Source organism: Artemia sp. Qi Xiang Cuo, chromosome 13 (genome assembly GCF_049724085.1).
Source record: "Artemia sp. Qi Xiang Cuo chromosome 13, ASM4972408v1, whole genome shotgun sequence".
NCBI classification, from domain to species: domain Eukaryota; kingdom Metazoa; phylum Arthropoda; class Branchiopoda; order Anostraca; family Artemiidae; genus Artemia; species Artemia sp. Qi Xiang Cuo.
In genome coordinates, this window is record NC_142806.1 from 55,299,748 (window position 1) to 55,371,836 (window position 72,089).

The following is a 72,089-nucleotide window of genomic DNA, read 5'->3' on the forward strand; positions in this document are numbered from 1 at the left end:
TAAAGGCCAAAAGGGTTCGGAGAATCCCCCCTCCCCTGCCCACACACACACACTGTTTTTTCCAAATGCATCCGATCAAAATTTTGAGATTTCCAGTTTGTATGAAGTAGTCTAACGATCAGATAGCAAAAGTTTCGGGGTAAACATACCCCCCCCCCAGATCCCAGGGGAGGAGCATTGGCTTATGCTGTGGGGGCCTATAAGGTTTTAATGGAAGAGATGGTCGTATAAAATTTGGAGGGGACTCAAATGACAATCCCCCTAGTATTAAATCTGACCCCCGTAATATCCTCGCATTAGCAACACAAATCGGAAGTTCTTCTAGAAGGGTTCTTCTAGAAGGAATACTCGTATAAACTTCAGAGAGGGCTCATTTGATTTAAAATTGAAAGTTCTAGTTCATTTTTCTAGATCCAAAATAGATCGTAGGGCAATCTATTTGCCCTACGATCCCCCCCCCCTTCATGCCCTCGTTTCCTAAAACCCACCCAATAAATATTTTAAGATAGCCATTTTGTTAATGGCTATCTTAGCCATTTTAACCATTTATTTAACCATTATTTTAACCATTTTGTTAATGGTTAAAGGGAAATTGTTCCCTTTTTATGAGCCCAAAGGGATCGGAGGGCATAAAAGACGAAGAAGTAGCTTCTCAATGCTTTTGTCTCATTGGAATAGTTTTAATATTTATTCAAGAATTTCGTTTAATATACTTACAACTAAAGAAATTGGAATTATTTAATCTGTTAAGGATTAACAAATTGAAAATGTAATAATTTGTGATAAATATTTTCGAAAAACACATGTATTAATTGAAATTTGCTACTTACTTTTCGGAATAAAACCTGTCATAATTGTTGCATAACAAGTCAAGAAGCAGTGCTGTCAATTCACAAAATTATGCGGTGAGTGGTGATTGAATTTTTGAAATATTCTAATTTATTCAAAGAAAATAATCAAGAAAGATGATCTCACTGAGAATACGAACAAAATTAGATTTTTTCAATATTAGAAATGGAGGGAGAAGGGGCGACTGGTAATAAAATATTCGGAGGATAAAGATAGGAGCTAGAATTTTCATTCAGGAGGTGGTGGTATTTTTTCAGAGAAGGCGGGGGGAGGGGTTCTAATTAACAGAGCTCGCTAATTGAGTCTAATGGTAGAAAGTGGTTAACTAAAGAATTGCAGCCTAAAAGAACCTTAACCCAAACGCTGATTATTACCTTTTATAAGATACGCCTATTATTTGAATTTAAACTTAGCAATGCCTTGATTAGTTACAACTCCAGTTGAAAAACTAACCTTGTCGATATTATTTTTTTGTCACTTATTTCTCATCAATAGTTTGTTCGTAATGCCAAACAAATAAAAGTGAAAATGAAATCAATAAATTTAATTTCATATTCTTTTCTTTACGAAAAAAAATTGAGCTATGATTTCAATATTATTAGTTGATTCAAATATTAATTGAAGATGCTCCAAAATGTGGGTAACAATTAAAGGATACCTGATTCTCTTATTAATAGAAACATACTTCAATTATGTAGTAAAACATTCTTTGTTCTATTGTCTTATATATCCCATAATTGTATCGACAACCCTCTATGGGTGGCTGCATTGCTGAAAAAGCGACCATGATATTTGGAAAAATCAATTTTATAGTACTTCTGTTATTTTGTCGGAATTTTTCCCTGAGATTTGATCAATAATATTTAAGGCCCCTCCCCCAATACAGAGCTTTTCCTGGATTTGGGGGTGTTTGAGGAATAATACTTTACAGTACCCCCCTCCCGACTTAAATATAAGTGAAAAAAACAAACCAAAGTCACATGAAAGTTCTATGTTTGCTCTTTTACTTTTACTACTAAAAATTCATTGCAGCACTAAGGTGCCTGAGACCAACGCAGCTGTAGGTGCTCCTCCTCCGTCATAATCTATTCAAAGCCCCCCTCTTTACACCCTCTCAAGAAGTCCCCTTTAACTTTAAATCCTACTTTACGACGTCTTCCACCCCTACCGCGGACGATCTGACTTTCGTTTAACCCCAGGTGATTAGCCAAAAAGCACAATCTTCGGCAATCAGTCATCTTTCATCCGCAGAACATGCCCTAGCCACCATAACCTTTCTCTCATTTTTGCCCTAGAAAGTGAGATTAAACCTCCTTTTTCGCAGTTGTGATTCGCAAAATTCAAAAGTGGAACCATCCAAAAGTTCTCCGCTATAAATACTTGGTAATATTTTATCCCTACTTAAAATGCGTTGTCAACAATTTGAGTTGTAAAAAATGTTTGCTGACATTGATAAATTATTGGGATAAACAATAAACTAAGACAGGGGAACAGTTAGTTGGCCTGGCAGCCCCTGTCAGTGTCTAGTTTTTTTTATCAGAGCTGAACAGGATGGTTGGTACTTATTCATAATTTGGGTGAAGCAAGCTTCAGCCTGGGCAAATATTTATTTTGAGAGATAAGTTGAGGCTATCTCACTGGCAATATCCGACTTCTATTGGGGTGACAGGGTTACTTTTATCAGAACTAATATGTTTAGCATAGAGAGGCACATATCAGATAAGTGGTTTGCACTATTTGGGGATTGGGTTGACGCTTCTTGCCTATGTTCTTTCCTAGACGGGGGTATTAAAGGGGGATAATAGTTCTCGTTGATGCAAAGGGGAGATATACTTTGTTTCGGCTTGAATGCTTTCTATATTTGTTTTCCTCAAGGCTTGGTGAATGAGGCACTGGGGAGTGCCGGCTGCTCGGGGGGGGGGGGTACTCGATGGATTGACACCAATGGAAATAGGTACCAGAGAATCTGATTTACTACCCTTTTTTGAGACTTGACTTTGTATTGCTCTAGCCTCCATACCCACAATAGCGTAAGGTATCTGCCCTAGCTTTGAACTTTTATGGCATTGGATAGGCTTCAGTTGCTAGGCTTTGATGGCTTTTCTTGGCCAAACAACAGTAAAGGTTGATTCAGGTTTGCCTCCTCGTTCAGACCAAATAGGAATGAGTTGCTGCTTATTTTGCCTGTAGTTTCAGGTTTACCTTGAAACACTTGACACTGATAAATTCTTCCGTGGGGGTTTTTGTGTTGGAAGTAACATCATACAAAGGGGGAATACCCTCTATTGTAGTATTAGCTCCAACAGTTATCATGGTTTCATCCATGAAATCTGATGAGAAGGATCGGAAGGAATCATATTCGGATTCAGAAACTGTTGATCCTGTTCTTGTTAAGGAGGGTTCTTGATACAGACAGAGAATAAGAAGATTAGAACGGACTTACTATTTCATCTCCTGTTTTGATGGATTTTCAAATTCAGCTAAAGAAAATTGTTTTTGCAACTGCGCAACGGCGGCAGCAACAGAAAAATTCAAAATAAGGGAGCGTTGAAATCTTGGGGGAATTTAGGTTTTACCTCCCAATTATCCTAACTACACCATCCCAACAACAAACAGATATTCTGTGCTCAATGAAGAGTGTTATCCAGCTTTACCCTCTCATTACAGTGATGAAGAGCTCAGAACAGCTGGAAATCCATTGGAAATAGAAGGAATTGCTGTGCATGAAAATGGATTAGCATTACCAAGACTAGGGCAGAATCCCAACATTGGCACGAAAAGGAGAGACTTGTCCCCAGACAGTGAAGCAGGTTCAGCTGCAAAGTGTAAGCAAGGGAAATCTACAACACCTCAAGCAAATTACATCAACAAAGATACACAGAGCATCATCCCAGAACAAGAACATTATAAAGTGTTATTAGAAATTATCATAGAGGAAAGTGGAAAAAACTTCCCTCCTGATTATGAAATTGCAAAATCAATCCAAACAATATTGAATAATTCCAAATTTGAGCTTGAAGTTAAGAAAGAAAGAAGGAACATGCTTTTATATCTACAAGGTGAAGATGAGGCTGTAAAAATTTTATCTACCAGGACACTCTGCAACATCACCATAAATACAAAAAGAATTCAACCTATAGTAAGAGGAATAATTAAAGGTATCCCTCTTAACTTATCCATAGAGGAAATCAAGGAGAGCCTACAAACCCCAATAACTGTGAAAGATGCTATAAGACAGAAAAGATACAATAAGGAATCTAAAAAACTTGAAGACAGCCTTGCAGTATTAATTATTTTTGAGGGTAGGACCCTACCACCAAATATCTGGTGCTTTGGAAGAAAAAAGGAGGTATACCAATACTATCGAAGAGTCCTCCAGTGTCACAAGTGCCAAAAATATGGACACACTCAAAAAGAATGTAGAGCTAAAGAGTCAATATGTTTGAGGTGCTCAGAGAAACACCCGTCAAACCAGTGCCCACTTAAAACAATAGACCCTGAAATCAGACCAAAAGCATACATGTGTGCCAATTGTGGTGGAAGTCACTCATCAACATCCAATTGGTGCCCAGTAAGGCAGCAAAACCAAGGAATCCTCCAAGTAGCGGAAAAATATCAAATTGGGTTCCATATGGCACAGGTAGCTTATAAAAGCTATGCTGATGTAATAAACAAGAGGGGGCTACGTCACTATCAGATCAATCAGACCTCACAAAGCCAGATCACAGGCAGACTTGTAAAATCTTCAAAAACAGAAGCAGATGAAAAGTTAGTAATTGGCCTATTATGCAGCCAAGATCTTATGAATTTATCAAGCCTAAGCCTACCAGTTCGTATTGAAAAGCTCTGTAAGCTGGTAGAAGAATTAAATTTAGGCTCCCTTAATCGACAAAAGATTTCAAGTGTTTGTCTGCTTAGTAATGCTTCATTAGATATGCATCATGGTCCCTAAAATAATGTCATATTATTCTTGACCACTGCCAGAAAAATACTATTGATATAATCTGTATCCAGGAAACTTGGCTACAACCACATATAAGAATGTGGATGACAATTTTGATGACAAAATTTAATACACAAATTTGTTGACTTGTAGCGCAGTTTTTACAAGACATAGGAGCAGATAAAAAGATATAGTCCAGTTTGTTACTTAAATCTGGTGTATCTTGAATATAAGTGCAGTGCAAAATTATAGTGAAAATTCACCCCTTACTTCCCTTTTCAACTTTCTAAAGTGATTTTGAGAAACCATTGAATGAGGACCTAAGTGACATTTACTGTCAAGAAAGGTCCGAAATCCTGCTGCTGCTGCTGCTGTTTGGGGGAATTTAGAGAGAAGAAAAGATTAAACCGGTTGGATAAAAGATCTTTTTCTTCAAGTTACTATTTTCTTGTGAGTATTGGTGATTGTTTGGATTTTATTAAAAAATTGTTGACTATTTATTAAATAAAAATTGACATTTGTGATTTTAGCTGAATGTTTCAGCTACCTGACCAGGTTTTACCTTGTCCCACCCAAAATGTTCACCCTCCTTACACTCAACCTATAATTGGTATCCTCCCCAATGGACAAAGAGTAAGAATTTTTAATCCAGCTGTATTCAAAGGAGCTCAACTCAAACAAGTGTAACTACAAGTCATATCCCTAGCTCTGTCCCTCATAGTTATGTTTTACCTCCCAATTATCCTAACTACACCATCCCAACAACAAACAGATATTCTGTGCTCAATGAAGAGTGCTATCCAGCTTTACCCTCTCATGACAGTGATGAAGAGCTCAGAACAGTTGGAAATCCATTGGAAATAGAAGGAATTGCTGTGCATGAAAATGGATTAGCATTACCAAGACTAGAGCAGAATCCCAACATTGGCATGAAAAGGAGAGACTTGTCCCCAGACAGTGAAGCAGGTTCAGCTGCAAAGTGTAAGCAAAGGAAATCTGCAACACCTCAAGCAAATTGCATCAACAAAGATACACAGAGCATCATCCCAGATAAAGAACATTATAAAGTGTTATTAGAAATTATCATAGAGGAAAGTGGAAAAAACTTCCCTCCTGATTATGAAATTGCAAAATCAATCCAAACAATATTGAAGAATTCCAAATTTGAGCTTGAAGTTAAGAAAGAAAGAAGGAACATGCTTTTATATCTACAAGGTGAAGATGAGGCTGTAAAGATTTTATCTACCAGGACACTCTGCAACATCACCATAAAGACAAAAAGAATTCAACCTATAGTAAGAGGAATAATTAAAGGTATCCCTCTTAACTTATCCATAGAGGAAATCAAGGAGAGCCTACAAACCCCAATAACTGTGAAAGATGCTATAAGACAGAAAAGATACAATAAGGAATCTAAAAAACTTGAAGATAGCCTTGCAGTATTAATTATTTTTGAGGGTAGGACCCTACCACCAAATATCTGGTGCTTTGGAAGAAAAAAGGAGGTATACCAATACTATCGAAGAGTCCTCCAGTATCACAAGTGTCAAAAATATGGACACACTCAAAAAGAATGTAGAGCTAAAGAGTCAATATGTTTGAGGTGCTCAGAGAAACACCCGTCAAACCAGTGCCCACTTAAAACAATAGACCCTGAAATCAGACCAAAAGCATACATGTGGGCCAATTGTGGTGGAAGTCACTCATCAACATCCAATTGGTCCCCAGTAAGGCAGCAAAACCAAGGAATCCTCCAAGTAGCTGAAAAATATCAAATTGGGTTCTATATGGCACAGGTAGCTTATAAAAGCTATGCTGATGTAATAAACAAGAGGGGGCTACGTCACAATCAGATCAATCAGACCTCACAAAGCCAGATCACAGGCAGACTTGTAAAATCTTCAAAAACAGAAGCAGCTGAAAAGTTAGTAATTGGCCTATTATGCAGCCCAGATCTTATGAATATATCAAGCCTAAGCCTACCAGTTCGTATTGAAAAGCTCTGTAAGCTGGTAGAAGAATTAAATTCAGGCTCCCTTAATCAACATAAGATTTCAAGTGTTTGTCTGCTTAGTAATGCTTCATTAGATATGCATCATGGTCCCTAAAATAATGTCATATTATTCTTGACCACTGCCAGAAAAATACTATTGATATAATCTGTATCCAGGAAACTTGGCTACAACCACATCTAAGAATGTGGATGACAATTTTGATGACAAAATTTAATATACAAATTTGTTGACTTGTAGCGCAGTTTTTACAATACATAGGAGCAGATAAAAAGATATAGTCCAGTTTGTTACTTAAATCTGGTGTATCTTGAATATAAGTTCAGTGTAAAATTATAGTGACAATTCACCCCTTACTTCCCTTTTCAACTTTCTAAAGTGATATTTTGAGAAACCATTGAATGAGGACCTAAGTGACATTTACTGTCAAGAAAGGTCCGAAATCCTGCTGCTGCTGCTGCTGCTTGGGGGAATTTAGAGAAGTTACAATTTTCTTGTGAGTATTGGTGATTGTTTGGATTTTATTAATAAATTTTTGACTATTTATTAAATAAAATTGACATTTGTGATTTTAGCTGAATGTTTCAGCTACCTGACCAGGTTTTACCTGGTCCCACCCAAAATTTCCCACTCCTTACACTCAACCTATAATTGGTATCCTCCCCAATGGACAGAGAATAAGACTTTTTAATCCGGCTGATATTCAAAGGAGCTCAACTCAAACAAGTGTAACTACAAGTCATATCCCTAGCTCTGTCCCTCATAATTATGTTTTACCTCCCAATTACCCTAATTACACCACCCCAACAACAAACAAATATTCTGTGCTCAATGAAGAGTGCTATCCAGCTTTACCCTCTCATGACAGTGATGAAGAGCTCAGAACAGCTGGAAATCCATTGGAAATAGAAGGAATTGCTGTGCATGAAAATGGATTAGCATTACCAAGACTAGGGCAGAATCCCAACATTGGCATGAAAAGGAGAGACTTGTCCCCAGACAGTGAAGCAGGTTCAGTTGCAAAGTGTAAGCAAAGAAAATCCGCAACACCTCAAGCAAATTACATCAACAAAGATACACAGAGCATCATCCCATAACAAGAACATTATAAAGTGTTATTAGAAATTATCATAGAGGAAAGTGGAAAAAACTTCCCTCCTGATTATGAAATTGCAAAATCAATCCAAACAATATTGAAGAATTCCAAATTTGAGCTTGAAGTTAAGAAAGAAAGAAGGAACATGTTTTTATATCTACAAGGTGAAGATGAGGCTGTAAAGATTTTATCTACCAGCACACTCTCAACATCACCGTAAAGACAAAAAGAATTCAACCTATAGTAAGAGGAATAATTAAAGGTATCCCTCTTAACTTATCCATAGAGGAAATCAAGGAGAGCCTACAAACCCCAATAACTGTGAAAGATGCTATAAGACAGAAAAGATACAATAAGGAATCTAAAAAACTTGAAGATAGCCTTTCAGTATTAATTATTTTTGAGGGTAGGACCCTACCACCAAATATCTGGTGCTTTGGAAGAAAAAAGGAGGTATACCAATACTATCAAAGAGTCCTCCAGTGTCACAAGTGCCAGAAATATGGACACACTCAAAAAGAATGTAGAGCTAAAGAGTCAATATGTTTGAGGTGCTCAGAGAAACACCCGTCAAACCAGTGCCCACTTAAAACAATAGACCCTGAAATCAGACCAAAAGCATACATGTGTGCCAATTGTGGTGGAAGTGACTCATCAGCATCCAATTGGTGCCCAGTAAGGCAGCAAAACCAAAGAATCCTCCAAGTAGCTGAAAAATATCAAACTGGGTTCCGTATGGCACAGGTAGCTTACAAAAGCTATGCTGATGCAATAAACAAGAGGAGGCTACATCACTATCAGATCAATCAGACCTCACAAAGCCAGATCACAGGCAGACTTGTAAAATCTTCAAAAACAGAAGCAGATGAAAAGTTAGTAATTGGCCTATTATGCAGCCCAGATCTTATGAATTTATCAAGCCTAAGCCTACCAGTTCGTATTGAAAAGCTCTGTAAGCTGGTAGAAGAATTAAATTTAGGCTCCCTTAATCAACAAAAGATTTCAAGTGTTTGTCTGCTTAGTAATGCTTCATTAGATATGCATCATGGTCCCTAAAATAATGTCATATTATTCTTGACCACTGCCAGAAAAATACTATTGATATAATCTGTATCCAGGAAACTTGGCTACAACCACATATAAGAATGTGGATGACAATTTTGATGACAAAATTTAATACGCAAATTTGTTGACTTGTAGTGCAGTTTTTACAAGACATAGGAACAGATAAGAAGATATAGTCCAGTTTGTTACTTAAATTTGGTGCATCTTGAATATTAGTGCAGTGTAAAATTATAGTGACAATTCACCCCTTACTTCCCTTTTCAACTTTCTAAAGTGATATTTTGAGAAACCATTGAATGAGGACCTAAGTGACATTTACTGTCAAGAAAGGTCCGAAATCCCGCTGCTGCTGCTGCTTGGGGGAATTTAGACTGTATATTATCAGTTATAAAACACACAAGGAAATTCAAACACCAAGGTGAGTAACTATAATATAACACCATAGGGTTTATTAATTAGGAAAATAACATACTAGACTTGGAAAAATGTCTTTGACACTTAATTTTGAGGCAATAATCCACAGTTCAAAATTTGCAATGACACATGGGTTTTTTGATCAAAATGAATTTCAAATCTAATTTATAATGAAATACATTGAATTTTATTGGTTAAACCCCAGGTTTTAATACTAAAACTAAACTGTATAAATGCTGATATAAAAATCCTTGCAAATTATGAAAGCATAGCCTATTGTTCAACATTCATAGAGACAAAATTATTAGCCTATCAAGCTAGGTATATTTATAAATTGAAATAGAATGTCAAAGCTTTGAAAGAAAAATAGATCAAAGGTACCATTAATTTGACAGTGCAATTTCAGAACCCCTGTTGAAATTTTCCTTCAAAACAGAATAACTCTGCTTAGCTGTGACTTGGAGTGCCATCTCTTGGAGCCATTTTTGTATTTCAATGGTAGGAAATATTGGGACAATATCCAGTTCACCCAGATAAGAAAATAACATTTCATTCAGTTAGTTTCCTGTTTTCAACAAGAAAGGAGCTCCCAACAATTTTTCAGGTAGGCTATACAATGTTCAAACTGCTGTTACTTGGTTATTTAAAAAAAAAAGTTTGGATTAGCACCAATGCATCAAGATACATCTGATTTTATCTTAATTCTAGTCACATTAGCTTTTTATTGATAAAATTAAATTAAAAAGGCAACATATATTACATCATTAAAACTAGGTTCCAAGTGTCAAAAATTCTTGTTTAATGTAGTAGAATACCAGGTGTGGTAAAATACCAACCATGGATAATGGCTAATTGATTTATTTCTTTTGCAAATACTTTCCAGTAACCTTGTCAAAATGTTTGACAGACAGCAACAGGCCCTGTCAAAATATAGGTGACTGTCAAGACTTCACTAAACATATAAAACAAATGAGAAATAATTGGTGTCAAAATTCCAGGGTCCACTGACAAAAATATAGCTGTCAAATTTATTGGTGTAAAAAATGCAATGGTTCACACAGAAGTCTTTTTTCCCTTTCCTTAGATCTTATCATTAGAACTAAAAAAAAAAATATCAAATTTGGAAAATCTTATTTTCTGGGGGGGGGGAAGGTAAATGCCTAGAACCATGTCATAGAAATATCAAAAGCGCCCCCCCCCAAAAAAAAAAAAACAACAACAAGAAACTAACCTATGTTTTGGATGAAGCTAAGAATCAGCATATAAAATCCACTAAATCAAATATAATGCCAATAAACTTCTCAAATTTCTTGAAATCCACTCCCATTTTCCTAGACCCTATTCCTTCCAAAATGCTAGTGAAACAATTTTGTTATACCTAATTTGTTATACTAAATACTATTTGTATTTAATACTGTATATTAAAATTTGTTAAACCATTTTGTTATACTGAATACTAGATATTTGAAACAACTTTGTTAGTTTTATTACTTCTACTTTTTTAATAGTGTTTTATACTTTTATACATTAACTAAGGTTGAAGAAAAACAAAGAAATATGTGTTGAATACACCAGGTTCCACCCAAAGGTATTCCCCAAGTATTTCAAAACATGTCAAATACACCAGGTTCTGCACATAGGTTTTTCCTAAGTATTTCAACACATGTTGAATTGGGTTCTGACTTGCATTGAAAACAGGAATTTTTTTGTTGTGTCAAATTTGTAGGTGAAAATGCTCTAATTTCAGAAAATTGGAGTTTTGGACCCTTTTCAGATAAAACTTCAAACTTCTCATCAAACAATTAGATTCCTAGATGTTTTTTGTACATACTGTACCCTTTTCAAACCAAAAGTCTTTAAATTAAGATTTCTGGAGTAGAAAAAGTTTTTTTTTTTTTTACAAAAACTGTCAAATCATTAGTACCATTACCCTACATGCACTGAGTTGCTCCTTAATTTCTAACTAGAGTATTTTCTTAATTTTCTCCTTTAGTGCCTATAATACTGGTGATTTTGAATATTTATTTATATATTTCAATCTATTTCAGCAGTTTTGTGCCATTCAACAATTTAGTCACTATTTTTGAAATGGGTCAAAAACTATATTGTTTAAAGTGGAACAACTACCTGGATGTATTTCATGGAGCTCTGTTACCTCTATTAAACAGTGAACATTTCACAGATGTCACCCTATCATGTGACAGCCAGAGCATCAAATGTCACAGACTTGTTCTCTCATCTTGTAGTTCCTACTTTGAAACACTGTTTCTAGAGATTTCACATCCCCATCCTGTTATTATTCTAAAGGATGTGAAGTTTCATGATCTACTAGCTTTGGTAAATTTTATGTATTCAGGTGAAGTGACTGTTCCACAAGCTCAAACTAGTTCATTAATAAAAGTGGCTGAAATGCTTAAAGTCAAAGGTCTTGCTTATCCTGATGAAACAGTTAACCAGATACAGAAACCTTGCTGTCTTGCTCAAAATACTCAAATGACTCAACCTGCTGTAAAGAGAAACAGAGTTGATACAACCTTTCAAGACAACATCTTGGCTGGAGATTCTTCCAGTAATCTAGAAACTCCTGTAGCAGATACCTTAAATGATAAGCTGGTAAACTATCCTGCTGAAGCCAGTTTCTCTGTTCATCAAACAGATATTGCTGCATGCAACCCACTGGTAAATTTTTTTTTTATTATTGTGGTTCACTTTATTCAAAGTTATGTGACCAAAGGATGGTTATGTATTTGATTTTGTTTCAGTTGAAGTCAAAAGGTAACATGATATTTGTGTAATACCTAGATACTAGAATCTCAATCCCCACCTGAAAAATACTGTTGGCTAGAAATGTATTAACTTAACAGTTAAAAAGTATTAGCTTAAGTGTTTGGTCTGATTTTACTATTTAGATTTTTTTCATTGATCTGACATTTCTTTTTTCTCAGATTCTGGTTTTGTTTAGTTCAAAGTACGGTACCCAAAGGCTACCATTATTCTCCCTGATCTTTGCCAAAATTGCCTAAATATAACTTTTTTTTTCCATGCAAGTGGATGGATAGATAAAATTTTATTTTCTCCATAGCCTTCATGGCGCTGCATAATTTCTTTGGTATAGTCACAATAAAAAGCATTAGTTACATTATACAATCATAGTCACATTAAAAATTTAATATTAAAAAAAAAACACTAATTAATCCTCCTGATTATTGTTGTAAATATTTACAAAAATAGGTATAACACTTTTTACTTACCACTGATGGGCACAGCATACTGGCTGAAGTTTCTCAACAGGCAGTGCAACCCTGCGAGGTGGTCATTTTGTTGTGGATTGAAGGGGGAAAAAGATTTTGTGGATTGGGTGGATCAAAGGTTTTCTTCCAAAATCCATGCAGAGTTTCTCTCTTCTTTTTTTCAGAGTTTACATTTTAAACTTTGTCAACAGCTCTTCATATGACATTTCTACCTGCTTTGATACTATCATTAGAGATCTTTGTAATACTGGCGTTTTGCTCAGTCATCAGTCTAAAATGCCATGCAGGAGCTGCATATTCCAGAATTGGGTGAATAAAAGATGTAAATATTCAGAGGAGGTGATCTGGAGGGGAGCCATGTTTTGACATAAGCTTGAGCATCTGCAGCCCAGTATTACCATTTTCTACTAGATAAGATGTCTTTTGCTTCCCATTTTAAATCACTGGTAATAATAAAAGGTGTGGCCTTTTTCCAGTTCTGTTTAAAATCAACCAGAATATCTCTCTACCACATAGGTTAAAATTTTAAGGAAACTATGTTTTCAGGTCACTGTTTTTCCTTTTTTATTTAAAATAGGAACAGACCCTTAACTCTTTTTGTTTACATGGCTCCTGGCCGTGTGTAACTTTTTTCTTAAGACCTTTTTAATTTCATACCCTTCAACATGCTAAGATAAGGATTTGGCTAAATTGCCTTTTCATTTCTTTGTGGGAGATGTGTCCTTGTAAATTTACTCTGGTAAAGACAGTCATGTTAGGAATTTCCCTTGAATAACTATCTTCATTTGCAGCAAACAATTTGAAAAGATATTCATATCATATATGTTTTAATAAATACTACTGAGCTATCAAAATATGTCTGTTTTCATCTGAATAGGATCAAGTAAGGTCTATAGAAAGTAATCTTAATTTTGTCATAATATTTGATAGATTCATCTATCAGTTTATAAACTATCTACTTTGGATAGAAGATTATGCTTTGTTTAGGATGGACTATAGAAAATCTGTCGACAAGTGAACTGAAATTATTTTTATACAATTCTGAATTTTTTTTTACTACTCTATGTCAACTTTGCCTCTCAATGAGACTGTCTGTGCTTTACTCCAATTAGCCATGGCTCGAAAGTTTTTCATCACAGTCCACCAGGTTGATTTTAATTCAAAATCTATGTCAAATTTGCCTCTCAATGAGACTATCTGTGCTTCACTCCAATAGCCGTGGCTCCAAAGTTTTTCATCACAGTCCACCAGGTTGATTTTAATTAAAAATCAACAACAATAACAATGATATTATCCTTAGATAACATTAATTTTTATTTTGATTGTTTTTTTTTCAGCTAATCAAAGATGAATTTGCTGTAGGTATTGACAAAGGGTGGGGAAATAGTTCTGGTCAGTTTGAAGTTGATAGAGAACGTTTTGACAATGGCAGTGAAAAAGTAAGCATTTGTTTTTCTTTTATTAGTTTTTAGCTTTTTTTTTCTAAGCACATGATTGATGTGTTTACTAATATTACTAATATCAATACTAATATTTACAATATTAGCATTGATAATAATATTTATTAATGTTCAAATTTAAATTTCTTATTAGTCTTTTTTTATTCTTATTTTGCACTTCTTGTTTTTAAAGCTAACAGGCTTATTCAAACCTTTCGGCAAGTGGGTTGGGCTCTTCAACTTGTTTAGATTGAAGTTCCATGTATGTTCTTTTACTCTACTTAACTTAAATTGGAATTTTGCGTATGCTTGATCCTTTTTGAGCATTTTTCACACAAGGAAAGAGGATAAAGAGCCTCAAAAGCATGCAATTTTACGCACAGTCGATGGGATACCCCTCTCCTCTTTCTTTGTATAAATGTATAAGTGCATCTCATGAAATTTTAATAAATTTTCGATTAAACTGCTTCTGAGGTGAAAGAAAAGTTTTATAAATGTATTTTCCCTTTCTTCTTTATGTTATAACCTGGTAGTTTTGGGGTTGTATTTTTTTATTATGTTTATTTCTTAATAATAGCAGTTAAATTTATATCAATAATAACAGGATTGACATTACTTGAAGATGTGTGGTTAAGTGTTTTATATTCGAATCTATTACAATCTAAAGATTTGCCCATATTTCTGTGTGTAATTTTTCTTTTTTTTTTAAGCTCATTGGGAATCAGATTTTGGAAAGAACAGAGAGAAAACCAGGTTAGTCTCTCCTTGTTAAATTAAAAAGCAAGGGGTAGAAATATTTACTGTTTGTTCATCTCTTTTTTCTATGTTTATTTTGATTAGGGTAATCAATAATCACAAGAATAGTGACTTCCTTAAACTACTGTTGCAATATTAACATAAAATAAAAACCCGTTTAGTAAAATTGGTAAAACAAGGAAATATTGGTAAAATAAGGTGCTTCATAGGAAATATTGAGCAAAATTGCTGTTTCAGAGATGCTCTGTAGCTAGAAGACCAATTGAGCTTTTTTTTTTGTCTATATCATTTTTTGAGCTTTTAATGAAAATTTTTTAATATTTGGATTTTTCTAGGCTTAAAAAGGTAATACCCCATCTCTAATTTGAAAACCAATAGGTAGAAATTTTCTTAAAGTAAATAAATGTCTTCTTAAAATACTATTTAGATTAGGGCATATAAATTGGATAAACACTCGTTTTATTTATAATAAATGGGCTTTGATTTTCTTAGGGCCAAAAGCAGGGGATAATTTGGGCCCAATCTCCTGGCACATCTAATTTCTGGTCAAATCATTTTATCTAGGGTTTTGTTTTTTTTTTACAGTCGTCCTCTCTCTTGCTATAAAAAAATTATGACTTCCAATTTTTGTTTTTTTTTTTATGATAAAACTTCTGCAAATACTCTCACTTATCAGCAGTAAAAAGAAAAAAAGCACCTTGTATGTCCTATGCCATTTTTTCCGCTTTTATCTCGGCGTGGGCGTTAAAATAAACGTATATTTTGCCCTTTGTTTATTGTAGTGACAATAATAGTTGGGTGCATTTCTTTTTTTTTTTTTTTTTTTTTTTTTTTTTTTTTTTTACTGCCCAATGTGTCCGTCGTAATACTATCCTATACACCTCTAAAAACGCTCTAGGCCTATCAGAGCGCTAAAGTGTAGAGTAGAGGTAGAGGTAAGAAGAGGTAATTAAAACTTGTAAATATTGGAATATTACCTAATATAAAATTCTGTGTTTGGCTAAACTTAGTCTACAGTCCTTAACCAAACACATAATTTAGGTAATATTCCAGCATTTGGACTTTTCATGCTGAAGAGAAGGAAATCGGCACAGATTTACCAAATCGGTGCCGAAAATAGCTCCGTGTGTTCTAGGCTTCAGACTACGGAACATTGCTATAGACCCACAGGCAAAATGATTATGCTTTCTGATGCTTTTTTAGTGATTAAATACTACTACTAATAATTCACCACAGCACCAAGCCGCCTGAGGAAACACAGCTACGCGCGCTCTTCCTCCATCCCATTCTATTCACAGCCTCCCTTTTTACACCCTCCCACGAAATTCCCATTTTCTTTAAATCTTACTTTATTACGTCCTCCCGCCCCAGACGAGGACGACCTGCTTTCCGTTTATCCCTAGACGGTTGGCCAAAAAGAACAATCTTCGGCAATATGTCGTCCTTCATCCGCACAACGTGCCCTAGCCACCTCAACCTTTCTTTCAATATAGCCCTACGGATCGGTATTGAACCACATTTTTCGTACAGCCTATTGTTTGAAATATGGTCAGTCTGCCGGTTACCCAGAACAATCCTTAAGCAATTTCTCCGGGAAACATCTAGCAAATCTTCATCCGCTTTTCGGAGCGCCTATGCTTCAGAATCATATTTGACCACTGTCATCACTGTAGCTTCTAATATTCTACTCTTTGTTTGCAGACTTGTCATCCTATTCTTCCAAATTTTTTTTAGCTGTGAAAAAAACACTCTGTGAAAAAAAGGGTTTTTTAGCTGTGAAAAAAATACTATTCTGCTTTTAACGTGTTCACTGCTCCCACCATCTATACTGATACTACTACCAAGGTAAGTGAAACTGCCCATCTGATCAACCTTTTCATTACGCAACGTCACCTTTTCATCTTCACTTATTCCAAGCCCTAGTGACTTAGTCTTATTAACATTAATTTTCAAACCTATTTTAGCACCCTTAACTTGCAAAACGTTTAATCTTTCATCTAGGATGCTTAAATCATCAGCATAATCTAAGTCCAGGATACTTTATCCTTCCCCTTTAATTCCTCGGTCTCCCATTGCCTTTCCTGTGCTCTGTTACACAAAGTCCATCAAAATAATCCATATAAAGGGGGATAGAACACAACCCTGCTTGACTCCTGATTTAATACAATACCAGTGGATAACCTCATTTCCTACCTTAACCGCAGCAGTGTTATTCTCGTACATAGCACTAATTACTTTAATGGATTTGTCTGGTAGACCATAAAAGGGTAAAACCTTTACCAAAACTCTTCTATCAGCAGAATAGAACGCTTGCTTATAATCTATAAAACTGAGGACCAAAGGTGTTTGACAACTCAGGCACTTCTCAATTATTAACATAAGAGTGAAAATTTAGCACATCCTTTACCTTTTTAAAACCGCACTGTTCATCTCTTAAAACTTTGTCTACGGCATCTCTCATTCTAAAAAATATCATATTACTTAGTTATTTGCCTCCTACAGAGACCAGACTAATTCTTTGATAATTACCACACTCACTTTTATCACCTTTCTTATAAAGTGGCTTAGTCATGGTTTTCCTAAAAAACCTTGGGTACCGTGCTTCCACTTTTTCAAAAATCATATTCATAATCTTCAGTAACTTATTTCTAACATCAGAGCTTACATAAACTGTTCATTAAAAGAGAATAAGTTTATGTAAATAAGGTGATACGCTGCAAGAGAGGGGCTAATCAAATAATTTATCACTCAACTATAAACACTTAACAACGAAATTAACGAGTGCAATTATCAATTATATTACTTTCTTTCGTCCTATGTATACAGTAAAAAACCCAATAACAATATCATATCCAAGCCTGTTTCTCCATGCCTTTGGGTAGTTTTGCGCGATGTTAACTAGAGGGTGTCAGTGGCATAATTTCATCAAAATCCTGAGAGGGGGGGGGGGGGGTGAAGTTGGAGCTAATTTTCCCAAAACAACTGAAAATGAACGCGAAGAATAAAAAATGAGCTATAAAGGACCATAAAGGCAAATATATATTATATAAAGCTGACCTGATTCTCTGGATGCTTGGATTATGCAGGCTTATCTTTGATTTGACAAGATTTTATTTTGCAAAAAAATTAATTTCATTGCGGAGGAGGGACAAACCGGGGTCTAGAGGGGGCAATTGTCCCCCTGCACCGTAGCAAATTACTCCCCTGCAAGGCGTCATAAAATATGTCAGTAAAATATCGGTAAATACGGGTAAAACGCGTAAAATAGGTAAAATACAAACTCTACGAGGGTCCGTAAAATTACGGTAAAACACGTAAAAAAGCCAATAACCGTAAAAAACCCAATTTTACTGTGGTCGATTTTACCATATACAACACTAGCCTAAACACATTAAACTCTTTATAAAACCTAATCTTTTGCTTAAAATTTCTATCACATGGTGCCCTATGGAACACCGAAGGGTCCTGAAGGAATCAATTGAACAAATAAGATTTTATACATTTTGAGCAATAATACCCCCTTTGGCTGCACTATGCAGCCGAAGGGGATACGTTGAGTGTTATGTTTCTATATCATATTTGTTTATCATTATAATATATTATGCACTCTTCGGCATAAGAGGGATATATTTTTTTTATTATTGGAAAAAAATCATATGACATCCTCTTCAGACCTCCTGAACATATATTTTAATGCTTTCTACTTTGCTTAATTTTTTTCGTATTTTCATATGAAATGTAACTGAAATAATTACTTGTGTAAATACCTCCTTTCTATTAAACATAAAGTATTTACACGAATATTACTAGCTGTGTTTCTAACTTTTCTCCAAAACACCCTCCAGCGAGTTCACCAATTATTTTCCTAAGATTGTTTGATCCATCTCCTACATTGTAAATTTGACACTCTCTAATTTGATATTCAACTTTTCCTGGAAGGTTTCTCTCAATTTCTCATACTGGAGTCTACTAACGTCAAAGTATCCTGGAAAGTAGTTATCCTTCCCAAGTTGTATCTTTAGGTTAACCCTAGTCACTGCTGGCTTACTTTTAACATAATTAACAACACTCCCATGTACCTAGGTATCCTATTTACCCTCTAAGGTTATTGATCATGTCAATTCTATGTTAGATTGACAGAATAATGCCATTTGATCATTTTGTGGAATAGGGAATCGGGATTCGGTCAGGTCAGTGGACAGAATAATTAATATAATGCCTGCAGTTGGACTGCGGAATTTTTATAAACTGGTTTTTATGTACACATATTCTAAGTGGTGCCTTCCAGACTATTTTACAGGAATTTGTTAATGAAAGGTCGAATGTTCATTTTCACGAAACTCGGACCAGATGAGATATTGAGGCTGCTTGCCTATTTTCAAATAGGACTGCTTTTTCAGTTATTTGTAGAGGGAATCAGCTATGGAATAAGATTATCCCGAGTACCTAGGAATTACCCATTAATCAATTTATATCGGAGTTACGTGTGGGGCTGCTTGGTAAGTATACCTTGGAAACAGATTGATATTTATTGAATTAGAAATGATAGTAAATATATATATATTTTTGCTTCGAGATCATGATATGAATAGTTTTATGTGTAGAAAATTACATGTCCAATTTACAATTACATTAGATATAATTTAATATCTAAATGTTTTTTTCTATTTTTTTTTTTACAATTAAGCTTTCTTTTGTCATTTTTGAAGCTCCATGTAATGATTACATTTTGTTCTTCATAATTTTTAATGACAGAAGGGTTACATTTGTGAGGGCTTTAATTTTCATTTATTTTCAGAAGTTGAAGAACCATTTCCAGATTTCAGTGAGGATATTTTTGGAAGGAAATATCCTATTTCATCACACAAACGTGAAGATGTTCCTTTGGTGGTTTCTCCTGACGTATCTGAACAGCTTAATCGTAATCTCAAGCCTTCTGAGCTTGAATCAAACATTCGTCAGAATGAAGGTGGGTTTTCTAACAATATTGTTTTCTTATCATTTAATCCAGAACCCATCTGACGTGCTCCATAAACCTTCTAGAAAATTGTGGAAATTTCTTATTTCCACTCTAAATGTATATAGCACAAGTACCATGTTGGGTGTTTTCGTGGCAAAGAAGGGTATGATTAGGGCACCATGGGCATCGAAATGAAGACATGTTTCCCCCATCTTGGATTTATATATTCCTGACAACGGTGATTTTTTACGATTATTATTTTAGTTGTTATTAAAGCATTAAGATCATTTTGATCGTGTAAAATCTCTCCTTAGTTACAACACTGAATCGTGGAGTGAAAAAGGTAAAAAAAATTGTCCTTATACGCTAAAGCAGAACAAAACACATGTATTGCCCATTTTACGCGCATCGATTGATTCATGTTTTTCAATAATCATTGAAGTTTTACAACTCTTTTCAATTGAAGAAATAAATAAAAGTGAGAACATGTCTATATTAAGTAAGATTAATAATGTTTATCAAATCAGAAATAAAGAATTAATATAATTTTCAATAGTCATGTGCCGTAAATAGGCAAATACAACTAAATAGGATAGCCTAATTGGTCTTTCTAAAAATATTCACCTGTAGGTAAGTCAATTGTTAAATAATTTGAAGTGAATCTCGAAGAATTTTAATATTTAACACATTCATGCATAGCTTAAATTTTTAACTGCTCAGTGGGTTCTACATTTTTCAAAAGACTTGTATTCATATGTAAATCCAACAAAAATATACAAATACAACAGATCCTAACACGCTGTATGTACTAGTAATCATAACAAGCCATGTCCTAACCATTAGTAAATACCAGCTGTTTTCATCACATCTTCATCACATTAAATCTTCATCAACTTGCAAGGTGATCATTGAAGCTCGGCATCCTTTTTTGGGGGGTTTATTTTTCTAGCTCAATTTATTTCTAAGATAGGAAAATGCCCCTTAATTGGGATTAAAATAGGGATGAGGTAGAAAAGCCAAAATACCTCAGGCTACTACCTTAATACCTTAGGCTACTATTAGGCTACTACCTTAGGCTACTTAATACCTTAGGCTACTATTTGAGACACAAAATTGGTATTGCCATCACTGGATGTTTTTATATTTTACGTCTATTTCTGAAAGTTTTATTCTCATAATTCTTCTATTTTCCAAGATAGCAATCCCAAAATCCTTTAGAATTTTTAAAAATTACAGGTAAAAAATTAAAAATTATTTGCGAATAAATGATATATCATTTACGGTGGAGCAATATGCTAACATTTGAAAAACTTGGATGGACATAGTATCTTTTAATTTACTTAACATCATTAAAAACATGCTATGAAAATTCTAACGTAATACTTCCAGCTTTTCATGGAATATTGCATATACGCCTTTTTGGCAATCTAATTTCACGTTCTATCTTATTTAGCTCAGTTGTAGAAGCATTAGTAGTTGTTAAAGCCCTGAAAGTTTCACATTAATACTATTGATGAGAGGACATGATGATAGGATAAACCTAAAGTCTTTTGATTTATTTCAGTATTAGCAGTTGAATCCCTGAAAGTTTCAATTTAATACCATATGCTGTTGCTAAAATATTGCTGTTTCTTTATTCTGTTCTATATTTCTCATATAGAACTGAAATATATTTAACTTCTCATATTCTCATATAGAATTTCTCATATATTTCTCTTTGACTTACCCATAACCTTTTTCAAGACCGGGGCTAAAACACGCCTCCCTTTCAAAATTACAATTCCATTACTTACTTACTTACTTAAGACGAGACACAGGCTATTCATCCCCACTCGGCATCAAGAAGCTGCTGGACCAAATTCTTCGATTGGGTTGTGCCATCTTTGTGTGGTCGGATAAACATCATTCACGCCTGATCCCACTTGTGACGCGCTCAGAATCCCCCAAAAGCGGTTCTAAATCCTTTCTGACGACGTTATGCCAAGATTTCATCTGGCCAGCTGGTTTTTTATTCCATGAGAAAGGGGGGCTGCTTGTAGTATCTCACGTGTCAGGGTCTGTTCTGGTTGCCTCATTAGGTAACCTAGCCACTTGAGACATCTTTTCTTCATCATGATTGAAAAGTCACGCTTTTGTCCGCACACTTTCATCAGCTGTTGGCTGCTGATTCTTTGTGCCAATGCCCCATGAAAAATTCTTTGTGCCATGTGCCAATGTCTGTTGCTAATGCCCCATGGACATATTCAATTCAACAACATAACAAGATCAATATATAAACATTAACAACTTCTATAACTTATAGCCCTTGAGCCAAAGATTCTGGCGAGAGGCATAATGATAATAACGTTCTATCAATTTGAGATAAAATGGTTATATTAAACATTTCGCCTGGATGTCTTTTTAGGGAAAGCAATTAAAGGGGGCATGGTTCATTGACCTATCGTTTTTGACTCCTTAAAAGGACAGTAAAAGTTTTATTCTCTGTTTGAATGAGCCACCTCTGAAGTATTAACCACAATTTCTTCCATACAAAATGCTGAATTTGTTTAGTAAAATGTACTGTTGATTTTCTTTTTTATGTCAATTTTATTTATATTTTGTTTTAGAAGTAGAAGATGTTTTACCAAGTCATAATGAGACGGTTTTTGGAGTTCAAAACCTTCTCTTATTTCCTAAACGTGAAGATGTTCCTTTGGGTAATTTTCCTGGCTTTTCGGAATCTTTAAAATTTCAACGTAACACCCAGGAATCAGGTTCCAAAGCTTTTTACTTTCAAGGTATATTTCACTTTTTTTTGTAGAATCAAATATATTGAATTATGGGTTATTTGAAAAAAAAAAATGGGACGGATAAGTGGACGATGTTATGAACTTAAGACTGATCTGAAAACAGTCTTTTTTCTTGTTTCATCTCCTTGTTGTAAATGTTAAACCGTTTCTTTGGTCTAGTAGGAACGTTTCAAATCGTACCTTGAAAGAGTTCTACTTTTTGATAAATCAAGACTTGAATTCGTTTATTATCATCTGATTTCATGATGATAGATTGTGATCTGGAAAAAATCATAAACTGGTCTGTACTGCCTACCAGAAGTTTTTACTAAATTTTATAACATAATTTTAATATATATATATATATTCTTTATAATATATTTTATAGTACAGAGTATTAAGTTTATTAAAAGCCCTAAACCCAAACAAAAATACAGAATTAATTTTGTTGAGTTAAGAGTCAAAAGTTTTGTTTATCAATTTTTTTTTTCTTCTGATTTTTGCCGAATGAGGTCTATTGAACTTCCATAAAACAGTTCGTGGTAACGAACCGTTAGTAAGGACCGTGGTAACGAACCGTTACTATAGACCCGATCCGGGTCTATAGTAACCGAAACTCTAAATAACGGAATTTTAATACCAATGGATATATTGAAAGAATCAAATGTTTATGCTGATTTCAAATATACAAGTTTCATTAAGTTTAATCTAATTCATCAAAGGTTACGAGCCAAAGAAAATTTGGTTTATTTTCGAAAAAAAGGAGAAACACCGCCTAAAATTTAAAGAAACTTAATGAAAATTACACCATCAGAGAACCCTATTGTAGATGTTTCAAGCTTCTATCTGTAAAAATGTGGAATTTTGTATTTTTTTGCCAGAAGAAAGATCACGGATGCGTGTTTATTTTTTTCCCCAGGGGTGATCGTATTGATCCAGTGATTCTGTAATATCTTGAGAGGAAATTAAAAGAGCTCATTCGAACGGAAATTAAAAATTCTAGTGTCCTTTTAAGTGACCAAAAAGAATGGAGGGCAGCTAGACCCCCCCCCCTTTTCCCCCAAAATCGACCGATTAGAATTTTGATATAGCCGTTTTGTTCATCATAGTTGAAAGGCCTAATAACTATGGCTTTGGATATAATATGAACCCCCCCCCTCCATAGCCGAGGGGAGTGCTTTTAAGTTTAAAAATTGCCCATTGTTTACGCATAGTATTTGTAATTGGGAAGCATGCATACATTTTAGGGTGGGAAGACGAATTTTCTGCTGGGGATTTTTCAAGGGGGAATTTTCCATGGGGAGAGACGTTTCTAGGGGGTGAACGTGTCAGAGGAAATAATGCTTTGGGGGAATTTGCCAGAATTCCTACACAAAATTCTTTTTATATATCTTGCTTTCTCTTTTTCGTCTCAATTTAACGCGTGGAGTTGGTTAAGGGTAATTGTCATGGGTATATTTTCACCGGGATTGAATAGTCTAGATCAGTGGTTCTCAAACTTATTTAGACTCTACCCCTTTTTACCCACAAAACATTTTAGGCACCCCTCCTGAGTTAACGGTACTAAGTAAACTATAGCTAAAATATAAATATTATTGCCATTCCTAGAGTTAAAGGGTTAATTTTTGTTGGCCGGCTGCGTACCCCCTAAAACTTGTTGTGTACCTCCAAGGGATACGCCTGCCACAGTTTGAGAACCTCTGCTCTAGAGGATATATCCGCGAGGAGGGTATTTCTCCCTCCCCACGTAGGAAGAAATACCGTCTGATTTATTTAATTAGAAATTAAATAAAGAAAATCAAGTTTTCTTTGCTAAAAGTAGGGAACACCATTAAAACTTAAAACGAACAGAAGTTATTACATATATGAAGGGGATTGTGTCCTCCTCAACACCTCGCTTTTTGCGCTAAATTTTGAATTTTGTCCTAATTCTTTAAGAACGACTCCTGAAACACAAGGGTCGTTTAATTGGAACAATAAGAAGCTTGTTTCAGCAGTGCTTAAAATAACTTTAGCGTAAAGAGCGAGGTGCGAGGAGGAGGAGGAAACCCCTTCATATACGTAATAATTTCTGTTCGTTTTAAGTTCTAATGTTGCTCCTTACTTTCTGTTGAAAGAACTTTTTTTTATTTAATCTTCATGAAGAAAGCCACGCACGACGTTCTGGAGAGCTCACATGAAAAATAGTAACTTTACACGTGCCTAATGTAAAATTGATGAACATGCTCATTAATGAAATGAAACATGATAGATGTTTGCCTGAAAATGTATTATTTATTTATATTTTCATCATTACGAAATTTATTTATGTCATTTTTTTATCTACTAAGCCGTTTTTTTATTGACATTAAATTAAACAATACTATTTGTGTCAGGACTAAAAATTATTGAAGAAGTTTCTCCAACATACAATTAGCAAGCCAAACTATGGATTCTTGTAGAAATAAACCGAAAAGATATAATTTTTTTTTTTTTAAATGACTATGTCAATAAAAAACGAACAAAAATTATTTTAAAACACTTTTCCCACAAAACTAGTTCTTCAAAGAAAAGTAAAGAGCTACATTAAACCAAAAATGAGCAGAAATAAAGTAAACAAATCTTCCAAGCGAAAAACCACCACCAATCACAATCAATTAATAAATGAAACCCCAAACAAACAGAAATTACAATAAATAACCGAGTCAAACTGAAAACGAGCAAACATTAACATGAGTAGGGCTAGCAATAATTTGCACTTTACTGAAAAAATAAAGCAAATGACCATGGTTTGTCAGTTTAATATACATATACTGATATTTATTTCTTAAAGCTGTAATAATTTTTATTCAATAAAGTCAAAAAGTAAAAACATTTAAAATCTATTTTGTTTTCAGTAAAATACAAATTATGTTCTGGTCTTGAGAAGGCATGGGATTGGTCAATTGCTCAGTTGCTATAAATTGACAATTGCTCAAAATGAACAAACTGAACCATCAAATGAGGCAAGACCAAGAAGAAGACCTGAGAAATTTAAATTCACGGGTAAAAATGAACAACCAAGATCATCAAATGTGACAAGACCAATATGAGTAGCTAAGGTGATGGGCATTAAAAAAAAAATGTCTGAAGTAATAATAAACGACAATAATGAACAAAGAAATATGCGATTGAAAGATAAGTGGTAGGGAGAATTACAACGCATCAAAAATGAAAGTGAAGCACAAGAAAATATGCGGTTACAAGACATGCCACTGCGAGGATCAGAACAAATAAAAAATAGAAATGAAGAACAAAAAAATAATGATGCAGTAAACTATGCAAGTGCTATTTAAAACTTATTGGGACCAAACCTATCTATGACGTTTTGACGGATGATAGATAGACTTATCTATCAGCAAATGAAATGATATCATTTTTATATAATCCTAAAAAAGGGCTTATGCCAGATTTGCCATCTCACTCACTCGGACTATCTATCTTGGTTTTTTTCTGCAATTATTGCAAGGCTTCATGTCTGCAACTAATTGATTTTAATCAAGTTCCAGCTGCCTCAACGGCTTGCGAGCTCTGAAAAATCACGTTTTTGGCTGCTGATCGGTTGATCGGTTAAAATTTCTATTACAATAATATAATAATAATAATATAATTACGTCCAATTGTATCTAAGTATTTATGACACTTGAAAATGTTTTTTCCCGACTGCTGATCGGTTATTATTTCTACGTATTATACAATCAAATTCCAACTGCTTCAAATAAATTACATACTTTAAAAATCACGTGTTCTGACTGCTGATCGCCTTTTCTTTCTTCTCACTGCTGATTATCTGATTAGTTATTTTTTTGTTATATAATATAATCAAGATCCAACCGCTTCGAATAAATTGCAAGCTTTGAAAATCACGTGTTCTGACTGCTGATCGCCTTTTCTTTCTTCTCACTGCTGATCAGTTATTTTTGCGTATATATATAATATAATCAAGTTCCAACTGCTTCAAATAAATTACAAGCTTTAAAATCACCTGTTCTGACTGCTGATTGCCTTTTCTTTCTTCTCACTGCTGATTGGCTGATCAGTTATTTTTATGTTAATATATAATATAATCAAGTTCCAACTGCTTCAAATAAATTGCAAGCTTTAAAAATCCCGTCCAACTGCTTCAAATAAATTGCAAGCTTTAAAGATCATGTGTTCTGAATGATGACGGCCTTTTCTTTCTTCTCACTGCTGATTGGCTGATTAGTTATTTTTATGTATATATGTAATATAATCAAGTTTCAACTTCAAATAAATTGCAAGCTTTAAAAATCACCTGTTCTGACTGCTGATCGCCTTTTCTTTCTTCTCACTGCTGATTGGCTGATCAGTTATTTTATGTAAATATGTAATATAATCAAGTTACAACCTGCTTCGAATAAATTGCAAGCTTTAAAAATCACGTGTTCTGACTGCTGATCGCCTTTTCTTTCTTCTCACTGCTGATTGGCTGATCAGTTATTTCTATGTATAAAAATACCCCCCCCCCCCCCAACTTTTTTGGCATTCGGTAAAATTTGCGTCGAAGGCGAAAATTTTGGCAGAAATTTTCCAAAATCGGCAGAAATTTAACAAAATTCTTTATTTCTGCATAAAATTCGGCATACATCAGGAAGCGACCCGGTAAAATTTACGGAGATCGCCCCTCCAATAAAATGAGCCTCATGACGCCCCTGATGATTGAGAATATCTTATTATAGCGTTTAACGATTGTCCCATCCGCTTTATTTTATCTTTACTGTAGGAGTTGCAGATACTTCATCGAGTAACACCAATACACCTAAGGAAGCTTCAAATTCCAATATTGGCTTGAATAGGAAAATGTGCAGAAATTACTATGAGTGCAATATATGCAATAAAAGATTTCACTTCCGTTCAATATTGGAAAGACATCAAAGAATTCATACAGGAAAAAAATTGTTTAGATGTGATATATGTCAGAAGAGTGCTTTCTCGAAATATTCTTTAAATAGACATCAAAGACTTCATACAGGTGAGAAACCTTATGAATGTGAAGTCTGTGAGAAAGGCTTTTCTGATTTGGGTTCTTTGGTTAAGCATCAAAGAGTTCATACATGTGAGAAACTGTTTAAATGTGATGTGTGTCGAAAAAGTTTTTCTCGAGCAGACCATTTAATTATACACCAAAGAATGCATACAGGTGAGAAACCCTATAAATGTGATGTGTGTGAAAAATGTTTTTCTCAATCAGGCCATTATAATAGGCACCAGAAAGTGCATAAGAGCGCATTTTGAATTTAAGACGAATCTGAACTGTTATCTCACAACCCCTTCTTGGAGAAACCCCACTAGTTTGTAGTTTATGACAAAACTAGTAACAAAATAGTGATTTCAGAGACGGCTAACTCCATTAATGCTATCACTGTAAACCGAAGACTGGATCAGTGCAAGCAGTAGGCTATATAGGAGTGATGTTATTAAATACATTAAATACATTGATCTAATCCTTAGATCAATGAACTTGTATCTGTTCAAGCCTCTAGTTTCGCTTATTCTTTTTTCTTAATGCTCCGGAATTTTTTGTGATTACTTTGGGGCGAACATCTTATTATGGCGTTTCAATTTTTTTCAATCCAGTTTATTTTGTTTTTACTGTGGGAGCTGCAGATACTTCCCCGAGTAATACAAATACACCCATTGAAGTTTCTAATTCTAATACTGGCTTGAATACTAAAGTGTGTAGAATAGACTATGAGTGCAATACATGCAATAAAATATTTCACTTACATTCAACTTTGGAGAAACATCAAAGAATTCATACAGGGAAAAAAAACGTATAAATGTGATGTGTGTAAGAACAGTTTTTTCTCGAAATAATCTTTAAATATACATCGAAGACTGCATACTTTTGGGGATTAGCTTTAAGCTAAATGGATTTTATACGTTTGAAATCAACATAAAAATTGAATTCTTCTGTTGTATGTATTTATTTAAAATCTGTTAATAGAAAATTAAAGAGTTTTGTTTTTATAATGGTTCTAGCAATAGCCTTGAATCTGTTCAAGCCTCTTGTTTTTCTATGTTTTTTCTTAATTTGTCTGATTGTTTTGTGATTACTTTGGGAGATATGATGGAGAATGTCTTATTATAGCGTTTTAGGTTTTTCTATCCCCTTTTTTTTATTATAGGAGTTGCAGATACTTCATCGAGTAATACCAATCATAGGCAGCACAATCGCGCTGCCTAAGTAAAGAACGATGTTGGCACAATGTATTGTTTATTATCATTTGTTTTTCTTTGGACCAGGGCACTTCGTATTGAAGGAGTTGTCGTAGAAACTTCGAAAAAGATTCATTCGATTGGACATTGGAGTGGCTTGTGCCCTTTTTAACAGTCGAAACTGATTGGAAGGCAACTAACACCTCTTCCACGCCCACTATTTCCCCAAACACATCCAATAAAAATGTTGAGATAGCCATCTTGTTCAGCGTAGTTGATTTCCAGATAGAAATTATGTTTTTGATGAGGATGCTTCCCCAAAGCCCATAGGGCAAGGGTTGTAAGTTTCGAACTGGGGGCATATGAGTTTTTTTTCTATAGAAAGCATTATTGTAAAAATTTCAAATAAGACATACTTAATTTTAAATTGATATGGACCATGGTCTTTTTAGTTGTCGAAAGTAACTTGAGGGCAAGTAAACCCCCTCTCACTTCCACCATTTCCCCAAACACATCCAATCAAATTTTGAGATAGTCATTTTGTTCAATGTAGTTGAAAGTTCTGGAAATTAGGTCTTTTGGGAGAACAACCCCATCCCCACAGCCCTCAGGGCAAGGGTGTAAGTTATGCACTGGGGGCATATAAGATTTTTATTGAAAGCTTTGTCGTAAAAACTTGAAAAAGGGCTCATTCAATTGGAAATTCAAAAGGATAGTCCCCTTTTAATAGACGGAAGTGATTTGAGGGCAACTAACCCCCTCTCACGCCCACCTTTTCCCCAAACACATCCAATCAAAATCTTAAGATAGCCATTTTGGTCAACGTAGTTAAAAGTTTTAGAAATCAGGTGTTTGAGGATGATAACCCCCCTCGGAGCCCTCGGGGCAAGGGTTTTAAGTTATGCCCTGGGGTTATATAAGGTTTTTATAGATAGTGATGTTGTAGAAACTTCAAAAAGGGCCCCTTTGATTGGAAATTAGAAGGGCTCGTGTCCTTTTTAATAGTCAAGTAATTAGAGGATAACTAACACCCCTCTCCCTCCCACCATTTCCCCAAACACATCCAATAAAAATTTTGAGATAGCCATTTTTTTTACGTAGTTAAAAAGTCCGGAAATTATGTTTTTGAAGATGACACTCCTCCCACAGCCCTCAGGGCAAGGGTTGTAAGTTATGCCCTGGGGGTATATAAGGTTTTTTGTTATAGAAAGCGTTTTCGTAAAAACTTCAAAAAGGAATCATTCGATTGGAAATTGAAACGGCTAGTGCCGTTTTTGATAGTCGAAAGTGATTGGAGGGCAAGTAACCCCCCTCGCACGCCAACATTTCCCCAAACATCCAATCAAAATTTTGAGATAGCCATTTTTTTCAACGTAGTTGAAAAGTCAGGAAACGATGTTGAAAATAACAACCCCCTGACAGGCCTTAGGTCAAGGTTTACAAATTATGCCCTGGGGCATACAAGGTTTTTATAGAAAGTTTTGTCGTAGAAACTTCAAAAAGGGCTCATTCGATTGGAAATTGACAGGGCTAGTGCCATTTTTAATAATCGGAAATGATTGGAGGGCAACTAACCCTCTTCTCACGGACACCATTTCCCCAAAAACATCCAATCAAAATTTTGAGATAGCAATTTTCTTCAACGCAGTTGAAAGTTTTAGAAATCAGGTCTTTGAGAATGGCAATGGCAAAAAGGGCTCATTTGATTGGAAATTGGAAGGGCTAGTGCCCTTTTTAATAGTCGAAAGTGATTGGAAGGCTTGACATTTTTATAGTAAAGATCGATGTGGGTACAATGTATTATTATTTTTTTTTTTTAGACCAGGGCACTACGTATCGAAGGAATTGTCTTAGGAACTTCGAAAAGGGCTCATTCGATTGAAAATGGAAAGGGCTAATTCCCTTTTTAATAGTCAAAAGTGATTGGAGGGCAACTAATCCTCCTCCCACGCCCACCCTCCCATTTTCCCATTATGTTTAAAATCAAATGTTACCTTAAGTTTAATTTAAAATGCACTGTGTTAATGCTAATTCCCAATAAGGCATCTCAGCAGTATCCCAAGAACGACTGAGGGTATTATGTTCAAACTTTCGGGGCTACGTCTGCCTCTTAAAGTTTGACGAAATAAAAATAGCGTAAGTGTATCCAACCTATCAAAGAAATTAAACAGATTTTCTTGCGAATGGTATCAAGTTTTCTATTTTAGGTCAACTAGAGGAGGTATGAAACTAAATTAAACACTACTATTTGTGTCCAGATTTTTAATAAGGTGTATGTTGTTAAAAATTGCTGAAAAATTTTCTCCAGCATACAAATAGCTGGCCAAACTATAAGTTCTTAAAAAACGAAAAGATTTAAAGTATTATTTTATTTTTCTCCGAAAAGACTTTGTCAATGTAAAACGAATGAAACCGATAAATACATGAAACCCAAAATGAACAGAAATTACAATAAATAACCGAGTCAAACTCAAAACGAGCAGAAATTCACATGAGTAGGGCTGAAAAACCCTATGCCTTCCCAAGGCCAGAACATAATATGCACTTTACTAAAAAAATACAAATGAACGTGCATTGTCAGTTTAATATACATATACTGATATTTAGTAATAAAAAACATTTGTATTTTTTCAGTAAAGTTCAAATTATGTTCTGGCCTTGGGAGTGCTCGTCTGACTGATCAGCAGTCGTAACACGTGCTTTTTAAAGCTCACAAATCGTAGGATTATATGCTAGATCGCGCTGCCTAAGTAAAGAACGATGTTGGCACAATGTATTATTATTTTTTTTCTTCCTTTAGTATATGTACTGGCAATGCACATTCATTTGTATTTTTTTCAGTTAATTGCAAATTATGTTCTGGCCTTGGGATGGCATAGGGCTTTTGAACCCTAGTCATGAGAATTTCTGCTCGTTTTGAGTTTGACTCGGTTATTTATTGTAATATCTGTTCATTTTGGGTTTCATTTATTTATCGATGATGATTTGTGGTTGTTTCACGCTTGGTAGATTATTTGATTTTATTTTTGGTTTAATAGAGTTCTTTACTTTTCTTTGGAAAACGTATTTTGTGGAAAGTTTTTTTTAATTAATTAAATAAAAAAACAAGTTTTTTGAACCTGAAAGTAAGGATCAACATTAAGGCTTAAATTGAACAGAAATTATTACGTATATGAAGGGGGTCATCCCCTCGCCAATACAATGCTCTTTACGCTTAAGTTCGAATTTTGTCCCAATTATTTAAGAACGACTCCTGAATCACAAAGGCCATTTAATTAGACTAAAAAGCTCTTTCAAAAGTACTACAAAAAAAAATTTAGTTTAAAAAGCGAGGTATTGACTAGGAAGCGACCCCCCTCATATACGTAATAATTTCTGTCCGTTTTAAGTTTTTATGTTGCTCCTTACTTTCAGTTGAAAAAAAAACCTGTTTTCTCTATTTAATTTCTGATTGTTTTTAAATAATGCAGGGAAATCCGGCTCCCACTCTATTGAAAATTCCCTTCCCTAATGAAGATAATTCCCTTCCCCTAATAATTCCCTTCCCCTGAAAATGTCTTTATACTTGCCAATAACCAATACTATATGTAAACAACAGGCCAAATTCATAACTTGCAGCCCTTCTCCATGGGAAAGTGGGGGATTAAGTCATCCTCAACGACATAGTTACTAGATTTTTGGACTACGCTGAAAAAATGGCTTTCTTCACATTTTGATCAGATGACTTTGGGGAAAAAATGAGCGTGGGAGGGGGGTTAGCTGCCCTCCAATATTTTTGGTCACTTAAAAAGGGCACTAGAACTTTCAATTTCCGATCAAATGAGCCCTCACCCGATCTTCTACCATCACTGGTTCGATATTATCACCCCTGGAAAAAAAAACCACGCATCCGTGATCTCTCTTCTCGAAAAAAAAATGCAAAATTCCACATTTTTATACATAGAAGATTGAAACCTCTATAATAGGGTTCTTCGGTCCGCTGAATCTGATGCTCTGATTTTCATTAAGACCATTTGGAGTCTTGGGGTTTTTTTTTCCCTTTTTCAAAAATTTTCTCAGACTTGATGAATTTTACATATTTTGAATAAGCATCAAAACTCAATATGTTTATGTATCTATTTTTATCAAGACTCTGCCTCTTAAAGTTTCGGTTACTATTGAGTCACATCGCTCCTTACTTACAGTTCGTTAGAACGAAGAGTTTAATACTTAGAATTAATAAACGATTAGCGGTCGGAATACGTGATTTTTAAACCTCGTAAACCATTAGAAGCAGTTGGAACTTAATATATACTACCATGCACATAATAACATCACTCCTATATGCCATCGTGTCTTTTACCGATCCAGTCTTCGGTTTACAATGATAGCATTAATGGAGTTAACCGTCTATGAAAATCACTATTTTTAACATGTTTCTATTATAAACTACAAACTAACGGGGTTTCTCCAAGAATGGGCTGCAAGATGACGGTAGTGTTTCCACTTCTACCGATTTTCGTGACATCTGCCTAATTTCTAATCCATCTCTCGAAAAAAAGAAGATACCGAAAATCTCCAGAAAACTCAATTCCCGGAAAAATTTACTTTGGGCCATTCTTTTTTTTTACATGGCTGTTGTCTAGGGTTTTTTAGGGATGTTTTTTTTCTGAGCAAAAGAACACAGCTACGTCACAAGCAGTTGAGGCAGCACGACTTGAATTTGTTGGCAAATCGCCCACTATCCATTCCACACTGGTTGCACTGATTTTCTATTTCTGATCGTTTAAACACCTTCAAGATTTGTAATTATTTCAATTCATAAACTAACCACAAGTGTCACCTAGCACCAAGAAGATGGGAACAGGATAGGAACTAAAACTATATGGATCCAGCTGATTCAGTAGGTTCAAAGCACAGCATATAAATTATAGGCGGTATGATCTTTCCGTATCTCACCCATTATAAAAACCCGGACAAAGGTGCGAGTGCTCCAGAGAAAGTAGAAACATAAGCGACATTAGATCTTTTCACGGGTAGACAAGTCAGCTTCAAGGCGAAACTTGGCTTCAGCGTTGGAACACTAAACTTTGAAGAAACTAATTTTAAATTAATTTATTCCAATACATATATAAAAATCGGTAATTAGTAGTGCAATGTTATTATTAGATGTTTTTAGGAATTAAAAGTAGGTTTAGAAGTCTCAAGTTGGTTTCAAAGGCATTTTGAGAATGTTTCTGCCAAAATACGTTTTCCAGGGTAATTGGACCGCTGATGGCAGATCAAATGAGAGGAGCTATTTGCACGCGCTAATGCAAGAATAAGTGGGAGGAGCTGTTTGTTCGCACCGAGAATGAAGAGCCAGAAATTATCTGCGGTGAACTTACTGCTATATCTTTATACTGTGGTTCAAAGTGGTCCAAAGTTACAAAAATTGGAAAGAAACATGACAAAAAATAGACTTTGTCTACAGTTGCTCTATAGAACTGAAGGCAATGGATAGATTGAAGAAAATTTCTTGCCCCAGTCTTATTTTCAGTTTTAGTTTGTCAGTTATAAACTCAAGAGCTACATTAACCCACAAAGCATTCCTGTAATTGTTCTCCGCTCGTTTGGTTTTTTCAGTTGGTTCCAGGCCCCAATTTATACCAACAATTGAACTAAATTAAACAGATGGCAATCTTAACCAAAAAAAATTAATTTTAAATACCTCACCTAGGTTATCGATCCGCCTACCTTAGGTTAGGGTAAACGGGTTATTAATGGAATAAATAAATGTCCTTTGACGTGTACAAGCTCTGGAATTCTACAGGAAGCGGACTATTACCGTGAGTGCCAAGTAACTGGGAGTGGACCTCTATCTCCAAGATGTATGATTAAAAATGTTCAGAATTAACAAAACAGATAAAAAACAGGCTCTTGGTCACACTTTTGTTTTATTTTTGCTGCTTACTCAAGGAAGTAAAGACAGAGAGAAGGAATCGTTTGACAACGGTAACTCTGGCATTCACGACTCAGAAGAAACTTGGGATGAAACGAACCGAAGTTACAGCACGCAATAACTGTTGAGCACTCCCACAGAAAGAGGCTAAAAGGAGTAGTAGCCTCTTCCAGCGCAGCTGACTTACTGCATGATCAGAGTGAAATTTTCACATAAAAAGCCATGCGATAGAAACAGATTAGCTGCGTTCGTTTTCGTCGTTTATCTCGCTTTTTATTTCCTTCACGTATAGCCTTTCTTGTTCATTTTACAGAACAAAACGCTGTTTTCTCTTTCCATTTATGCCGTTCATTTTTGTCATTTTCCAACCTCGATTTTTACCAAAATAGTGAAACGACAGGTTCTTTAATTTAATTAATTAACTCACAATACAATACAAAAATCATAATAGCAGAACAAAAAACGGATACTGAAACTCCGTTTTGCTTCCCTTCAGTCTTTTAGATGCGTTCCTACTGCTTTTCGTAAATTCGTCTTAAATCGTTTTTCAGCCCTTTTAAACAGCAGTGGGAGATGGATGGCCAAAGTGAACGCAGATATTCCTTTGTTTTAATGAATGTAATGTAGTATATGTATTTGAAAGTTGTGCAAATTTTATATATTTTTTTGGAGTTTTATGAATATTAATGAGCTGCAACTTTGCGTTTTACCTTTATCATTCGTGAATATCTGTTTGGGGATGGTGGTAAAAAAATTTTTATCCGCTTAACTTAGACTCAATGATTAAAGGCCTGGTGTCCAAAATTTGTCCGGATTTTCTATCATCCTCCTGAACTGAACGGGCTGTAGTGTGGAGCGTGAAAGGGCGAGAAAAAGTAGGGGTTGATGAAGAAAAATGTCTTAATTAAACAGTTTTAAAGTCTGAATGAAACACGACTACACTTAGTTTCAAAATCAAATATATTTCATTATTTTTTCGAGCTCCTAGCTGCTTCTCTTTGTCAACTTTGACAAAATTGATCAACGAAATCCTGTTTTTCTTTCCGGAATTGCATCTGGCTCCTGTAGATCTGCTCTCCGAACGTTTAGTATGTGGTACTTTATTTGCAAATTGCTGTGGTACTTTATTAATTAATTGCTTTAATTAATTAATTAAATAAAAAACAAGTTACTTTAATACAAATAGCAGGCCAAACTATAAAGTCTTAAAAAACTAAAAGATTTAAAGCATTATTTTCTTTTTCCCTGAAAAGACTGTGTCAATAAGAAACGAATAGAAATCTTTTTCTATTGTCAAAGAACTTTTTCCACAAAATAAGTTTTTCAAAGAAAAGTAAAGAACTCCACTAAACCAAAAATGAGCAAAAATAAAATCAAATAATCTACCAACCGTGAAACTACCACAAATCAGCATCGATAAATAAATGAAACCGAAAACGAACAGAAATTACAATAAATAACCGAGTCAAACTCAAAACGAGCAGAAATTTACATGAGTAGGGCTCAAAACCCTATTCCTCCCCAAGGCCAGAACGTAATTTGCACTATATATATATATATATATATATATATATATATATATATATATATATATATATATATATATATATATATATATATATATATATATATATATATAAATATAGGATATAAAGGTACGATTTGTGAGCTTTAAAAAGCACGTGTTCCGACTGCAGATCAGTCGGACCAGCACTCTACAGTAGTGACATCTGTAACTGCATTTTTCAATGGGTGAAAGCCAAAACAAGATGTGAAAATAGCATAAAATTAAAACATCGATTCATGAGCATTGTTGATTTTGTTATTATATACAAAAACTAATGACTTCCATCAAATAATATTGGTTTATAATAAATATTGTTATATCCATAACATATTGTTTAACAATATTGTTACCACTTTTGTAATAAAAATATTATTTTATATCCATAAAACATATTTTTCAGGTAACTTTTTTTTTAATTTGTCCCTCGTTTTTTTTTCTCTCTCTCAAAATATCAGCAAGGAAAGACAGATTCTGAAATAATTAGACACATCTTTAAGCTAAAGTTTAGTTTATTGTAATTATAAGTTTTTCTTCTTTTCTTTTTTTAATGGAAGAATTGTTTTTATTATTTGAATCGTAAAATCTGTAGACAAAAAATTAGGGATTTTCATTTTAATAATGCTTAGTGATTTTTTTTTCTTTTTGAGGATCATTGCTTTAGGACATCTTATTATAGTGTTTATTTTTTTTCCCCATTCCCTTTATTTTATGGTAGGAGTTGAGTTACATCACCAAGACACTTATGAAAGCTTCAGATTCTAATATTGGCTTACTTAGGAAAAAGTACAGAAAAACTACGAGTGAAATGTATGCGATAAAAGATTTCACTTCCATTTACGTTTTGAAAGGCATCAAAGAATTCATACGAAAAAAAAAAACGTTTAAACGTGATGTATGCAGGGAGCTTTTCTCGTGCAGACTATTTCAATGAACATCAAAGACTTTTCCGATAAGACATCCTACAGCAATGATCCTCAGGCGAGAAACCGTATAAATATGATCTCTGCGAGAGAGAATTTTCATTTAAATTAAATCTGAACTGTCATATAACTTACCATTCTAGGAAAAAGCATGCTAGCTTATAGTTTACAATAAATACCTCTTACAGAATAATAATTTTTATGAACAGTTTCTAAATTATTATAATCTTGGGACCTGGCCAAGGAGGGGTATAAAAAAACCTTTTAACTTAGATTTAATAAATCGTAAATAAACATTTTAGATTGAATAAAAATCATTACCAAGTAGCATATTATGTGACTGAACTCTGCTGTGGGCAAATTTGGGCTATGGAGGATCAGATGCATAGAGTAAACTTGAACTCATTTCTGTATCAATTCTTGTGCATGAAAACATGTTGATTAGAAAGAAAAATAATTGCAAGATTATAAAAATATTCAAAAGTTTAGTTTACAATAAAATAACTCATTGAATATTGAATTTGAACAGAAACTGTAAAGTATGCAGTGCCGTAAGAATTATTATCTTTATTTTGAACCATCCAAAAATCTACCCAGGAAAACAGGGCAATGCTCGGATGTCCATATTTTAAGTACCCCAAAATAAAGAAGAAGAGAATAAAAAGGCTAAAAAAAGGGGTAAAAGAATATAAAAGGCTATAGAAAGAGCAATGAATAACAATAGAGAAAAACAGATACATGTTGAAATTTCAAAAAGTTGAGGCACTTTGCAATGGATCTTTGTGTTTAGTTTCCTTAACGGTTTCGTTAACATCATCCAAAAGTAGTAATGATATATGACAATGGTAAATATTAAGTAAATCTTGATTTTTTTTCTGAATAGCATCATTTATATCAGATAAACACGGAAAGGTGTGTTTTATTTTACAGTATATCACGTCTTTGTGAGAATGTTTTGACAGTAATGGACAAAAACTCTGTAAGATGAAGTAAATTGTAAAAATCTAGCTACAAAAGTGAGACAAATCTCAAGCATATCACATTAAAATCATTTGATTTAGAAAATATTTATCGGAAAATATTAGACTAAATAATTGAAAAAGGCACCTTAGTGCTCTTAGTTGATGTAGCAGCTAATGAATTCAAGATTAGGCCTCTGTAAAACATTTGAAATGCGTTAAATTGTGCAAATAAATGAAAGCATTCAAATTCAAACCGTTTTGTAACTGGATTCAAAAAATTAAATCCAAATATCTTATATTACTATTGAACATGGAAGGTTTTTATTAGAGAAAAAATAGGCGAAATCGGACCTCTGTATTTTATATGAGTATGTGTTTTTAAAGTCCATAACTGAGACGCCAGTATAATTGGGACTATTTAAAATTTACACCCAAAGGTACCCAACTAGAAAAACACCTCTGGATATTTCACTGGTTTTGAAGCTTTCTCACCCCTCAACCATTCCTTCTTCTGCTATGATCACCCTTCCTCAAATTGTGTCACCGGTGTTTTTTAGTCATAATTGTGTTTGAAGTGTAATAGATTGTTTGAAGTGTAATTTCTGTGTAATGTAATGTGTGTTTGAAGTGTAATTTCTCACCCCTCAACCATTCCTTCTTCTGATCTGATCACCCTTCCTCAAATTGTGTCACCGGTGTTTTTTAGTCATAATTGTGTTTGAAGTGTAATAGATTGTTTGAAGTGTAATTTCTGTGTAATGTAATGTGTGTTTGAAGTGTAATTTCTCACCCCTCAACCATTCCTTCTTCTGCTCTGATCACCCTTCCTCAGATTGTGTCACCGGTGTTTTTTAGTCATAATTGTGTTTGAAGTGTAATTTCTGTGTAATGCAATGTGTGGTTGAAGTGTAATTTCTCACCCCTAAACTATTCCTTCTCCTTATATGATCAGCCTTTCTCAAATTGCTTCACCTGTGTTTTTTAGTCATAATTGTATTTAAAGTGTAATAGATTGCTTTGCGTCCTTGCAAGGGAAGCTTTTTGTTTAGATTATTCATTGCAAGAATATATCTATTTTATTTATTTTATTCAATACAGGAGAAATCCATAGGCTTGTCGCAATAACATTGCGAAATATATAACTTAACGTTATTTATGTCGTACGTTACGTTATCGTATTTACGTTATTTATAGCATTGTCTTGCTTGATTTTTATTATGTTTATTAGATTAAAATCTTTTCGCTATAAGATTGCTGTGTATACTGGATATGAGTCTTCTAGCTTCTTCATTAAGAAAACTCAACTTGGTGGCATCACCATGGCAAAGGATAGCAGAAGCACTGCCAAACTAACTCTGAGGGTTGCTGGCAAATTAGCTGCCATAGTACTCTACTAAACAGTTTATTTGTTTTAAATTCACAAATCGATCCGTTCATCTTGGGGAATACTTTTGCTCGTTTTTTTTTAACTAATCTAAAGCTTCAACGCTGAAAGAAAAAAAACTTTTTGCAGTTCAATTTATTCTTTTTGCATGTTTTTTTTTCTATTTTCGTAAATTTCTTTGTATATTCTTTAAATTGTTATGCAGTATTTCATTATTTAGTTGTATAACATCAAACGAGGGTTCCAAGACAAAATAATGTTTTCTCTAAAAGTTAGATAACTTGGGCCTTATGGTGCACTGTTTAAGGTGTCTAGCACCGGTCCCTACTGCCTGAACAGTGACTGACTGCCTCTAGCGTCTTCAAAACGGTGGATGGTGTAAATAGCTAGTTACCAAAAACTGTTTGATATTTATTTTCTTTGTCTTTAATACACCAGAAAAATAATATTACTGACTCTGCTTAGTGTCTCCAAAAGAGCTAAACTCGTTGAGAAACTTTTCTCAACAAGTAAATTGTTCGTTAATTTCAAGAATAATTGAAAAAATTGGAATCATTTAAGCTTTCTGCCTCTGAAATATGAGTTTGATGAACCCGAAGGATGGCTAGCCAACTCGAGTCAACTATATTGCACTTGCTTCCGCGATGGGGAAAAAACTGGCAATTTGGCTTCAAAACAAACCATTTCAGATTTAAAGCTAAACCTGTAATGAATACCAGGCACCAGAAACTCCTTATCTCTCATTTCTTTCTTTTTTCAATCTCAGTTCAAAATATTACATTATCAAAAAACACTCAGCTTAAAAAAAGAAACTGTAACTAAAAATAACTGTATACCGTTATCAAATCTCCCCCACTTTTCATGTCTAGATACTAAGCAAGAATTAGTTTCATTGGTTGGTTTGGGTTCGCCATGTTTTCTGCTTTTGACCAATAAATACGCCGAGTGAAACCTATAGAAATCATAGATGTTGTAACAAGCGCCTCCATAGCGCAATAATTTGGACGAAGCTGGTCCAAATGACTTAACATAAACGTTAAATAAATATGTTTCTACTCCATTTTAATTTTAGATGGCGAAGTCAGTTAGTTTCGTGGAATAAACATTTTGATTCAATTCAACATTCAAGCATTCCAAGATTACTCATCCAATAAACCCGATTACTTGTCCTTAGCGTTTCACGAGACGTTGCTGATCTCGGAGGTTATGAGGATAATTACTTGAAACGGTTTGGATTACTTGTCAGATTACTAACCCGGAAAATGCAATATAAAGAACAAACTAAATCTTTTTAAAACTCTAAAATATATAAAATTATGCGCACATAAAAAAAAGAGATAGTGATCATGAAATATAGCACACCTCCAGAAATTGTTAAATAAGCTGTATTTACACTAGGGCATATGTGATTAATGTAGCCCTAGACGGTTTGCCGAAAAGGACAATCTTTGGCAATCTGTCATCATTCATTCGCACAACGTGCCCTAGCCATCTCAACATTTCTCTCATCATAGCCCTAGAAAGCAGGATGGAACTACACTTCACATTTGAAAAACGGTCTGTCAGCCGGGTACCCTGAACAATCCGTGAGTAATTTCTCTGGAAAACATCTAGCAAGTCTTCATCGGCTTTTCGGTCGCGTCCATGCTTCAGAACCATATTTGACCACTGTCATCAGTTTAGCTTCCAACATCTTAGTCTTGGTTGGCAGACTTATCTTCCTAAACTTCCAAACTTTTTTTAACTGTCAAAAAGGGCGCCTGGGCTTTGACTATTCTACTTTTAATATCTTCACTGCTCCCACCGTCTTTACTAATAACCCCTGAGTATGGGTGCTGCAGGTGCACAGCCCCCTCTTATTGCTGAATTTTTTTCTTTGTGGTATAGTTGTGGCATGATTACATTCAAGTGCTTAGTGGCATAAAATAAGGAGAGGTGGCAATGAGGGTGCATCGTGAGCACCAAGGAGCAAGTCATTCCGAAAATTTATTTTTGTCGACATTTAAATGGAAAAGTGGGGCTTTACCTTTAATTTTTATACCTTAAACAGTTCATGGTAACAAACTGTAGGCAAGGAGTAAGAAGTTACTAGTGCTAATAACAACTGAAACTCTAAAAATAAAGCTTTTATCACAACATGTACAATAAAAGTATAAAATTTTTATGGTAATTATTAATGTATGGAGCTCTTAAGTTTATGTTTAAAACTACCCGAAAGATGTTATGAGTCTGAGAGAATTTCCCCTTTTTCAAATAGGAAAGAAACCCCTCTTCCCTCAAAAGGAAAAATGATTTTGATGAAATTTACACGATCGATTTCAATATATCAGAGAACTCTATTGCACTAGTTTCAAGCAGGGGCGGATCCAGGATTTTTTTAAGGGGGGGGGGGCAATTTAGGTTTATCCGATAAACTTGCGTTGGGAGCAAGTTTAACTAGCTCAATCTTGCGTTATTTAAGTAAACTACACTACTTTAGATTACGTCAGGAGGGGGGGGGGGGGGTCCTTCCCCCCTGGATCCGCCACCGGTTTCAAGCTCCTATATAAAAATTTTGAATTATTTTCAAGAAGAACGACCTCAGAAGCGTGTTTATTTGTTTTTTGTTTTTTCCCCAGTGATCCAATCGAGCCAATTTTCCTAGAATATCGGAAGGAGGTCCATTAGAAAAACCACTTTAAGTTCTGTTGTCCTTTTTAAGTACTGAATTAAAAATTTTTGACTATAAGTAAGGAGCAACAGTGAAACTTAAAACGAATAGAAATTATTTTGTATATGAGGGGGCTGGCCCCTCTTGAACCCTTGCTCTTTAAGAGCGATTTTTGGGACTCATCTCTGAAACTAATACGGCCTTTGCCCGGACTGAGCCCAGGTTCCTGCTATTATCTGCATATAATACCAAAAGAGACTGGTTACTTGATGATAAGCATAATATCCCACTCAGAAAATTTATTTCGAGCTGTAAGTAATGCGGTTCGTATTTGAAGAAAGACCAGTTGAAGTGAATTACCAAACTAAAGAAATAAAAATTAGTTCATTTGACTATCTTATTAACTTCCATTTCACTTGAAAAAAGCATCCTACAAAGTACCGAGGACATTCAAAAGGATATCTTGAATTCGCTAGTGATAACCCACAAAAGTATTGACCCTCCAACAATTATTGCTTCTCTGGCAATTTATTAATCCTCGTATAAATTGTCAAATGAGATTTCCCGTAGTTGAACTGCAGCCTATTAAAAAATTCTTTAGCTCAAGTTTTAATGAATAAGAAATGCACATGTAGTTACGAAGTGTTTGCACGTACTGCAGAAACCCCCTCTCAAATAGAAAGGCGGTTTCAAACCTGGTTGCTTTTCTTTTGGTGATATTTGTCCACCATGTGCACGACCAAACCACCATGTCCACCACGACCACCATATCCATAAGTAACATTTTTTATTTTCAAAGCTGCAACATAGACACAGCTAGACTCGTATACTTGGAAACGTAACGAATAGTGCGGCATAATTAAGATATATCTATATATGACTTCCTACTACAAACGGCAGTGCTACAAAGAATCAGTTGCGCTACTAATTTGACATATTGTGTTTAATTAAGAGGCAATGACGAACAAAAAGCATTATAACTGAATAACTCAGCATTTTGGCGGTAGATCAGCGTAACGTAGACTAAGCGTTGTTGAATTCCGTAGCATGACGAGCATATTGAATACAATAGCATTACAAGTGTTTCATTGAATAAAAAAGACTTTAGTTTGAAGTAGAAGCGGCAGATGAGAAAGACATTTTTACATTCTACAAAAAAATCTACCATTTTTACGTTCCCTTTCTTATATTTGGCCACGTGCTTATGTAGCACCAGTATTTTGTGTTGTTTCAGGCCAAATTAATTGCCAATTTTATCCAAGGTAGAGTAACACCACCGCTCATTACAAAGAAGTTATGAGGTTTACATGGTTTACCCAAATATTTAAAACTGCAACATAAATTTGGCTAGATCAATATACTTGAAAACTTCACGAGCAGTTCAAGTGAAGCATAAACAAAATATAGCTGTGTCCTATCCGGCTACTAACAGCAAAACTATAAAGAATGATCTTGGTAACTAATTCGACATATTGAGTTTAATTAAGAGACAATGACCAACGAAAAACATTGCATTAGAATGATTCAACATTTTGGCGGAGGATGTTGAGTTGATAAGAATATTGAGTTGAATAGTAAACCGTTTTGAGTATCGTAATGAATACAGAGCATTGTATTTAGAAATGGCAGGTGAGAAAGAAAGCTTGTATTCCTTCAAAAAAGCTACCCACAAAACGTTTCACGTATATTTGTAGTAACATTTCTATGAGTTGATTCAAGCCAAATTAATTGCCAATTATATCCATGATAGAGTAATATTACGACTCGTTACAGAAAAGTAACCAGGTTTAATACGCCTCACCCAAACGTTTGAAGCTGCGACATGGATGTGGCTAGCTCCATCTACTTGAAAACTTCATAAGCAATTTGAGTGAAGTATAATCAAAATCTTGATCAAAATATATCTATGTCTCTTACCATACTGGAAACAGCAACATTGTGCAGAATGATTTTCGTTGCTAATTTGACACACTGTTTATGATTAATAACGTGTATAATTAAGAAGAATATATAATCAACAAAAAAATTTTTTAGCTGAATGATTCGGCAGTTTGACGGTGGATGAGCGTAACTAGGCTGAGCGTAGTTAGATTCAGTAGTGTAACAAGTAGGTTGAGTTGAGTAGCTTACTATGAAGAGTGTTGTAATGAATAAAGGAAATTGTGTTTAGAAGTGGAAACAGAAGATGAGAAAGAAAACTTGTATTCCATAAAAAAGCCAACCATGGAACATTTCCTGTAATTGGACTCGTATATATGCAGAAACGGTGCTATGAGTTAATTCAGGGCCTAACTAATTATATATTGTATCCATGGTGGACTAATATCAGCAATCATTAAAGAAAAGTAACAATGTTTGACACTCTTCAAACAAACATTCGGAGTGAAGAATAGATGTGGCAAGACTCAGCTACTTGAAAACATCAAGAGGAATTACACTGCGGTCTAAATGAAATGTTTCTATGTTTTATATCCTCACAATCAAGAACATTTTAAAGAATGAAATTCGTTACTAATTTGATATAAAAAATAGATTGGAGCAGAAGTGGCAAATGAGTAAAGAAACTTGTATTCTTTTAAAAAACTACCATATTTATGAAGTTTTAAATACTAGAATACCTATCTCTTCGGTGACACAATTTTGAGTTACTTCGAACCAAGATAATTGCTATTCGATTTTTGCCATGATCAAAAGAAGGTTAACACCTTAACTCATTATTGAAATTAACAATATTTGGCACTGTGCAACTTACAAAGCTACTAAATGGGCATGGCTAGATCGCTCCAAAAATATAAGTAATTAAAATACTGTTCTATCTGCTAAAGAATGCGTCTTGTTACTTACTTGACACACTGTATCCAATTAAAAGTTCATGACATAATAAAACTGTAGTCACTGAATGCTTCAACGGTTTGGTGGCAGATTGCAGGTGGATTGTCTTTGAATTCAGTACTAGCCAGTGAAATGAAAATTGTTTTGTGATAAGTTCTACGAAAATTGGGTCTAAAAGTAGGTTGAAGTAAAATTTTAAAAGATGGGATTTTTGTTCTCTTAGAAATCAGTAGAACTAGGTAAATTGAACTTTCAGGAATCGATTAATGGCTAAATTTTGCCTCAGGAAGAGGTGTTGAAATACTTGACACCGACTCTTTCCTCTCAAAAGAGCAATCAATTTTGGGAAACTTGGACAAACTTTGTGTTATAAGAATGAAACTTTGAGAAATTCATTTACAAATGAGTCTCAGGGAAAGTGTTCTGAGTATCACACCTTTGCTAAATTTTGATTTTAATAGCTTTTAATAAACTTGGACAATGTTTGTTGAGTTTGCAAAAAATTCCATCATTGCTTCAAATCGTTAGAGCAGTGTTTTTGACGCTTAGAACGACAGAAAGTTAGACACGAACTAAAAGAATTCTTACCTCGTTCTTTTTCAAGATACATTTTCAAAACAACTTTCTAAGCCGGAGAGGCAGGGAAGAAGTAAAAATATGAGTTTGCGAACTCATTTGCAGGGTATATTTTAGACTCAAATTTGGTTTTGCTCCTTCTTGGAATTCGACATATTCAACCGTCCAAAATGACTTACCAAACCTATGATCATAAAATACTTTACTTGAAAAAGTATCATAAAATTACCAAGGAAATTAACAATGAAATTTGATTGTTTTAATCAGTTAAGTGAAAATCTACAAAATAGCTAATTCTTACAAATAGCTACAAACACCTCCCATGCAATCCTAGGTCAGACTATTGACAAAAAATTTTTTTTTGCACTATTTATTCAAAATTGTTAATTTTAGACCACGTTCCAAAAATACGACCTTAGCCTCTAAAATATATAAAAATAGGGCGCTCTTGCTGTGGAAGGCTTTAAAACCATTGTTTTTGGCTTTAAGGTGCAGTGGAAGTTCACATTTTTCGCAATTCAATAATGGTATTGAATAAAAAGCAGTGGCTCTGCTTCTCAGTCTTTTCTGGCCAGTGATCAATTCCATTGGCTTGAGCAGATATTGCCGGTCGGATATGATTGCGACTTGGAATGGGACTGGGACTTTCTTCAACATCTGTGGATTATTTTCCACGTTTACGTTGGCGCATCAAACATGTCGAGGCATACAAAACTGCTGCAACTTCAGACCTGAAGGCTCTCAAGATTATCAGTTCGTCTGTTCTTGAAGTGAGCGCTTTGACATCTGACCTAAAAAGAAGCCAACTATTTAAGACTGCTGTGCCAATAAGCCACCAGAAGATTCTGTTATACCGTTTTTTGTGTCCGAAGATGAGTTCGGCACATCTCAACAAGCATGTCTACTAAATATACGCCACCCATATGCCAGTTGTACTCATAAACAATGGCTGGCCTTAAAACTTCAACTCTGGATTTATCATTAACGTTCCAGCATCTGCATGTATCCAGTAGTGTTATTCCTGTATAAGTCAAAGCCAAGCAAACCGTTTTGTTATCTAATCATATTTCACCATCTGTGAGGAGGGAGCAGCTCTTCAGTTGCGCTTTGTTCAACGTACGAATCCAGGGCAATCCTTGATTTTGACTGGGAATCCTTAGTTTTGAGCAAACTCATTAGTTTTAAGCTCGAAAAACAGTTGTCAAAATGAATCTTGTTGTTCATTTTCTCAGTTAAGGGGCTCACCAGATGTAAAACTATGTTGCCCCCGACTCCAAGATCTGGCTCTTTGTCATCTTCAATATGAGTGCCTTTACCTTGGTAAACTTCAAAATCATGTACAAAACCTGACACCAGCTCTTGTGAACACTTTTATTCCCAACTTCATCGGCTTTTTTGGGAGACACTGTCTCAAGTTTCTTTGCCCCTTGAAAGGAATCATTTGCTCGTCAGGTGAATGGTGTTCTTTTGTGTTTACTTCGAGATGTTTGGAACAGATATGACCCAAGACGGCTCGAATCTTGTATAGCTCGTCAAATTCTTGTTTTCCAGGTTTCTTAGCCTTTTCAGTGTTGTTGAAATGAAAAAAAATGTTTGCTCTTGTCAAATGTTTGTTGGGCCATATTGTCGGCAATTGCAGGGTATCTGGTATCTGTTTTTCAGTGCATTCGATAATAGGAAACTTGTCACTACCAATAGTAGAATAATGCTCAAGAAAAGTTTTGCTTTTCGACAGTGGGTCAGAGGTTGCATCCCTCAGTTTGAAATACAAAGATGTTACTTAATTCAATTATCAGCTCTAGAAAAATGTTGAGAGTATCTTATTTGAGCCTCTAAGACGCTTGGAACTTGGCGAGACTTTCCTTTCCAAGGCAAATAAACTTTTTCCATATCTATTTTTCTCAAGTAGAATTTCTTTTGGACTTCCGATTTCTTCTTTCCTTTTTCATTACTTGCTGCTATTGGTCACTGTTGCTCACTAGAGGACGGAATTTTCCCCGAGTCATCACCGCTGGGTTCACTGCTAGTCTCCACCTCATCCTTTTTCAAAAAAAGTGGTGATTGTCCAGTAGAGGCAACAAGTGTGCATCAGGATCAGTGATAAAGTTTTGTAGAGACAGGAAGTCTGGATCATCGTGATTATCATAATCCAACAAGTCGGACAACATCTCTTCTGGAATGTCAAAAATATACTTGGCTGCTTCGTCTGCTATAGTTTGGCGATTTTGAGCCCGTTTTCTCAGTCTGTCGTAAGATTCCACGATCTAGAAAGGAAACAAAAATTAGCCATATGTCACACCCTGCCTACTCAATGATCCACCATTTCTGATTATGTTGGAAAGACCCCGCCAACACATTAGCTGATGTAAAATTATACTGTTTTCTTCATCCTTTTTATTTGTCTTATTTAGTTGTTCGTTTAACAATTTTGAGTCACGGTCGTCCGATGTTGTATTCTTACAACACAAGGAAATGTATCTTGCTGCTGATCCAAGTTCTTGCGCACATCACGAATTTCATCTACAGTAATTCAAAATAATATATATTTGATAGAAATAGGATTTGCAATTAATCTCCCATCTTTTCGTTTTATTTCCAGCTTCTAGCTTAGAAAACGCCCATCTTTTCATTCATTTTTCTTATACCTTGGTTTGGTGACTCGTTGCTTAGGCCACATGTCACATAGCAGTTCTCCGAAGAGATCAATCAACTGCTATCTTTTGCACCTTCGAAAGATGCTGCTAAAAGCAATTTTTTCTTTACAGCAAGATGGCAGTCTAAGCTTGAAAACTACAGTGTTGTTTTTCTACAACAATTGCCTTTATAGAGATCCTAAAACTATTAATCCTCGTCTGAATTTTCTACTGGGAGTTCCTTTGGTTGAACTTCAGCCAATTAAAAAAATTGATAATTTAACTTTTAAATGAAAAGGAATATCATATGCAGTTTTGAAGTTGTTGCACATAACCTACACATCCCCTCCCAAATTGACACCACTGAAACTAAGTATTCTATCTTTGAAGTTATAATATAGACATAGCTAGATCCATCTACTAGACCGCTTGAGTTGCTTAGTGCTAATTTAACAAGATATGCCTTTGTGTCCATAGGCACAAACCATAACATTATCCGTGTATTTTTATCCGAGATAAAGGTTTTGTTGTCTATGTGTCTCTGTATTTATTTTTTTTGGTGTAATTTACTCCGCTGGATTTGTTTAACAGTGAAAATAAATAAATTATTCATTTTACTTGGAAACTTCAAAGGCAGTGCAGCATAGTTACGATATATATACTACTAATTACTATATCAATATTTGTTTTAGTTATATATGTCCTTTTTATACAATATATATCCTAATGACTTTATCCTACTACTTTTTGTCCTACTACATCGCTACGAAATCACTTGCTAAGCTGTTCTCAAAAGGAAGGTCGACAGGGAAAAGTATGTTTAATTCTACTTGGGTAATCCTTATCTACATTGTCAAGCTTATCCCACTTTGATGAGATATCAGCATGGGCGCCCATAAGCTGAATTCCAGGGGGGGAGCAAACTTCGTCTAATTGCTACTTTTAATGCTATATAATAGAAATCTCAGAACAAAAATATAAAAAAAGGCAGCATCATTCAGCCAGGGGGGGGCAAGGGCCCCCCCCCCCCCCCCCCATATGGGCGCCCATGGATATCAGCAAAAAGTTTTTCCATTATCTAAGAAGTATAAAAACTTCAGTTAAGACATTTAAACGTGGCATGAATATGTTCTAAGACCATATTAGCTTTACAAGATATTCGACAAAAAAACAAGAAATAGATGAATTTCTCCATATTGGCGTTTTTTTAGAATGTAGGCATGACAGCAACAATATGTGGATGCCCTCACGTTTTGTCCGTAATGTCTTAATGACACTCAAGTTAGATACAATTAATGTAATTAAATATGCCCTATCCCGATATACATCGTCAGAATCCCTGTTAAATTACAAGGATAATTTAAATACCAATTAAGATTTTTTTTTACTTTCACTATCATGAAAAGTCCTTGATAAGTTTATGCAACTACGGATCAAATTTTACCATCTCTAAATAGGGAAAGATTTTTTTGGATTGAGTTAAGTTTGCTCTAAAGGTAGTTTTACCTACATTGGTCTAACAAACGGTGAGCCACGGTTTGTCAACGTGACAATAAACATGCGCAAACACAAAACTGACTCTGAATGTGTGAAGATGGAAGCGCCTAAGAAAGAGTGCTTGAAAAGAAATTTTTTTTCGAGGATTCGTATTTATATTTTCTGGGTTTCACAGCTGAGTTTGAAAATCAGGGAGTAAAGTTAATTCAGCTGAAAATGCTATCGATTCCTAATCCCTCCTCGAAGACAGCGTCCTTCATTTAATCTTAGAAAAAGTAGAAGGACTTAGGTCCAGCTTGACCCCATGTTATCCCTGTTATTGTTAAAAAAAAGTTAGCATATAATATTTAGAGTGGGATCAAAAAACTATTAATTTACCTCTCTTCAATTTAGACTGAACGTGTGCTTATCCTTTGTTCCTATGCAGAAAATCTTCATTGCTGCTATAGAAGGATTTTTAATATCTCTAAGCTAAAAATTACTTTCACTGACAAACCTGTTTTGCAAAGCACAACAGGTCTTCGATCATTGACCTGTACCAAGTTTTCCTAAACGGAAGTAATATAGGAAAAAAAAAAATTAAATTAGATTTACCACTAGACAGTCAGTCTATGCTGCATTAAAGTGAGTATATGTACCGCCGATCTCTTAGAGGACGAACGCTTGAATATCTAGACACTTGATTAGCTCTTGATGAGAGTTATAAGTTTTCAATAAATTGAGTTTATTGAATTACTGGAAATTCTTTTATAAAAATAATAATTAGTTGTCTCAAAAACCCATTCCACTTTTTTTTGCCAAAACAAAAGACAGTTGTTAGAGATATGTGCCTTCTAGAAAAGGGTGTTCAAATATTTTGGTAAATGTTCATTGCCTTTCCGATTGGTCGTGGATGTAGATGTAACACTGGTGCTTGAAGCATAAAGCTTTATTTTTAGGAAAACCACAATATTATTCAAGTGGCTTAATAAGAGCTCAAAGTAATCTATACGCGCAAAGACGGTTTGAGGGGGGTCACCAAGCAAGCTAATTATTGAGCTCAGGCAAAAAAAATTAATTGCAAGACCTCAGTAAGAAATTTGCCATTAGAGATGTACTCTTTGCTTAGTACCTCAGGCTTTCTTCCAGTAATAGAAGAAATGCCGCAGCCAAAACAGTCAAATTGTTTTATGTCGTCATCATGCTAAATGTTTCGTATGAATTTGTGTGGCATACCGAGCATGATGGTTGACTGTATCATTACTAGTATTCAATTCAAATTTTGGCCCAGGCATTCTTTTGGCCCAGGAGGTCTTTTTTGATCAAACTGGCAACCGATGCCTTCTAAGTGCTATGTTCCTTGCATTCTTGCAACACCGTTACGTATTCTAACAAATAGGAGAATGCAGATGGTTTTGTCTCCCGCTAGCAGAAACGATGTCTTGTGTCATCTAAACTCATCTACTAGCTAGATTATTGTAATACGACTGAACTTTAAACAATTCCGGAGGGATGGAGCTACTCCTATAGTAGTTCAATTTTAGAACCGTTCTAGCTGCACACTTAGTAATTCCGTATTGTGATTCTAGACTAAAGGATATGTGCCTCTTTAGAAAGAGATAATTCTTAAACGTCTTGATGACTCTCCTGGACTCTAATCATGGTTGTAGGTATTTTGCAGAAAGTTTAAACGCTAAAAGTATATTTTTTAGCCCTTGTGAATGGTTCAAAGGTTGAGGATAGAGATTTTAAATACATTTGTTGTTCGTCTAAGACCTTGCCCTGCATCATTCCGAATTTCCTTTGCCAAAAACAAAAGGCCTCAATCAGGAACCTTTATCTCCACCATGGTGACACAGAGTTATGGAGGAGAGCAGCTAAGGATGGAAATAATAATTTTCCTCGAAAAGTTGAAACTCGAAAAATACGAACCAAAAATACAAGAGAATAGATATATTATGATATGGAATCAGTAAACGTTACATGATCCTCCGGTAGATAGGAAGGGAGATCCGACCCCAACCGTCTTTGGCCTTTACGCGAAAGTTTAACTTTCACATAAGAATAGTTCAAAAGTGAAAATGGCCCCTAAAAGTAATCCTTAAAATTTTCTTTAGGAGAGTACAATTACAATATGAATATTTAGATTATAATGTCAATGTTTTATAAGGGAGAGTTGGCTGGAGTTGCTTCAGGAGATCAACTCCCCTTCTCTGTTTGAGTATGCATGCATATGATGTGGTATTTATTACAAGAAATCCTCCAAGTCATTACAAAAAAAAAAAATTAGTAAATTCACGAGCATCTTATCAATTTAATTAGATTAGAATATAGCCGATAATAGTTTTAAATTTTTACTTACTTCATATTTATCGCGAGGAACTGTGTTTCATGACAATTTCTGGAGACCAGTTCATATGCACATTAAATAAAAAAAAACAGATTTTTTCAACTAAAATTAAGGAGCAGCATTAAAACTTAAAATAAACAGAAATTATTCCGTATATGAGGGAGTTCCCCTCCTCTTCAATACCTTAATCTTCATGCTAAGGCTTTTTAGTACTTCTAAAAAGCTGCTTCTTCTAATCAAACTACCCTCGTATTTCGGGAGCCATTCTTATAGAATTAGGACAAAGAGGCAAATTTTGGCGTTAAAAGCGAGGTATTGAGGAGAGAGGCAACTCCTTTCTATTCGGAATAATTTCTGTTCATTTTAAGTTTTAATTTTGCTTCTTACTTTCAATTGAAAAAAAAACTTGATTTTATTAATTTAATTTCTGATCTTTTTCAAATAATAACCGGAAATCTGGCTCCCCTCCCCTCACCGGTAGCTCTTCCGTGGAAAGTTTCTCCCACGTTAAATACCCTCTTTCTGGAAAATTCCATCGATGATTCCACCTGAATAATTCTCCTTAGCATATTTTCATTTAGAAAGACTAATTCCTAATCGTTTTTCAAATTATGCAGGAAATCCCCCCTTCCACAGAAAGTTTTTCCCGGAAATCCGCCCAGTGGGAAGTTGCTACTGCGGAAAATTCCCCCATTGAGAAATTCTTCCGCAGAAAAATTTCCACATGAAGAATCTCTCCTGCGAAAACCCCACCCCACGAAAAAAAATCCTCCGGACAATTCCAACCCGACTGAAAATTCTCCTGAAACATCTCCAGATTCAAAATTGAGTCGTCAAAGACAAAATAAGACAAATACAAGAATTTCGTTTAGGAATTCTGTAAATTCCCCCAGTGTAATATTTCCCCCGGAAATTTGAACCCTGGAAACTTTCCTCCCCATTGAAAATTCTCCCCATGGAAACCCACCCTCAGCTTGAAATCTCTTCCCCGAAAAGTATCAGTATAGTTCCTAATAACAAATATTCAAGGTAAATAATGGGCAGCTTTCATAACTTGATGCCCTTTCACCAGGGGCTTTGGGGACCATGCCAGCCCCAAAGGTGTGGTTATTGGACCTTTCAGCTATGTTGAACAACATGCCTATCTCCAAGTTTTTATCAGACGACTTGGGTAAAAAGTGGCGTAGGAAGAGGGGGGGGGCATCAAATACCACATTTTTAATGAACGGAGCTTCAAACCTCTTCAGCGAGGTTCTTTGATACGCTAAGTCTGATGGTGCAATTTTCATTAGGATTCCATTTTTCATTAGGATTCCATTTCATAGGATAGCTTTTGATGGGTAACACTAAACTTAACGAATTTTAAATATGTGAAATCAGTATAAAAAGCCGATTTTTAAATGTGTCTATTGATACCAAAGCTCTATTTTTTAGAGTTCCGGTTATACTGGGCCAAGTCACTCCTTACTTACAGTTCGTTATCACGAACTGTTTTATAGAGCGTCTTAAAGAGTTGTTGAGCAAATAATCTTTTGGTACACTTAATCTAAAGGTACCTTTAGGTTCTGTAACTCACCCTTGAGGCCTTATTTGGGCTCATCTAGAGTACAGTGTCAGCAGGGTTTAAGGAGCCCCCGTAAAAAGCAGGTGTTCATGTTCCGCAACAAGCCTAATTATACCCGGCAACGAATTACACGTATTCGCACCTTATTTGAACCATTGAGAATTCGATGAAGATTTACATCCAGCTTTCGCACGCGCGCGCCAAACAGTATCATGTAAGTATTGTCGTGTTCGTCGCGTAAAAGTGTTGTTGCAAAAATATTATATCCAATCCTTCTTCAGTATCCATATTACACGCTTAGCATAGCTATATTCTCCCTAATAAGGGACAGCTAAAGGTTAAATCAGTAGAGTAGTACCTACCATTTCTGAGACTCCTATGTACCAAACAGGTTTTTCTAGTAGTTACAGGTCATCACACTCTTTGCCAAGAGGAATGACGCAGTTTCAAAGTTCACTGCCTTTTTGGTGATAAGCTCAAAAAAACCCAGCACGTCTTGTTTCATTGTTATGCAATTATTTTTGTATATATTTAGATTCCATATTTGATTCTCCATCAGTTTCGAATCGTTTATATTCGAGATAGCATTTTTTGTAAAAAACATTTACATAAAAAAATGGATAATTCTATGCAATTTTTGGTGAGTAAAAAATATTATCATTATTAAAAAGAAATTGTAATTAAGTTAAGGAAAAAATTATTTCTTTACACTAGAACTAAGTGATACTTATACACTTAGAAGCCTGTTGTTTTTTTAGGAGCTGAAAAAAACCTCTAATTCTCTTATAGGTTGAAATTTACGGTGTGATTTTTTATCGGGATCAATGGGTCTTTTAGATGTTTTTTTGAAAAAAATTGCTCAGATTTCGATCGGTAATTTGGGATTAGAATAAAATGTTGATTTTTTAATGTATTAATTGTTAAAAAAGCTTCCTTTTTATTACAGTGTGATTTTTTTTTATCACGATCAGTGGTTTTTTAGGGATTTTTTTTTTTTTGAAAATTTTTCCTGGCCAGTCTGCGTTTTATAATATCTTCCTGAATTTTTTGTAGTACAACCCCCCCCCCCCCATTGAATACAATAGATAATTTTGTACATTCGAAACATTTTTATTAATTAACATTTTTAGATTAGCAATACTTCATTACGTTAATTCCAAATGAACTTAGTATACCAAGTTTTTAATCCTTAACTAAGATGCAGATTTTTAATTTTGAATTTACAAATAAAGTCACGGAAGCATGGACGTAGGGGGGGGGGCAGTTTATAAAAGGCCCTCCATCCCACAATCACCACCCCTTATTTTGAAATCAAGATATTTTTTTTTTTTTACACTACTTTAAATGTCTAACATAAACTGAATTATTTTCCAAAAAATCAAAATGCATTTTTACTACATGCTAAATTTTTTTTTCTTTTTTTTTTTAAAGGAAGAAGAATATACGTGCAATAATCCTCCTTCCGAGAAGAAAGCAAGATATGGCGAACCTTCATTAATACAGCCCACAAGAGCGTCTGTTATCAAATTCGCTAGAAAAGTTACACGTGATTTGGACCATGCATCGAGCACTCAACTTATAGTGACAGAACCCTCTGACTCCCGCGTTGGCTCCATGGCAAACCCTCCTCAAGTATTACAAAGGAGTTCAGATATAGAAGTCCAGTCAGAATTTGTAAGTATATACATAATTTTTTTTCTATCTATTTTCAAAAATAAGAAAAAATTTTCTCCGGCCCATATATTTTTAAAAGATTAAAATTTGTTTCTAAGCTATTTAATTTTCTTTCATTAACCAAATTAGCTGGTGTATATAAAGTAGTGCTTATCATGCATTTCTAAATATATAAAAAAAAAACTTACCTTGTAACTTCTAACCGAGATGCAATAATTCCTTTTAAACGTTTTGCTATTTCACGATCGGCAAGCCAGTCTTAAACTGGTATAGTTGCACAAACCATTTTCGCTTTATCAAAGATCCCATCGATTTTAATTCTAAATGCCTTAAACGAGTATAATTACGCTAAAACCATTTTCGCTTTATCAAATATCCCATCCCTTTTAATTCTAAATGAGCTTCTTGAAAAAGGATATGTTTTTACGATAAGGTCCTTTGAATAATCATCTATTATGCCTTTCACATGCAAAGAAAAACATTATTTTTTGAAACAACTCAGGCAAATAATTGCCTTTTGGAAAGGTTCAACAAAAATAATTTGAGACTGTTCTATTTGAAGTATTGTGAAGGCTGATACCCCCTCCAACTCGGGAAGGGTATCGATCCTCCTACATCGAAGGAAACTCCCGGTTCCCAAGGGTTCTCCCTGGGTGGGGTGTGGGGGGGGGGGAGGAGGAGGAGGCTCTAAAAAGGGGGCCATCCAACATTTTTATTGTTGATATGGACGGAGAAAAAAGTTCTTCTCTCTTACAAGTATTTATTTAGCCCAGGTCGAAAAAATCCATTGGCAAAAGACAGAGGAAAATACGGATTATTGAGAAAGTAACAACAACACCACCAAGCTCCGACATATGGAGTTCGTTTCCTTTAACTGAAGCCGAGGAGCAACTGCTCGTACAACATACTGCATCAGTCGAACAATGGTCAAATTTCATCGACGGTTATAATGAAGAGGCTCAAATAATCGAATTTGACTAATATTTTTCGTTTTTATTATAAAAAAAAATTTGGAATAAAACAATTAATTTTCTATATCCTTCTCGTGTTAGAAATTACCCGTCTAAGAATAGTAATAACTGGTCACGACAAAAAAAAATATTTTTTTTTTAAAATTTTAAGTTTCCATTATTAATGTCAAACGGCACTTTAACTTTTTTCTTCTTTTAATTGTTCAGATGGTGGGACAATGACTATGAGAAATTGACAAAAGTTTATTAACTATAAAAAAAAATAATGATTATTTTACATACAAAATAAAAAAAAACTTTTTTTTTATCCAGATTAAAAATATAGCACCCCCAGAAGCAGCACCATTGAGAGATGATGCAAGTATATTTACAGAACCAATTCTGTCACCACCAGCAGAGTTCAGGGATGAACCTACACTGGTTCTAGAGAATATGGAGTGGCATGAGGGGTGGCCTTTTTAGGGATGTTTTTGAAAAAAGTGCTTAGCTTTCGATCGGTAAATTGGGATTAGAATAAAATGTTGATTCTTTTAATGTATTAATTGTTACAAAAGCTTCCTTTTTATTACAGTGTGATTTATTTTTTTTATCACGATCAGTGGTTTTTAGGGATTTTTTTTTTTTTGAAAATATTTCCTGGCCAGTCTGCGTTGAAGAATCTCTTCCTGAAATTTAATGCATTCAACCCCCCCCCCCCTAGTAGTAGTATTTTCGTGTTTTTTTTTGCAAGCGGTTCATAATATAACTTAAATGCATTATTATATTTTATTTATAAAAAATGTTCGTTAATACATAATTTGTTGTTATGATGCATCTAGTTTGTAATATTTTTAGAGCTGCAGTGTTTTTTTTTTTTGCAAGTACACAAAAAAATAAAATAAATTAAATAATAAATTTTAATTATAAAACAAAGGAATTAAAAAATAAGATAGTTTTTTATTGCAGTGAGTTGTTACTAGTAGTAGTATTTTTGTGTTTTTCCAAACATTTAATACTTTAACTTAAATGAATTAAAATTTTTTATTTATAAAAAATTGTAGTTATAAAATCAGTTGTTTTTTTTTTACATTTTTTTTTTAATATTATTTTTATTTTCGTTTTTTTTTTTTTTGCAAGCTAATCATACAATACCTTAAAAGCAAAAAGATATTTTATTTATAAAACAAATTTGTGATAAAAGTAAAAAAAAAAAAAGATTTTTTTAATTAATTATAATTTTTTCATAATTTATTGAACGAAATGTCTTTGTTTATCCAGCAGATGAATTCGAGAAAGAATTTGCTACTTACTTACAATTTTTTCATAATTTCTTTAATGAAAATTTCTGTATTGTGTATCTCAGAGGTGACTTCAAGAAAGAATTTATTACTTAGTTACAATTTTTTCATAATTTCTTGAATGAAATTGTGTATCCAAGAGGTGACTTCAAGAAAGAGTTTGTTACTTGCTTAAAATATAACTATTCTAAAGAACTAGGTGGTGTTAAGCTTAAAGATATTTATTGCTTAAATGTATTAACATATTTTTTTTTTGAGAAAAAAAAAAACAACAACAAATGTTTACATAAAAATACTACTTAGAGTTCACTCTTAAACATCCACAAACGATGGTCCCATGATATAGGATAGTTTTTAACATGTCTTATGGATTTTTCACGATCAGGTATGTTCTTAGGTATCCACTGTGCGAAGAACCTAACCTCGTCTTCAGGACGGTGATAGCCCCCTTCAAATTTAGGACACTTAAACTCTTCTAGATTGAAAAGTGGAATCCTAGGGTCACACTTTTGAATTAAAACTTTATCTGTAGGTACATTGCCCTTTACGTAGAGCGCTTCAACTCCGAAAAAGCTGCAAATTTCACCGACTTCCTCCTGGACATTTCTCAGTTCCTGACCAGTATTATTAAGTGGTGTAATCGCTCTATCATAGAATCCCAGTCTGTTTATATAACGTAATGTAGTACTCCACAAGCTTTTATCATACTCAAACAGATTATAGTTCACTAACCAATGATAACAGTCAATTTCTTTGAGATCCATAGACAATAATAAAAAAGCACATTCGAATATAACACCGCAAGATGATTTTTTCAAACTGATAAATTCGGTGTCAAACAGTCCTATCATCTTGGAACTGAATGTATATCATCCCATTCTTAAGGTATTTTATACCTTATATCTTGGAAATTAAGTCTCTCTCTTCTTATCAGATTCAAACGCTTAATACCCGCAAGCATATGCGAGTCAAATTTCATCTTAAAGTGCCAACGTATCTGATAGAATAATTAAAGTCTTATGATCAATTTCATAAAACCTATAATTTTCACCTTTTTCTCCATTAAGCATCAATTACTTCAAGAAATTAATTCCACATTTTTTGTAGATAGGAGCTTGAAACTTCCGAAGTAGGGTTAATGGTTTTTAGAGTTTCGGTAACTATTGAGCCGTGTCGCTCCTTACTTACAGTTCGTTAGCACAAACACAAAAAATGTTATCACTCTTAACATTTAAATCTTGGCAAATCCAAAAACACCTGTGCAGTGATTTTTGCAAGTGCGTTTAGGTGTTAAATTCCAATTAATAGGCACGTAACGTATCTAAAACAGAAAAGTGTGTTTTGACTATATTTTCTATAATTTAGTCTGAAAAATAGGACTTCACACTTAAAAATTTCTATTAAGAGCTTTTTTTTTTCCGCTTTTATTTCAGCCAATTGTGTTTAACAAAAAAAAATAATGGAATTATTTACTGATCTTCAGAAAAAATACTTTTCAGACAATCAACTTCAGACTAACTTTTTTTTTTTAACTGAAGTGGAAAATTTTGATATTATTTTGGGAAAATAGAATTGATAAATAACTTATTTCATTTTAATTAATAAAATTAAGAATCAAATTTGAAATTTTCTTCTTCCAGTAAAATATTTGGAACAGAACTTTAAATTTTTTCATCTCTTTGAGAAAAATCTGAATTGAAGTGGAAAATTTTATATTATTTTAGGAAAATAGAATTGATCAATAACTTATTTCATTTTCATTGAGAAAATTCAGAATCGAAGTTGAACTTTTTAGTCTTTGCGATTTTTGTATTAACCAGGAGTTTTCTAACAGCAAGCGAGCAAGCTATTAAAGCTGATAGAACATTACCAATTCTAAAATTCGCGCTCGACTTATGTTAATTTCTGCTCGTTTTGAGTCTGACTCGGTTAAACCACTGTTTGCAATCCATTTCCCCGTTGAGAGGACCTGTTTGACTAGTTGCTTTACAAGTTTTTTGATAACTTGATAGGTGATTAGGATTTGAATAATGACTTCAGGAAAGAGTTTGTTACTTGCTTACAATAGAACTATTCTAAAGAACAAGGACGGGTTAATCTTAAAGATATTTATTGATTAAATTTATTAACATATATCAAAAATAAAATCAAATAAACTACCAATCGTTAAACTGACACAAAACCGCATCGATAAATAAATTAAACCCAAAATCAAAATACATTTTTTTTTTTTTTTGAAGGGGGGAGGGAGGGATTTTTAAATAGTGTTGGGTATTTCATTTTTTAAGGTTAATTTATACGAGGTTACGCCAATACTATAAATAAAATTTCTTTGGTATTGGGCGGCCCCCCCATCCAACACTCAAATTTATAGGAACATATTTTCAACATATTTAAATATTTACCTACGTAGGCATCACTTAGGTTATATTAGATTAGGTTAGAGACAGAGAAAAAGTTAGGTTAGGTTAATTTAGGTTAGACTAGGTTAGCCTACATACGCGCGCGTATGTAGGCTAACCTAGATATATTTTTTTTATCGGTAAAATGTAGTCTTATTCTTAGAATGGGTAATTTCTAACAATATAATTATAGAAAAAATTAATTGAATTTGTAAAAATTTTTTTTTAAAATAAAAACTCAATTACATGTTAAATTTCGAGTGATTGATAATAGTAATTATAATTATCTATGTCCCTGTAAAAGTTTTCGAATTACTAAGTCTGCTGTACGAACCCGTGCTCCTCTAAGTCAGGTAAATGACACGAACACAAGCTGCCGCTTGGTGGTGTTGTTGTTAATTTATTAATACTCTGTATTCTACTGTGTCTGGGAACAACCGATTTTTTTTATCTGGGCTCAATAAATAATTGTAAAAGAGAAGAACTCTTTTGTCCATCCATATCAACAATTACAATGTTGGATGGCCCCCTTTCTTAGAGCCTCCCTCCTCCCCTCCCCCCCCCCAAACCCCTCCCGGGGAGAACCCGGGGGAACCGAAAGTGTACTTCGATGGAGGAGGATCGATATCCTGTCAGAGGTGGAGGGGGTATTAACCTTCAAAATATTTAAAATATAACAGTCTCAAATTATTTTTATTGAACCTTTCAAAAAGACACTTTTTTGCTTGAGTTGTTTCAACAAATAATGTTTTTCTTTGCATGTGAAAGGCATAATAGATGATTATTCAAAGGACCTTATCGTAAAAACATATCCTGTTTCAAGAAGCTCATTTAGAATTAAAAGCGATGGGATATTTGATAAAGCGAAAATGGTTTTAGCGTAATTATACTCGTTTAAGGCATTTAGAATTAAAAACGATGGGATCTTTGATAAAGCGAAAATGGTTTGTGCAACTATACCAGTTTAAGGCTATCTTGCCGATCGTGAAATAGCAAAACGTTTAAAAGGAATTATTGCATCTTGGTTAGAAGTTACGAGGTATGTTTTTTTTTTATATATTTAGAAATGCATGATAAGCACTCCTTTATATACACCAGCTAATTTGGTTAATGAAATAAAATTAAATAGCTTAGAAAAAAATTTTAAGTTTTTAAAAAGCTATGCGCCTGAGAAAATGGTTTTAGATTAATTATACTCGTTTAAGGCATTTAGAATTAAAAACGATGGGATATTTTATAAAGCGAAAATGGTTTGTGCAACTATACAATTTTAATGATATCTTACCGATCGTTAAATATCCCAACGTTTAAAATTAATTATTTCATCTAGGTTAGAAGTTACAAGGTAAGTTTTTTTTTTATATATTTAGAAATTCATGATAATCACTACTTTATATACACCAGCTAATTTGGTTAATGAAAGAAAATTAAATAGCTTAGAAACAAATCTTAAGCTTTTAAAAATCTCTGCGCCTGAGAAAATTTTGTTTTATTTTTGAAAATAGAGATAGAAAAAAAACATTATGTATATACTTACAAATTCTGACTGGCCTTCTATATCTGAACTCCCTTGTAATACTTGAGGAGGGTGTGCCATGGAGACGACGCAGGAGTCAGAGGGTTATGTCACTATAAGTTGAGTGCTTGATGCATGGTCCAAATCATGTGTAACTTTTCTAGCGAATTTGATAACAGATGCTCTTGTGGGCTGTATTAATGAAGGTTCGTCATATCTTGCTTTCTTCTCGGAAGGAGGATTATTGCACGTCTCTTCTTCTTCCTTTAAAAAAAAAAAAGACAAAAAAAATTAGCATGTAGCAAAAATGCATTTTGAGTTTTTGGAAAATAATTAATTTTATTTTATAAATTTAAATTATTTTAAAAAAAAAAAATATTGATTTAAAAATCAGGGGTTTTTATTTTGGGTTGGAGGGCCTTTTTTAAACTGCCCCCCCCCCCCCCTAGGTCCATGCTTCCGTGACTGTATTTGTAAATTCAAACTTAAAAAGTAGTATTTGCGTTACTTATTAAACAATATGGAGAAGAATTGCATGTGACAGTCAAGTACTTCCATATAGCTAAGCTAAAAATTTTATTTATTAAATTGGTTTATATGGCAAAAATTTTTATTTTTGAGTAAATGGGGGGGGGGGTTGAATGCATTAAATTTCAGGAAGAGATTCTTCAACGCAGACTGGCCAGGAAATATTTTCAAAAAAAAAAAAAATCCCTAAAAAAACACTGATCGTGATAAAAAAAAAAATCACACTAATAAAAAGGAAGCTTTTGTAACAATTAATACATTAAAAAATCAACATTTTATTCTAATCCCAAATTACCGATCGAAAGCTGAGCACTTTTTTTCAAAAAAACATCTAAAAGACCCATTGATCCCGATAAAAAAAAATCACACTGTAAATTTCAACCTATAAGAGAATTAGAGGTTTTTTTCAGCTCCTAAAAAAACAACAGGCTTCTAAGTGTATAAGTATCCCTTAGTTCTAGTGTAAGGAAAGAATTTCTTCCTTAACTTAATTAAAATTTCTTTTTTAATAATGAGAATATTTTTTACTCACCAAAAATTGCATAGAATTATCAATTTTTCTATGTAAATGCTTTTTACAAAAAATGCTATCTCGAGTATAAACGATTCGAAACTGATGGAGACTCAAATATGGACTCTAAATATATACAAAAAATAATTGCATAACAATGAAACAAGACGTGCTGGTTTTTTTTGAGCTTATCACCAAAAAGGCAGTGAACTTTGAAACTGCGTCATTCCTCTTGGCAAAGAGTGTGATGACCTGTAACTACTAGAAAAACCTGTTTGGTACATAGGACTCTCAGAAATGGTAGGTACTACTCTACTTAAATCCCCTATCAGTAATGATCATGATCAAGTACTTCTCACGAAAAGATAGAAAATTTGGCCGAAAAATTACACTTTTTGGTAGTTCTAGGCCTGATACCTATCTCAGAAGTCTACCTCTGTTTTTATTTTAGTCTCAGTCGGGCCAAATATTTTGATTCGTGGCACAGATTTGCATAGATAAGCTGTTCTGGCACTTTTCGGGCCCAAGTTTGATTCGTGTCCCACAAAGAAAGAAATTGCGTTTTTCGCCAATTGAAATAACAATAGAAGTCCGAATAGCTATTCGTACGGGTTGGCAAAATTTCCTTTTCTTCCATATAAAAATTTTAAACCTTTAAAAGACGGTTCTTCCAAATGCTGAAAACAAGGGTGTAATTTTCATGATGATTGTACCCCTTTTAGGGGGGCTTTCTCTCCTTATTCAAAAGATAGATAAATCTTCTCAGGCTCCTAACTTTTCATTTGTAATTTTAAGCTCAATGAATTTCAAGTCTTTGGGACAACCATAAAAATGACTATTTAAACTATTAAACACATTGATCTCTATTTAGACTTTATCACCACCTTTATCCCCAATCTGTCAAATGTTTGGTAGAATAACCCTAATCTTTTCCAAAGTACTCTAGAAGAGCCCAAATAAGGCCTCAAGGGTGAGTTACAGAGCCTGTAGATAAAGTGTACCAAAAGATTATTTGCTCAACAACTCTTTAAGACGCTCTATAAAACAGTTCGTGATAACGAACTGTAAATAAGGAGCGAAAAAGATTTTTAAACACTAAACTTAACGAATTTTAAATATGTGAAATCAGTATAAAAAGCCAATTTTTAAATGTGTCTATTGATACCAAAGCTCTATTTTTTAGAGTTCCGGTTATACTGGGCCAAGTCACTCCTTACTTACAGTTCGTTATCACGAACTGTTTTATAGAGCGTCTTAAAGAGTTGTTGAGCAAATTATTTTTTGGTACATTTAATCTAAAGGTACCTTTAGGTTCTGTAACTCACCCTTGAGGCCTTATTTGGGCTCATCTAGAGTACAGTGTCAGCAGGGTTTAAGGAGCCCCCGTAAAAAGCAGGTGTTCATGTTCCGCAACAAGCCTAATTATACCCAGCAACGAATTACACGTATTCGCACCTTATTTGAACCATTGAGAATTCGATGAAGATTTACATCCAGCTTTCGCACGCGCGCGCCAAACAGTATCATGTAAGTATAGTCGTTTGCTTCGCGTAAAAGTGTTCTTGCAAAAATATTATATCCAATCCTTCTTCAGTATCCATATTACACGCTTAGCATAGCTGTATTCTCCCTAATAAGGGACAGCTAAAGGTTAAATCCTCTATCAGTAATGATCATGATCAAGTACTTCTCACGAAAAGATAGAAAATTTGGCCGAAAAATTACACTTTTTGGTAGTTCTAGGCCTGATACCTATCTCAGAAGTCTACCTCTGTTTTTATTTACGCCAAAGTTGGGCCAAATATTTTGATTCATGGCACAGATTTGCATAGATAAGCTGTTCTGGCACTTTTCGGGCCCAAGTTTGATTCGTGTCCCACAAAGAAAGAAATTGCGTTTTTCGCCAATTGAAATAACAATAGAAGTCCGAATAGCTATTCGTACGGGTTGGCAAAATTTCCTTTTCTTCCATATAAAAATTTTAAACCTTTAAAAGACGGTTCTTCCAAATGCTGAAAACAAGGGTGTAATTTTCATGATGATTGTACCCCTTTTAGCGGGGCTTTCTCTCCTTATTCAAAAGATAGATAAATCTTCTCAGGCTCCTAACTATTCATTTGTAATTTTAAGCTCAATGAATTTCAAGTCTTTGGGACTACCATAAAAATGACTTATATAAACTAATAAACACATTGCTCTCTATTTTGAGTTTATCACCTCCTTTATCCCCAATCTGTTAAATGTTTGGTAGAATAACCCTAATCTTTTCCAAAGTACTCTAGAAGAGCCCAAATAAGGCCTCAAGGGTGAGTTACAGAGCCTGTAGATAAAGTGTACCAAAAGATTATTTGCTCAACAACTCTTTAAGACGCTCTATAAAACAGTTCGTGATAACGAACTGTAAGTAAGGAGCGAAAAAGATTTTTAAACACTAAACTTAACGAATTTTAAATATGTGAAATCAGTATAAAAAGCCAATTTTTAAATGTGTCTATTGATACCAAAGCTCTATTTTTTAGAGTTCCGGTTATACTGGGCCAAGTCACTCCTTACTTACAGTTCGTTATCACGAACTGTTTTATAGAGCGTCTTAAAGAGTTGTTGAGCAAATAATCTTTTGGTACACTTAATCTAAAGGTACCTTTAGGTTCTGTAACTCACCCTTGAGGCCTTATTTGGGCTCATCTAGAGTACAGTGTCAGCAGGGTTTAAGGAGCCCCCGTAAAAAGCAGGTGTTCATGTTCCGCAACAAGCCTAATTATACCCAGCAACGAATTACACGTATTCGCACCTTATTTGAACCATTGAGAATTCGATGAAGATTTACATCCAGCTTTCGCACGCGCGCGCCAAACAGTATCATGTAAGTATAGTCGTTTGCTTCGCGTAAAAAGTGTTCTTGCAATAATATTATATCCAATCCTTCTTCAGCATCCATATTACATGCTTAGCATAGCTGTATTCTCCCTAATAAGGGGAAGCTAAAGGTTAAATCCCCTATCAGTAATGATCATGATCAAGTACTTCTCACGAAAAGATAGAAAATTTGGCCGAAAAATTACACTTTTTGGTAGTTCTAGGCCTGATACCTATCTCAGAAGTCTACCTCTGTTTTTATTTACGCCAAAGTTGGGCCAAATATTTTGATTCATGGCAAAGATTTGCATAGATAAGCTGTTTTGGCACTTTTCGGGCCCAAGTTTCATTCGTGTCCCACAAAGAAAGAAATTGCGTTTTTCGCCAATTGAAATAACAATAGAAGTCCGAATAGCTATTCGTACGGGTTGGCAAAATTTCCTTTTCTTCCATATACAAATTTTAAACCTTTAAAAGACGGTTCTTCCAAATGCTGAAAACAAGGGTGTAATTTTCATGATGATTGTACCCCTTTTAGCGGGGCTTTCTCTCCTTATTCAAAAGATAGATAAATCTTCTCAGGCTCCTAACTTTTCATTTGTAATTTTAAGCTCAATGAATTTCAAGTCTTTGGGACAACCATAAAAATGACTTATATAAACTAGTAAACACATTGCTCTCTATTTTGAGTTTATCACCTCCTTTATCCCCAATCTGTTAAATGTTTGGTAGAATAACCCTAATCTTTTCCAAAGTAAATACCAATAAGTTGATGGACTGTGGATTCTACAAAAATATTTTGATGAAACAATAACTTTTTCTATTGTAGGCTATTCTATAATGAACAGATTGCTACAATAGTCAGTGATCCACGCCTAGTGTGAAATTATCGAAAGGGGGGCCTCAAGGACATTTTTAATTGGAGCCCAATCATTCAAAGAAATTTTATGGGGGGGGGGGGGCAAATGTATTTTATAGTATAAAGGGGCAAATTTGTCGTTTTTTCATTGAAAATACCAATAAAGGCAATTTTCTATGAAAAATGTTCCTTAAAAAGTATTTTTGAAAATAAACGAAGGGAGGGGGAGGGGTGAAAAAATCAATGGGGCATAGCCCCTTTGACCCCCCCCCCCACCGCCAGTGACCCCAGTGGCTTATTTTAAGACCATGGTTAACTTAAGTGCATTCTGCTTGGACTAAAAACAGTTGTCTCTGAGCAAAAGATACCTAAGCGTTTTATTTCAGTTATTCTCAGTTTCTTTTTGGATATAAATTTCCGTTTCAGCAAATATGCCCACTGGGTTTAAACCAAATATAGAGCTTTTATGAGCACATTTATCCGTTTTTGGAAATAGTGTCAGACACACCCTTTTCTTCGCCAAGACAATGTCAAGCTCAAAAATTTTATGACAGTCTAGATAAAATATAAAATAATAGATACACTGATGAGTGTCAACAGTCAGTAAAAATTTTCTTTTGATTAATAATAAGTTTTATTAACCTTAAAAACACAAAATAGCTTTCAGCGACTATCAAACTTAAGGAATGATTATAAAAATGACTCAATAAAAGGAATGTAAATCTCGAGTTTAGGTCAGTAAACATAAATCTTTTTTTAATTCCTTCTATCGATCATACTACGTGATAATTTTCTTAAATTAATATACTGTATGTATTTATTATTTTATCTAAGCTTTTATTAGTTTTTAGTCGAGCTTTAATAACTAAGGCTTGGTAAATTGAGTTGGAAAGGCATATTTCTCGGAGTTGGTTTTCGCAAAATTGAAAATGAGAGAACATAATTTTTTTATAATCAGAATCACTGCTTTAGCGTTGCTTACAGTAAAGGCCATAAGGCTCCAATGTTCTATTTTTTTTACTTATTTTTCCCCAGAGGCACCTAACATGGCAGTGATGATCTTATAAACTTCGGAGGGCGCTCATTCGATTGAAGATCGGAAGTTCCAGTTCCCTTTTTATGAGTCAAAAGTGATCGGAGGGCAACTAAACCCCACGTCATTTTTTTGGCAAATAAATCCTGTAAAAATTTTGAGCTAGGTATTTCGTAAAAAACGTTTCAAAGACCAGATTACGAAAACTCTGGGGTCAAGACTACCCCCAGGGCCTGGAAGCAAGTGTTGTAAGTTATCTTCTGGGGGCATACATGGTTTTTATGAAAAGGATTGATCGCATAAACATCAGAGGGGCCTCATTGGATTGGAAATCGGAAGTTCTAGTGCCCTTTTCAAGACTCAAAAGTGATCAGAGGGCAACTAGCCCCCTTCCCAAGGCTGTTTCCCCCCGAATTCATCCGATAAATATTCTGAGATAGTCATTTTGTTCAAAGATCAAATAAAAAAACACCGGTGTTGACAAAATCCCCCAGAGCCAGGGGACAAGTGTTGAAAATTTTGCCCCGGAGGCATATAATGTTTTTATGTAATGGTTTGTCGCATAAAATTCAGGGGTGACTAATTTGATTGGAAATTTAAAGTTCCAGTTACCTTTTAAAGAGCCAAAATCCATCAGAGGGCATCTAACCCCCCCCCCCTCCCCCACACTCTGCTTCCCCAAAATCCATCGGATCAAAATTTTCGAAATAGTCCAACAAAAACAAAACTTAGGGGTAAAGATACCCCTCCCCCCAGACCCCGCGGGAAGGGTTTGTAACTTATGCCCCGGGGTATATAAGATTTTTATGGAAGAGGTGGTCGTATAAACCTCAGAGGGAATGAAATGATCAGAAAATGAAAGTTCTAGTTCCCTTTTTAAGATTCATGGACGGCAACTAGTCCTCCCCCTCTAACCCTCTTTTCCCCAAATATGTCCGATCGAAATTATGAGATAGTCATTTTGTTCAAAATAGACCAAAGATAATATTCCAAAAATCATGGAAGCTGACCCCTGGCCCTCCCTACACGCCCCCCCGCAAAAAACTTATTAACGATACTTTGTTCCAAAAATCATGGGAGCTGGCCCCTAGCCCTCCCTCCACGGCTCAAACCCCCCACCCTAAAAAACTTACTAACGATTCCCCTGGTCCTCCCCCCTGGCCCATTTCCCCTCCCCAATAGAACTTATTAATGATAATTTATTCCAAAAAATAATGGAAGCTGGCTCCTGGCCCTCCCTGCATGGTCTGACCCCTTCCCCCAAAAAATAAATAAATAAAAAATAAATAATAATTGAAGATATGTTATTCCAAAAATCATCGGAGCTGACCGTTTGCCCTGAAAATTGTCGTAAAATAAAATCTTGAGCAGGTGAACTCTCAGGAATAAATATCCTTATATATCAAACATTCAGTTTAATTTTATTAATTCTTGCCAAAACTGTTCGAGACACATATAATTTTATTTTGGAATAAAAAAAAAACTATTTTATATTAAAGGAATTTGAAAAACTTGAAATTCTAGGAATCAATAACAAACAAAACTTAATTAAAAAAAAACTTTTCAAAAAAGAAGTTTTTCAAAGAAAAGTGAAGACCAATATCAAACAGTTCGTAGAAACGAACTGTAAGTAAGGAGCGACCCGGCTCATTGGTAACCTAAACTCTAGAAAACGGTATTTTGATAAAAATAGATACATCAAAAGAATCATATTTTAATGCTGATTTCAAATAAATAAGTTTCAAGTATCAAGTTTAGTCCTACCCATCAAAAGTAAAGCGCCTGATAAAATTTGTCTGATTTTCGAAAAAAGGGGAAAATACCCATAAAATTTATAGAAACTCAATGAAAATCACACCATCATATTCAGCATATCAGAGAACCCTACTGTAGAGGTTTCAAGTTCCTATCTACAAAAATGTGGAATTTTGCATTTTTTGCCAGAAGAAAGATCACGGGTGCGTGTTTATTCGTTTTTTTCCCAGGGGTGATCGTATCGACCCAGTGGTCCTAGAATATCGTGGGGGGGGGGGGCTCATTGGAATGGAAATTAAAAGTTTTAGTGCCCTTTTTAAGCGACCAAAAAAATGGAGGGCAACTAGGCCCTCTCCCACGCTCATTTTTTTCCCAAAGTCACCCGATCAAAATTTTGAGACAGCCATGTTGTTCAAAATGATCGAAAATATTATAAGTATGTCTTTTAGGATGGCTTAATCCCCTGAAGTCCCCGGGGGGAGGGCTGAAAGTTATGAACTTTACCTAATGTTAATATATAGTATTGGTTTTTGGGAAGTATATAGGCGTTTCCAGGGGAGATTTTTTCTAGTAGTGGGGGGGGGGGTGAGTGGGTCAGGGGTTATGTGGGAGGATATTTCCATGAAGGCAGTTTTCATGGGGGAAGGGATATTGCTATGAAGGGGACGCAGGACATTATTTCCCAGAATTATTTTAAAAAAGATCAGAAATTAAATATAAAAAAAACAAGTTTTTCAACTGCAACAGCAGCAACATCAAAACTTTAAACGAACAGAAAATATTACATATATGATTGGTTTCACCCCCTAGTTAATACCTCGCTCTTTAAGCCAAAGATTCTTTAGTACTTTCATGAGAGCTGTTTATTCTAATTAACGGCCTTTGTGATTAAGCGGTCATTTTCAAAGAATTGGAACAAAATTCGAACTTTAGCTTAAAGAGCAACTAGGAGCCGAACCCCCTATATACGTATTAAAAATATATGAATATAGAAGTTCGTTACGTAAGTTAATTCGTAAGTTACTTATATTTATTACTAATAAAAACGTTCGTAAATAAAATTAAACAAGTTTTGAGAAAGCCATTTAACCAAATAAAAGTAAATTAATATGCACATTTTGTTTTAATTATTCACGTACGGTGAGCCAAGATCAAAACCTGCATTTATTCAAAATCGTTCAAAATTTAAATAAAAAACAAGTTTTTTTAACTGAAAGTAAGGAACGACGTTAAAACTTAAAACGAGCAGAAATTATTCCTTATATGAAAGGGGCTGTCCACTCTTCAACGCCTCGCTCTTTACGCTAAAGTTTGACTTTCTCACAATTCTATTTTTTAAGCAATAAAAACCTTTAGCTTAAAGAGCGAGGCGGTGAGGAGGGGACAGCCCCTTTCATATAAGGAATAACTTCTGCTCGTTTTAAGTTTTAACGTTGTTCCTTACTTTCATTTGAAAAAGCTTGTTTTTTTTATTTAATAAAACTTAATATCAGCAGAAATTAAAATCTATAATAATACAAACTCAAAACGACCAGAAAGAACTAGTAAGGAATAAATAAACCCAAAACGAACAGAAATAAAATAAAGAATCATAGCAAACAAATATACAACAGATACCATATAAATGAATAAATAAATCTTAAAACGAGAAAACTTGAATTGAATATGCAAATAAAGCTTAAAACGACCGAAAAATTTTTTACTATAAAACCCTAAACGAACATAAATTAAATAAACAGTCATAGCAAACAAAGATACAACAGGTACTAATATAAATGAATAAATAAATCTTTAAACGAGTAAAACTTAAATTGAATATGCAAATCAAGCTTAATGCGAACAAAAATCACTACAAACAAGAGTTGGTCTCCTGCCCCCTCCCTAACTATAAAAGTATATAGCCCACTGCGTCATTATCAAAAGTTAAAAAATATGGGCCCTAATTGCTTTTTCGGGGCTTATGTACCCCCTTCCTTTAGAGAATCCATTGATCTACATCATAATTAATAATCTGCAACTAAGCGATACTCTATTGCCGTTAATTTTACTGAATAAACGGTCCATACTCTAATTTTTTACGGTTTAGGAGAGAATCACATACTCCATACTTGTATGGCTCCTGTGATTGGCAGGTTATATAAATATCTTTTCAATGCTGCTCAATAGCTCTCAGAATTTTGCTCGATAGCTCTCAGAATTTTGCTCGATAGCTCTCCAAAATTTTGTTCGATAATATTTTGGCCATATTTGGACCAAAACCCTAACCTTTCTTGTGGCGTGATCTCATTTGATATTCAAAAAGTACAGTAAATCTTCATATATTCTTTCGAAGGAACCTTTTTTAATAATTGAGGTTCATTATTATATAGAGCCATAAGCTACGACTCTTGACTATGAATGACCGCATGTGCAGCCTGTCTTCGCTGAAACAATAAGAAGTATAATATCTTTTCAATAGTGACTTTAGGGATCTCCAATTTATTTAATACATTGGATAATTTAATCAAGATCACAGCCCTTTTAGGGATGCTTTTCCCTTTTTTGAAGATGGGTTACATTTTCAAAGGCGGGTAATATTGGTGATAAGTTTTAAATAACTTCTGAGACCACTTAGACCAATTTATGGCAATAATAGAGGTATATTATCAAACAAAATGAAATGGTTCGGGTTGTCATAGACATTCTGAGCCAAGAGGGAATCTAAAATTTTGTTCAAAGATCAAATAACAAGAACAACGGGGTTGACAAAAACCCTCAAAGCCCGGGAATAAGTGTTGAAAATTTTGCCCCAGGGGCAAATAATGCTCCCTTTGTCTCTATTAAGGGCGACCTTTATGTGAATGTACTTCTTTATTTCAACTGCCTCCCTGAAAACTTGCATGATACCTTTAACACTTTGGACTCTAACTTTCAGTTCACCTGAGAACTAGAAGTTAACCACAAACTACCTTTTCTAGACGTCTTAATTTTCAATAAGTCTCTAAGCCTTGAGTTTTCTATTTATAAAAAGACTACGCATAACGATAAGTGACAAACGAAAACTCAGAGAAGAGAGAAAATAACAAAATGAAAAATAAAGTCAAAAAGGGTGAAAAAACTAGTATTTTGTGAGCCAGCGAACA

The 72,089-nt window shown here is 34.4% G+C and overlaps 1 protein-coding gene across 2 annotated transcripts; it reads left to right on the forward strand.

Moving 5' to 3' along the window:
* The first annotated feature begins 11,222 nt into the window (after positions 1–11,222).
* On the forward strand, positions 11,223–28,116 carry LOC148945449 (uncharacterized). Of its 2 annotated transcripts, XM_089099181.1 has the most exons (6): positions 11,223–12,058; positions 13,968–14,069; positions 14,780–14,822; positions 19,624–19,794; positions 22,392–22,562; positions 27,316–28,116. In XM_089099181.1, the coding sequence occupies exons 1-6, from the start codon at positions 11,468–11,470 to the stop codon at positions 27,825–27,827; spliced, it is 1,590 nt and encodes a 529-aa protein (XP_088955307.1). In that variant the 5' UTR covers positions 11,223–11,467; the 3' UTR covers positions 27,828–28,116. The 2 variants fall into 2 exon arrangements, with proteins under 2 accessions (XP_088955307.1, XP_088955308.1); XM_089099182.1 differs by lacking the exon at positions 22,392–22,562.
* The last annotated feature ends 43,973 nt before the right edge of the window (positions 28,117–72,089 follow it).

Excerpts from the sequence above, each read along its gene's own strand:
- LOC148945449 (XM_089099181.1), top strand. The coding sequence starts at position 11,468 with ATGGGTCAAAAACTATATTGTTTAAAGTGGAACAACTACCTGGATGTA. Across the intron at positions 14,070-14,779 it reads TTGACAATGGCAGTGAAAAA|CTCATTGGGAATCAGATTTT; the intron begins GTAAGCATTTGT and ends TTTTTTTTTAAG. Across the intron at positions 22,563-27,315 it reads CAAAGCTTTTTACTTTCAAG|GAGTTGCAGATACTTCATCG; the intron begins GTATATTTCACT and ends TCTTTACTGTAG.